At 39.5% G+C, this 72,089-nt stretch overlaps 4 protein-coding genes and 1 non-coding gene across 5 annotated transcripts; 4 read left to right on the forward strand and 1 right to left on the reverse strand.

Annotated features, from left to right (window-relative positions):
* The first annotated feature begins 1,228 nt into the window (after window positions 1–1,228).
* Window positions 1,229–8,087, forward strand: LOC114571771 (myelin and lymphocyte protein). The gene is made up of 4 exons (XM_028602963.1): window positions 1,229–1,303; window positions 6,851–7,018; window positions 7,191–7,328; window positions 8,013–8,087. Exons 1-4 carry the CDS (start codon window positions 1,229–1,231, stop codon window positions 8,085–8,087), a joined length of 456 nt encoding a protein of 151 aa, XP_028458764.1.
* A 1,823-nt stretch (window positions 8,088–9,910) lies between these two features.
* On the forward strand, window positions 9,911–20,754 carry LOC114571772 (myelin and lymphocyte protein-like). Its single transcript, XM_028602964.1, has 4 exons — window positions 9,911–9,997; window positions 18,831–18,998; window positions 19,178–19,315; window positions 20,629–20,754. Exons 1-4 carry the CDS (start codon window positions 9,911–9,913, stop codon window positions 20,701–20,703), a joined length of 468 nt encoding a protein of 155 aa, XP_028458765.1. The 3' UTR covers window positions 20,704–20,754.
* Window positions 20,755–22,797: 2,043 nt separating this feature from the next.
* LOC114572593 (myelin and lymphocyte protein) lies at window positions 22,798–27,102 on the forward strand. Its single transcript, XM_028604281.1, has 4 exons — window positions 22,798–22,890; window positions 26,107–26,274; window positions 26,423–26,545; window positions 27,028–27,102. The coding sequence occupies exons 1-4, from the start codon at window positions 22,798–22,800 to the stop codon at window positions 27,100–27,102; spliced, it is 459 nt and encodes a 152-aa protein (XP_028460082.1).
* A 1,599-nt stretch (window positions 27,103–28,701) lies between these two features.
* On the forward strand, window positions 28,702–28,795 carry trnai-uau (transfer RNA isoleucine (anticodon UAU)). Its single transcript has 2 exons — window positions 28,702–28,739; window positions 28,760–28,795. It is a non-coding gene; the product is annotated as a tRNA-Ile (tRNA).
* Window positions 28,796–29,918: 1,123 nt separating this feature from the next.
* mrps5 (mitochondrial ribosomal protein S5) lies at window positions 29,919–56,271 on the reverse strand. The gene is made up of 12 exons (XM_028603401.1): window positions 56,166–56,271; window positions 54,206–54,358; window positions 53,450–53,575; window positions 52,089–52,202; window positions 50,756–50,875; window positions 48,434–48,468; window positions 36,751–36,841; window positions 36,273–36,319; window positions 35,470–35,527; window positions 33,090–33,152; window positions 31,122–31,258; window positions 29,919–30,544 (listed from the first exon to the last, which is right to left on the reverse strand). The coding sequence occupies exons 1-12, from the start codon at window positions 56,212–56,214 to the stop codon at window positions 30,320–30,322; spliced, it is 1,218 nt and encodes a 405-aa protein (XP_028459202.1). The 5' UTR covers window positions 56,215–56,271; the 3' UTR covers window positions 29,919–30,319.
* Between the last annotated feature and the right edge of the window lie 15,818 nt (window positions 56,272–72,089).

Here is a 72,089-nt window from a genome sequence, read left to right on the forward strand (position 1 = left end):
TCTGCCTAGAAACCATCACGCTGTGTTTGGCCATTTTACTGGATGAACCACTTGGAGACAAAAGCACAATCACCACCTCAAATCACACCACTTCTGTGACAAACAGCTGACTGACATTCAACAACATCTTCGGCAAACACTAAACACAATGTGTTAGACATTTTAGGAATTACACGTATTCGTTTTGGTATCAAGATTAAGATGACGTTATATGTCTATTGTTCTATCGTGTTTTGTCTATACAGTATGTCTTTGCCATGTCTCGCTGTTTTATCTGTATGAGCCTGTTTTTATTCTACTGCAAGGTGACCGTTGGTGTCCTGAAAGGACCCATTAAATAAAATGTATCATTAGTAATATTAGAGAAATGATGGCAGTGGGTTGTGTGTTGGACAATTTCTTGGCTGGGAGCAGTAGAAACTTTCTGCAGTCTCCGCTGGTTGGATCATTTCTTTTCTGGTGTCAGGTGGAAACAGGTGTAACAGGTGATAAATAAAATCCCAGCCACTCCTAGCCTCTCCCTTTGCTCGACATGTCTGTCCCTGTTTATCCTCTCCTATCCTCCTACACACTCACCATTGACAAACCTAACTATTTTTCCCTCACGCTCTCCGTCCCTCCCTTCCTCCCTCTTTTCATCCATTTATTTTAGCATCAAACTAGTAGGAATGCAGTACAGTGGGTTCCCATGCAAACTCAAAAATGTGCATAAACTCAGGCTTCCATTCAGCTGATAAGGAGTTAGAAGGTTGGACGTATAGCCTGGTGCTAAATGTCATATAGGATTTAAAAAAAAGATTCAAATCCAGGTTTCACTTTTTTAGTTCATGTTTTTATTCATGTGCAGGGAAAATAAACAGCTCAGACTTGGATTAAACAATTCTATATATCTATGTATGTCTCACGTGAATGCTGCATTAGTTGTCTTTCAATCACTTTTGTGTGCATGTAAACAGTTGGTTACCATTTACAAACCCCCCAACACAGAATCACACATGGAAGGAAAATCCTCTCGCTGCACAAACAAAGCCCAAAAGCACCTGTCAAACTGGTAGTTTCGCCCAGTGGAAAGGATGAGAAGGTGGAGTGGACAAGCCGTAAAGGGAGGTGTGGGAGGGGGAAGGTGGAGAAAGACGCTCTTTAAAAAGCAGATCAAAACAGGTGACACGTCTCATTCTAGAGTAAATCACACACATACACATACAGCGTTTGGACCATGACTTCCACCATGTCGAGAGATATTCTGCCCACAGGCGGCAGGATCTTTACTTCCGTTCCTGACCTGCTTTTCATCCCTGAATTTGTAAGTTTTTCATCTTGTCATGGCATTTTGTTATTATTAGGGGGTTCCTCTTTCCCCTTGGGGTTCTCCTCTTTCATTATCCATTTTGGTCTCTCAATTTTGCTCCTTACCCAAGTGAGTTGTTAAAGTAATACTGTATTCCTTTTATCTGCCTATTTTACTCGGGTCAGCATCATTTACATTATGATCTTGTTTCCTTGACTCTCTGTCTGCCTCCTCATCATGACTCCTTGAGGTCTTCGTTGCAGATCTGTTTTTGGAATCTCTCTTGTCTTGTTATGTTGCTCAGCAGCTTTCAGTCTTTGATCAGTAGAGCCAACACAGAGCAGAGGGACCAGCAAACGTGAAGATTAGTGGATACAAGGATGAGATACAAGGATATGCCGAGGAAACTGGTTAATGAGAGCACCGTCAGTTAAAACAATAAACTCTTCATCTACTCTTTTTAGTACTGATTGTTATGTGGTCATGTTATTTAGAAAACATGGCAACAAGTTGGGTTTATGATAGATCCACAACGTTCCACTTCCGAGATTGATCTGTTGCCGCCTAAAATTCTGCATCTGAAAGGATCTCCCTCTTTTTGGACTATCTGTCCAATCTGAGTTTTCTCTCATTTTGAATGTACACATTCCACCAAAACAAGTTCTTTCCAGAGGCTATTTTGCAGCAGTACCGTGGCTCTGTCCGGCCGCCCAAGACGATTGTAATTGGTTTAAAGAAATGCCAATAAACCGGAGCACGTTTTTCTCCTCTCCCGGAATGCTGTGCAGACTAGCCAGACCCTCCTTCGCGGCGCTGTCGAGGAAGGTCTGGCAATGCGAGACTAAGTTTATACTGACAGTTGGGCAAATTGTGAAAAGCTCATGTTGCCATAGCAACAGGAAAACAACAACTATAACAAGTTTTGGCAACAAAAAGCAAAAGTGAAAAAGTCACGCTACTTCGGCCTGTGTAGTTTTTTTCAGTTGTAGGTTGAGAGTATTCTGTGGTGCAATAGCTTTATTTTAGCAACAATTATTGAAATGGACCAATTTGCAATAATTGGACAGTAGTGAAGGGCAAGAGGGGGTAAACCTTAGCTAACCCAGATCCGAGGCCTGTACTATGAATCAAGATTTGTTAACAGGTAACTTCAGGTTCAACACAGGGTGTTCTGTATAGTTCTGTATATAGTTCTGTAGAGAGGTGGGCTCATAAAAGTTAAAACATTTAGAGACCGACAACCCCATTAACATTCCCTGATGGGTATTTTTATGAAAGATATAGATTTTCAGTGGAAGGATTACGTATCTATTTGTCTGCTTGTTGAGCCGTGTGTTGCCAATGCGCACATCTGTTTGAATTATGTTTTTATATATTTTATTTGCTCTCACGATCGCTTACCACTGCCAGGGTTGCAACTGAAATAATAGGCTAAAGCAACGGCAGTTTATGGAAAGCACAAGCGTAATTATGGTCAGATCTGATAAGGGAAGTGATATTGATAAGAGTTGTGATTTAAGCATCTACAGCGTCAACTATTTTTTTTTTGCCAGCTTTCCTCCTGTAGCAGCGACTGTATTGCGTTTTGCCTGTAAAACCGTGTCTGTGTTCTTCACATTTATGTAGAATTATAGTTTGCTCTTCTTATATAAAACATGCAGCTCTGGTATGTTTGCGATTGGTCGTGCTGTGCAAACACTGCCTCTGTTATGTGAATGCGTGCGCCGCTGGATTGGGAAACCACGGGTTGATTGTTAACCACCTTCGTGACACAGGTTATGTGGGACCGCAGTTGTTAGGGTTAGTGAAGCCGGGTAACTGAAATCTACAATCAAACTTTGATCATGTTGGTTCATGAGAATTTTCTAAATTTGATTTTGGCTTTTTTATATGTCCCTGTACTTGTCCCTGTACTTGTCTTCACTTGTTCTAGGATCACTTTCTTTCACAATAAAAATGGGCAGGGAAGATAACTGTCGTAGTTGTGGTAGTTGCTCGGCAGCTTTTTTGTCCATTGTCATTTTTACTGTAATGAAAATTTCTAACAAAGGGAGTTCAGAAGGCAGAAAGAGAAACCAGAAAGAAGATATTTAAAAAAAAACAACTTAATCACACAATTTCACAACACATTTTCCTCATTCACATCTGTGTGAAATGTTTTGCTACATGAATGAAATGAACAAGATTGCAAACAATGCATTAATACATACAGCATATAGAGTGTTGTTTGAGCTGGCAATTATTTCAAACATTTAAAACCGAGCTTAGGTCATGTGGGAAACTGTAGGTTGGAGTCCATTGATTTAAAGGAACACTCCACTAAAATGCTGACTCATTGTAGACGTGAAGGCGGCTCTGGAAAGCCACAGTAGCTCCTGGGGGGGGGGGGGTGTACGGCAGCTGTGGTCAGCTGGGATTCACACCAGTTACAATGAATTCCAATGGAATAAGAAAAACAATAGTTCCAAACGTATCAAAATGCACATGAAAACCAACCATAAGAGCAGCAGCATAATACACTAATATATCACCACATATTTATTTGTGAAGCAAGGATTGTTTTGAACATATGAATCAACAGCGAGGATGTGAATCATGTTGCAGAATTTTCTTGACGTACATTTTGACACAAACATTTCAGAGCCACCTGGCGGAGAGTATTTGATACTTCAAAGATAGATTTTCAGTGGGAATGTGATGGTTTGGGGTCCAATTCTCTTTTACCTGGAATAGAAATACATGGGTAATGTTCCTCTGGTATGAGGAAAGATAAGACTGACATGGAGAAGCAGAGATAGGGCTTACACAGTATTTGCAGATACCACTACTACAGCTTCAAGTAATGTTTGTATGAAGTTGTGTAAAGTAACGTGTTTTTACAGTAGTGAATTGTGTTTGCTCACCTGTGTATCTCACTTTCTCAACATGCTGTGCTCGAGCACCTTTGGGTATCAAGTAATGTGGCTTTCTCCCATCAAAGGTTTGAATCTAAAGGGAGCGTCGTACAAATCAGGGGACTTGTTACATAATACTAGAAACACTGACAGGCTGATTGGAACTGGTTTACCACTTAATGTGATATCAAAAACTTCCCTTTTACAGGAAGTCCATATTGTCTGTTTAAAGGATACATAGCCACAGATTTGTTAGTTAGTTTCTTTTTGTTTTTTTTGTTAAAATACTCATTTACTAATTCCCAAGAATGTTGAATATAACACCAGGGTGTTTTCTGAATAAAATATTTCAAACTCTTGGTAAACTAGAACAGATAATGTATAATTTGCTGAGTTGAAAGCATTTTTTTTGAATTATTAACATTATGAAAAGCATCATGTGTTTGTTTCATAGCAACATCAGCCAACTGTAACATTACTTTTACCATAGGTTCTCTACCAGTGAGAAATTTTACTCATGTTGTCCCTTGTTTAAACCCACATAACTCCATTTACATTCTAATCAAGATTGTAAACTTCCCAAAATACAATACGTAACACATTTTGACATTTTCTCATACATAATGGTGGAGTTTGTGGGGATAAATGAATGTATTTTGGTAGAGAAATATTTGAACCACCTGCAGGTGAATTGTTTACTTTAGGGTGTGGCACATTCTTTTCATGTGGTCAGATTGATATTTGGTTGCCTAGTTTATAAAAAAAAACATTGCAGCCAGATTATGAACAGACTGTCCTGGCTTTTAACTCACTGTGTTTACACAGTGAAACCTGGCTTTTCTGCATATATGAGACAACTTACATAAAAAGGGACATTATTTTAATTTCAATTTTTACCCAACAGCTAGACTTTAAAAGTGCATTTGAATTTCCAAATTATTGGTGGAATTTCAGCTGGCTAGGGTTGGGCAATATTTTAAATAGTGTAGTAACAAAATCTACCCATTTTGGTTTAACTTTAACGAAGTAGAATGGATGACTTCATTAAGAAAGATGAGAAGAGAGAAGAGAGAACCCTGGAGGAAAAATGTCTTATCCTGTTTACTTAAACATATTCAACCATAAAACCATGGCAACCTTTTAAATGGCACACACCACAAGTATGTATGTCTTCCAGAAATTCAGGCAAAAAGCTTCTAATATAAACCGGATTATCCCTGTCAAAACTGCTCCTCAAAATCACTGTGTAGCAAGACGTGTGTACTATGGGAAAAGGTTGTTTTAAAATGGGTTTATACTGTAGGCTACTTCTTCCAGAAAGCTGGGAAGGCAGTTATGTTCTCTAAAAGTCTTCATTCTTCACCTGAGAGGCTCAGGGGTTAGTTTTATCACAGAAAACGATTATTTCTAAAAACTCCGGCCAAAGTGGAGATTTTGGAAAACTTTGTTTGCACATTTGCATGTAAACTGAGACAAACGGAGGTTTAGGCAGCCGAGAGAGAGAAAGAGGAAGTGATTGGTTGCTGTTGTTGCTATTGTCGGGATTCTGATTGGCTAACGTGGGCTTGAGCTTCTCGTTACACTGCCACCTACAGGTCTGGCGTGCTCTTAACTGCATTGACGGCATATATACACGGGTACATATAAACGAACGCTTTTCTGAAAACGGAGAGGTTGAAACGTGTAAACGTAGCACAAAGCTAGGACACAATAGGCCTTTTCCACAGCAGACACTTGTCAACATGTACAATAACTGTTAGTGTAAATGGGTTTCCTGTACACAGTGACTACAGCAAATGCCTCTGCTGGTGGAGGTACATGCTTCATTATCTAAATACCAAATACTCTTTCAGGCACAATGTTTGTCAAAGGAGGAAAGAGAAAGACTATAAAACTACATCCAAGAGTGACGTTTGTTTGTTTGAGTGTGTGTGTGTGTGTGTGTTTTAAAAGTCCAATCCTTATTTTAAAGGGACACCACCAATTTTACACATGAAGCACATGAAATTACATTTTTCACTCTGTTGTTAAAGTTACACACAGGCCCGAAATACACAAACATGCCCAGGACCAATAGCCTACATGCACGAATGGAGAGATGTCAGAGTGAGGGGGCTGCCCATAGAAAGGTTCCTGAGTGGTTAGCGGTTTGGTGCCTTGCTCATGGGCATCTTGACTGTCCAGAGGAGTCCAACTAGCACCTTTCCAGCTACCAGTCCACACTCCATATTTGGTCGGTACTGGGACTTGAAGTTAGAGACTGGGGGACACTGTCGAACATTTAGCAGCTAAAGAGTCAAATATTTCCCTCAGGAGTTGGAAGAGACCAAACACATAACTAAAAGAGAGAGAATCATTTACTTACATTCAGCAGGTGGACACAAACATTACTCCAAACTGAGGATGTGTACATAAGCAACTGTTTAACAAGTTCACATATCAACTTTAAAGATGATATGCAAGTGTGTGGTTACAATTTTCTGTGGCCAAAAAAATCAGCTTTAAAAGTGCAACACTGTTATTCACAGTCTGTCATTTTCATAGAAAAACAAAACTCTAAAATGCACTGTACACTAGCTAAGAAAACTACATTTTTAAATCCATATTTCTCTCTCTCTCTCCCTGTCTCTTCCTCTTCCCCCTCACCTCTCTCTCCGCCCCCCTGCAGGTGTTCGGGGGTTTGGTGTGGATGCTGGTGGCATCGGCCGAGCTCGTCCAGATTCCCAACCCTCTGGGCTGGGTGATGTTCGTGTCTATCTTCTGCTTCATAATGACGACACTCTGGTTCTTCATCTTCCTCTGCGGAGCCAATCAGAGCGGCATCTGGCCCTCCCTGGTTAGACACGCCCACCACCTGCTGATTGATTTAATTTAGATACAGTAGATACTGTAAACTTGTTCACCACATAGTGTTCGTCCAATCATATTTTAACAACGGTTATTCTTCTGGCTGCCTTCTGTCTCCATCAATCTTTCTCCCTCCCTTCCTTCTTACTGTATCTCTTTAGGATGTGGGTTATCATTTTGTAGCGGTGGTTTTCTACCTCAGTGCGTCGGTGATTCTAGCTTACATCACCTTTCTGAGAGGAGTGCTTCAGTCCCTAACGGTTGATCTAAAAACATACCGACTGGACATTGCTGCAGTGGTATGTCAAACACACACACACACACACACACACACACACACACACACACACACACACACACACACACACATAGATCCTAGCTATTTCTATTTACATATACTACAATATTCAGATGTACGGTAACTAAATTAACATTCTGGAGAAACTAACATGTAAACAGCATTTCTATGATTTTTCCAATTTAGAATCTCTTAACAGTCTATGATATTTTCTGTACAGAGTCATTTCATACCTCCCCTTAAGTAGCTTTAAGGTTGGATTGTCAGTATCATATACAGTATTTTGGTATCAGCTCGTTTCAGCTTTTCTTTTGGAGCTATGTTTTTAATTGCTACACAATTCAGTCAAATAGGAAATACAGTAATCTGCATACATCATTTTATCTAGTTGTGTCATTGTATACATATGTCTACACATTTCAACCTGACACATGGCATCTATGTAAATTCTAAGATCTCCACTAGAATTTGAAATTAAGTTCTGTGGGTTTGAATAATGTTTGGCTGCACAGTGTGTAATTGTAATGACTTGTGAGTTAAAGATATAATCTCATTTTGCAGCTTAAATGCTATTGTATGCATCTCTATTTGTCTTGTTTAAATCAATGTGTGTGTGTGTGTGTGTGTGTGTGTGTGTGTGTGTGTGTGTGTGTGTGTGTGTGTGTGTGTGTGTGTGTGTTTTCAGGTGATGTCCTATTTGGCCACTCTTCTCTACTTCATCCATGCCATTTTCTCTGCCATCCGATGGAAAAGGTCCTAATAGGACAAAACACAAACCAAGAACAAGACGACCAAAATGCAAAGAAACCATATAAACAGCTGACTTGTCATTTGACTAAACACAGAATGACATTTTGTGTTTTCCTTCTTTTTATTTCTGTCAGCAAGAGTAACTTGCTTATTAAAAATAGTGCCAAAGTGAGTGAATGAGTGAAAATACAAGGAAGGTATTCCTAAACGTTACTTGTTTATTGTTGTTGGTGGCTTTACTGTAAAGGTAAAATCAATAAAAGTAAATACAAATTAAATAAAATTTGTAAACATGTATTACAGATCAATAATGAATGCCAGAAGTTTGCCTCCAGTGTGCAGTGAACATTTTTACAAATCAAAGTGACATTAAAGCATTTCACTAGAAAGTGTACAAGACATGTAATAGCAGAGCTTAGCGTTAGTATAGTACATGTTTTCTCTATGTCTACAATGACCAAAATGTAACTGTATAATGGATAAATGACTCTCCTTGACAAGTCTTTTTATAAAATTTTATTCAATCTGTATGTGCAAAACGTCAGTACAGTAGAGCAGACTGAATGATACGGAAACTTTAAGACACTTGTAGCCCTGCTCTTTGCAAAGACAATGCACCTGCAGAATAGTGTATTGTCTGTTCCTCCTCTCTGTCTCTGTCCCAGACTCACCTGCAGTGTACTGTCAGGTAAGTTCTGCTAGTTTTACATAATTCTGGGATAGTACGCAAGAATATTTCAGATTTCCAGGCACAAATGCTGCATTTATCTCAGATTCTGGCATAACAATTACCCATTAAAATCAGTACTTCCTATCTCTGCAGGTTAATTATTAAAATCTACTGTATATGTATTTTGTGTTTGGGGTTTGCCTCCTGATAAAACAGTACAGCACATTGAAAAACATCTTGCTTTTTTCTTCACTTTCTTCATAGTTGTAAAGATTTAGCATACATGATGTCAGTGTATCACATTTGCCCAGCCATTAGCCTAATTTGTGCTGTTGGGAAAATCTGAGATTTTGATTGGAATTTAAAGCAAAGTAGAAAAATGTATTGATTTATTTTTGACAGCAAAGGAAGTGAAAGAAAACTAAAAACAGTAAAGTTGCGGGCCCTTTAAAAACAATAAATAATATGTTTTAAGATGCTCAAACACTCCAAGAGCTGAGGGAGGCTGCAGAGTCGGGATCATTATTCCTCTGTGGATTTATGACCATAAGTGCCATCTTTCATATTGCACATTTTATCTGAAATATCAATTAGTGCAGTTTTAAAGTAAAAGCTTTGTTTGTGAGGTTAAAGTGGTTGAAATAAAATGTCTTCAACCATTCAGCTGATAAGGAGTTAGAAGGTTGGACGTATAGCCTGGTGATAAATCTCATATAAGATAAAAAAAATGTATAAATTAAAATCCAGGTTTCACTTTTTTAGTTCATGTTTTAATTCATGTGCAGCGCAAATAAACAGATCAGACTTGGATTAAACAATTCTATATATATGTCCCACGTGAATGCTGCATTAGTTCTATTTCAATCACTTGTGTGCATGTAAACAGTTGGTTGCCATTTACAAAGACCCAACACGGACACCATAAACATGAGGGCACACAGAATCACACATGCAAGAACCAGAGACCATCCTCCTGCTGCACAAACAACGCCAAAAAGCACCTGTCAAACTGGTAGTTTCGCCCAGTGGAAAGGATGAGTAGGTGGAGTGGAGAAGATGTAAAGGGAGGTGCGGGAGGGGGAAGGTGGAGAAAGACACTTTTTAAAAAGCAGATCAAAACATTCTAGAGTAAATCACACACATACACATACAGCGTTTGGACCATGGCTTCCACCATGTCGAGAGATTTTCTGCCCACAGGCGGCAGGATCTTTACTTCCGTTCCTGACCTGCTTTTCATCCCTGAATTTGTAAGTTTTTCATCTTGTCATGGCATTTTGTTATTATTTCGGAGTTCCTCTTTCCCCTTGGGTTTCTCCTCTTTCATTATCCCTTTTGGTCTCTCAATCTTTGCTCCTTACCCAAGTGAGTTGTTAAAGTAATACATTATTCCTTTTATCTGCCTATTTCACTCGGGTCAGCATCATTTATATTATGATCTTGTTTCCTTGAATCTTTGGCTGCTTCCTCATCATGGCTACTTGAGGTCTTCGTTGCAGATCTGTTTTTGGAATCTCTCTTGTCTTGTTATGTTGCTCAGCAGGTTTCAGTCTTTGATCAGTAGAGCCAACACAGAGCAGAGGGACCAGCAAACGTGAAGATTAGTGGATACAAGGATGAGATACAAGGATATGCCAATGAAACTGGTTAATGAGAGTCCCGTCAGTTAAAACAATCTACTCTTCATCTACTCTTTTTAGTACTGATTGTTATGTGGTCATGTTATTTAGAAAACATGGCAACAAGTTGGGTTTATAATATATCCACGACGTTCCACTCCGGGATTGCTCCGGTGCCGCCCGAAATTCTGCATCTCCCTCTTTTCGGCCGGATGTCCGTTACCTTCCGCTTTCTTTGTGTTGTAATTTTAAACTCCGGTTGTTTTATGTTGACTATGGTTAACTGCTCCTCAGATCTCTGCAGGGTAAATCCAGACAGCTAGCTAGACTATCTGTCCAATCTGAGTTTTCTGTTGCACGACTAAAACAACTTTTGAACGTACACGTTCCACCAAAACAAGTTCCTTCCCGAGGCTTTTTTGCAGCGGCATCGTGGCTCTGTCTGGCGCCTAGTGCCGTGTGGTGTAATTGGTAGCAATGGTGCATTGCTGTTTGGAAAGGAATCCGCCGACACTGTTTCTTGATTATAAAGGTTTATTTACATCGAAGAAATCAGCATCAATTGACAAGCCATGCAGAGCTCGGAGAGGACCTGCATTCCCAATTCTCCAGTGGTCCTCTGACTTTCTTTGTTTGAACATGGTACTGTATATGTTCTATAATGTGTGTAAAATAGATGGGGGAGGAAACAATACTTTGACCAATGGCTATCATCCTTTTGGAACCAAGCCAACAAGGGCATCCCTAATTCTTTCCAGATGTTTCCAGAGAAGTGTACAGCGAATGTAGGCTAAAGTTCACACGAGTTTCTTTGTTACCAAAAACTTAAGACAAAGTTTATAAAAGGTCCGTTAGAAGTCCAGATACTATAGCCGCCCAACACAATTGTAATTGGTTTAAAGAAATGCCAATAAACCAGAGCACGTTTTTCTCCCATCCCGGAATGCTGTGTGGACTAAACAGACCTTCCTTCAAAGCGCTGTGGAGGAAGGTCTGGCAATGCTTGACTAAGTTTATACTGACAGCAAAAGTGAAAAAGTCACACTACTTTGACCTGTGTAGTATTTTTCACTTGTAGTTTGAAAGTATTCTGTGATGCAATAACTTTATTTTAGTAACAATTATTGAAATGGTTCAATTTGCAACATTGTAACCATTCTTTACATACACATTTATTAATTTCTTTTACATTTTACACAATCTGAGTAATGTTTAAAATTCAGCTAACGACAGTTTGTAATAGCATTCTAAAGTTATCTAATCCTTTAAATTGCAATAAAGCATTTACATGTTAAGGTTTTAATCATTAAGCAATAGTATTCATCACCCTTTTCACAATATAGGCTAATTCTAATTTGTGGTTGCTAACCATAAAAATACTAAACTTAAGTTTTGTCTTTATTCCTAATTGGACAGTAGTGAAGGGCAAGACAGGGTAAACTTTGGCTAACCCAGATCTGGTTCAAATCAAACTTTGATCGTGTTGGTTCATCAGAATTTTCTAAATTTGTGGATTTAGGGCACATTCTTTCTTCTTCGGGGGAAAACTGTCAACTCAAAGTTACCTGGAAATTATTGAAACCTCCCATTTCTTTGTTGTCCCTTAAACATGTCATGAGGTGCATATGTCCTCACTGTGGAGGTGGAATATAAGAGAATTTTCCTGCTTGAGTCAGTTAAGAGTCAATATGTTGATAAAGCTCCTGTTTAAATAAATTATTCAGAAAATATTATAGGCCACCGCAGTTTCGGTACAGAGAACTAAAGATTAAATCTGTGTGACACAAGTGGAAAAACAGCTTTAGTTGCAGAGGGAGGTGTAAATCTAAACCAACCATCAGCTCTCATGGCTTACTTGCTGGCTTGGATCATTTTTTTTCCTGGCATCTGGCCAGTTCACCTTTCCATGAAATAACCTACTGTTCAGGTATAGAAATGCACTGGTAATGTTTATTACGCTGGTGAGAGTTGGCACTGTAAATCTAAACCATCACAGATATAAAAAGGGCAGGGTTTGCTTTTGTCGTAAGTCATCTTACCGTAATTAACCTCTTTTGGCTTTTTATATGTCATGTGTACTTCACTTGTTCTATGATCACTTTCTTTCACAATAAAAAAATAAGGGCAGGGAAGATAGCTGTCAGAGTACTTGCTCGGCAGCTTTTATTTTTCATGGGCTGCGGGTCAATTCTCTTTTACCTGGAATAGAAATACATGGGTAATGTTCCTCTGGTATGAGGAAATATAAGACTGATATGGAGGAGCAGAGATAGGGCTTACACAGTATTTGCAGATACCACTACTACAGCTTCAAGTAATGTTTGTATGAAGTTGTGTAAAGTAACGTGTTTTTACAGTAGTGAATTGTGTTTGCTCACCTGTGTATCTCACTTTCTCAACATGCTGTGCTCGAGCACCTTCGGGTTTCAAGTAATGTGGCTTTCTCCCATCAAAGGTTTGAATCTAAAGGGAGCGTCGTACTTGTTACATAATACTAGAAACACTGACAGGCTGATTGGAACTGGTTTACCACTTAATGTGATATCAAAAACTTGCCTTTTACAGGAAGTCCATTGTCTGTTTAAAGGATACGTAGCCACAAATTTGTTAGTTAGTTTTTTAGTTGTTAAAATACTCATTTACTAATTCCCAACAATGTTGAATATAACATCAGGGTGTTTTCTGAATAAAACCTTTCAAACTCTTGGTAAACCAGAACAGATAATGTATCATTTGCTGAGTTTAAAGCATTATTTTTTAAATCATTAACATTATGAAAAGCGTCATATGTTTGTTTCATATATTCATGTTGTGTGGACAGCCCTTGTTTAAACCTACATAACTCCATTTAAAAATTCTAATCAAGACTGCAAACTTCCCAAAATGCAATACCAAACACATTTGGACAGTTTCTCATACATAATGGTGCATTAAAATCATCTTTTTTTTTTTTTTTTAAATAACTATCTTTAAAAAAAAAGAATTAGTCAGTCATCATTTACTGTAGTTTCAATGAAGTAAAAAACATAAAAAAATGTCTTTGTACCTTCAAATTAACATTTGAGGGGAAAATCAGAGTTTGTGGGGATAAATGAATGCATTTTGGTAGAGAAATATTTGAACAACCTGCAGGTGAATTGTTTAATTTAGGGCGTGGCACATTCTTTTCATGTGGTCAGATTGAATTTTGGTTGCCTAGATTATCAAAAAACAACAACATTGCAGCCAGATTATGAACAGACTGTCCTGGCTTTTAACTCACTGTGTTTACAGCATGAAACCTGGCTTTTCTGCATTCATGAGACAATTTACATAAAAAAGGCACATTATCTTTCATTTCAATTTTTACCCAACAGCTAGACTTTGAAAGTGCAGTTGAATTTCCAAATTATTGGTGGAATTTCAGCTGGCTAAGTGGCAAGATTTTAAATAGTGTAGTAACAAAAACTACCTATTTTGGTTTAACTTTAGCAAAGTAGACTGAATGATTTATATAAGAAAGATGAGAAGAGAGAACCTTGGATGAACTGGTGGCAAAAGTCTTATCTTGTTTACTTAAACATATTCAACCATAAAACTATGCCAACCTTTTAAAGGGGTGATAGAATGCAAAACCGATTTTACTCTGTCATAGTTGAATGACGACAGTTCGGTGGGTAAATAGGACATAAATAGAAGCTCAAAATCCCATTGACACCCCTTTACTATGAAAATCTCATATTTTGAAACTGCCGCTGAAAACGGGCGAATCTCAACAAAGCTGGAAGTTAACGTCAACCAAGACCTGTAACTTTGTCACGCCCATGGGTTAGGGTAACCAGATTTCCTGGAGCTAAAACCGGGACACTTTGCGCGTGACCGTAGTGTGTTTGTGCACGCACTTTTTAACGTGAACATGTGCCAGGCATGTTCAGACACAGACACAGACAGTAACTTATTTTGATCCTAGGCTCCTCGTCTAATAATAAGTGTTTTTTCCTGTGAAATCAACAAAATTGCAGTAACAGCCTTTTTCAGTTTAGTGTGAGATTTATGTTGAGATTTTTTCTAAAAAAGATTTTTTTAAGTGTTATTTATTCCAATAACAGCAAAGTAATTAAAATGATTTATTGAAAATGTTGAGCATTAAACACTTAATTTCCTGCATTCTGGTGAATTTTTATGCACCTATTTCTACCTTTTTCTGAATCAATCTATGCTGCAAATATCTTTATTTAAAGAGAAACAGATTACAATCCAAATATAAAAACATAATGGAATATATTGCAGTAAGGCTGTCAGGCATTCTGTATTGCTTTCAACTATTTATTCTCCTTTGGATGGACTTTTCTAATTATATCTGAGTCAGCACACATGTAGCCTATAGGCATCATTTACTCTTACCTCCTGTTTTGCGTCTTTTGTTGGTTAAGTAACCTCCTTAATGTGCATATGACAATTATTCACCTCAATGATACATTCATTCATTTTAATTTATTAATAAACCCCTGGACTGTAATATTTCAGATGTTTGAGCAAGATTTACTGCTCTTGTCCAAAACTTTGTGCACATTCAAAGTATATAAACACAGTAATGTTCTCTGTGATTTGGAGGAGTCGTGATATTTTGAGAAAAATAAAGTGATAATAGGCTATTACAAGAATAAAATCACAAGCTATATTTCAGAAAATAATCGATACCTGCACCATAGTCTGCTGTGCATTACGTGATTGCTCTGCTGATACGGTAGATCTCAGACCTTCTGACAGACACAGAGCCCCGTTTGGGTCTCTGGTCTCTGAATGAGACAAATTGTTTAGCTATGGAAGTGGCTGTACGCCGCTCTACGTCAGAGGTGGAAACCCGAAACTAAAGAATACACGGAGCACAAACGCAACACATCTGCCGCAGCATGATCACAGCTGAGCGCGTCCATGAACCTGAAGCTGCGCTGCATTTTACAGAGAGAGTGGACACTAAGAGACCCACAGGTCTGCTTCAGAGCTCCGTGTGTCTGAGTCTGAACCATAGACTGGAAACGTCACGTCACGGGAACTTCAAATTAAATCATTAGTATTGCGCTCCTAAACTTTATGTTGATGGCATCACTGTATTACACTGATTTGGCTAGGATTCCTCCGAAAACTTCACCCCTTTCACAGCTTTCCTCACGGAGAGACGGTTGCTAGGTGATAGCAACAAATACAGCATGGTCGGACCCCGCACGTATAGCTGCCCGTTCTATTCGCCTCGGAAAAATAAACTGGACAAAGTTACATTCAGGGCTACACTCAAAACATTCGGGGCTGAAGACACGGCAAAATCGGCTGACGCGGCTCCTGGTGTAAACCGGGACATTTTAGCGTCCCGACAGGCTTTTGTCGGGACTCGGGACAAGCAATTAAAAACCGGGACGTCTGGTCACCCTACCGTGGGTGTAAGAGAACAGTCACGCCCAAACATTTACATAGGCTACACAACTGACCTGAGATCAGGTAGTCTTCTGAATCTAGGTCATGCAGATCTCTGCTATTCCATTACAAAATTCACTTCTGAAACTTTTTTATGCGAGAAATCAACTATGTAAAGCTCAAATATGGGCCGCTCCACGAAAATGGATGGCTAATAGCAAATTTTGTCCCACTGTGTGTCAGAGTTAAGCGCCGGTGCTGCCTGGGTTGTTGCCTCGCCACCTGGCCTGCCTTCCTTCACAGACCCCGGCCTGCTGTGAGCTTGATTGAGCTCCGTTAGGCTGGCAGCCCACAGCACTCCATACCCGCGCAAAGTCACCGTTTTTGGGCTAATGGACTACCAAACGCCGCTGCTCTGACAGAGCTCCATGGCCTGCAGCTCCCCTCTTCCTGCTAGCTAAATGCCCAGTGTATGTGAGTGAGAGCGCAGTCAGCGAGCTTGTTATGCCAGCAATCTCTTACCACAGGTTTCAGTTAATGTTATAATGTGTGTAATTATAATGTGTTGAGTCATTTAAACAAACGATTGGGGAAATATACGCTGCTTGTCCCTGAGTCTCATTGATAGAGCCTGCGGCTGGATGTAGCTCTATCAATGAGAGCTAGCTAGCCTCCTCTTAGAATTCCTTTGAAATTCACAAATATTCATTAACTTGAAAACAAAACATTTAGGTAGATTTTGTGGCGTGACGAAATTCAAACTGTAAATATACTTGAATTAAGCCGAATATTAAGCTAACTATCCGTGATTTGTAGCTACATATAGCTAGAATTGAAGGGACAGCCGCAGCTAACGAAACACCTAGCTAGTCTTCACAAATATTCATTAACTTGAAATCGGACACCGTTGTTAGCTTTATAAGACCTTTAGGTAGATGTTGTATAAGTGGCGTGACAAAATTCAAACTGTAAATATACTCGAATTACACCGAAAATGAAGCTAACTATCCGTGTTTTGTAGCTACACATAGCTAGCTAGGATTGAAGGGACAGCCGCAGCTAACGAAACACCTAGTCTTCACAAATATTCATTAACTTGAAATCGGACACCGTTGTTAGCTTTATAAGACCCTTAGGTAGATGTTGTATACGTGGCGTGACAAATTCAACCTGTAAATATACTCGAATTACGCCGAAAATGAAGCTATCTGTGATTTGTAGCTAACTACACATAGCTAGCTAGGATTGAAGGGACAGCTGCAGCTAACGAAACACCTAGTCTTCACAAAAATTCATTAATTTAAAATCGGATACCGTTGTTAGCTTTATAAGACATTTAGGTAGATGTTGTATAAGTGGCGTGACATGTGTGTAACATGTGGTAAGAGATTTCTGGTGTAACAAGCTCGCTGACCGCGCTCTCACTATCACACACGGGCCATTTAGCCCTGGAGCTCTGTCAGGGCAGCGGCATTTGGTTGTCCATTAGCCCAAAAGACGGTGACTTTGCGCGGGTATGGAGTGCTGTTGGCTGCCAGTCGTGACGGAGCTCCAAGTACCTCATAGCAGGCAGGCCGGGTGGCGAGGCAGCAACACAGGCATCACCGGCGCTGAAATCCGACACACAGTCTTACCAAATTTGCAATTGGCCATAAGTTTTCGTAAAACGGCCCATGATTTCTTGCTTAAAAAATTATTAATAATAATAATAATAATAATAATATATTAATACTTGGGCGGAGTGATATGCAGCAAGCCTGTCTGAGAATATAGTTCCCGGTATGTTTACTGTTAGAAGATGGCTGTGTCCCATGTTACGTTGTTTTTTGTACACGCTGTGACTATACAAATCACAACATGTAAATAGGAACATGTTGGTGTTATTTTGTCACTTTTGTCACAATTCGGAGTAGTAGGCTAGTTGGAACCAGTTACCTGCAGGATCTGTGCTGCGCTAAGCTAAGATGAGATGAGAAGGGTATGTAACTCTGGGGGTTACGGTGAATAAGCTAAATTCCCAATAAGTCGCCGTGTTCCTTTAACTGCCCAACTGGAGGAAATCAAAGCTCGGACACAATAGGCCTTTTTCACAGCAGACACTTGTCAACATGTACAATAACTGTTAGTGTAAATGGTTTTCCTGTACACAGTGACTACAGCAAATGCCTCTTATCATGGAACAAATTGTGGAGGTTCATGTTCCATTATCTAAATACCAAACACTCTTTCAGGCACAATGTTTGTCAAAGGAGGAAAGAGAAAGAATGTGAAACTACATCCAAGAGTGACGTTTGTGAGTGTGTGTGTGTATGCGTCTGTGTGTGTTTTAAAGGCCCAATCCTTATTTTAAAGGGACACCACCAATTTTACACCAATTTTACCAATTTGAAGCACATGAAATTACATTTTTCACTCTGTTGTTAAAGTTACACACAGGCCTGAAATACACAAACATGCCCAGGACCTATAGCCTACATGCACGAATGGAGAGATGTCAGAGTGAGGGGGCTGCCCATAGAAAGGTTCCTGAGTGGTTAGCGGTTTGGTACGTTGCTCATGGGCATCTTGACTGTCCAGAGGAGTCCAACTAGCACCTTTCCAGCTACCAGTCCACACTCCATATTTGGTCGGTACTGGGACTTGAAGTTAGAGACTGGGGGACACTGTCGAACATTTAGCAGCTAAAGAGTCAAATATTTCCCTCAGGAGTTGGAAGAGACCAAACACATAACTAAAAGAGAGAGAATCATTTACTTACATTCAGCAGGTGGACACAAACATTACTCCAAACTGAGGATGTGTACATAAGCAACTGTTTAACAAGTTCACATATCAACTTTATAGATGATATGCAAGTGTGTGGTTACAATTTTCGGTTGCCCCCAAGTGGCCAAAAAAAATCAGCTTTAAAAGTGCAACACTGTTATTCCCAGTCTGTCATTTTCATAGAAAAACAAAACTCTAAAATGCACTGTACACTAGCTGAGAAAACTACATTTTTAAATCCATATTTCTCTCTCTCTCTCCCTGTCTCTTCCTCTTCCCCCTCACCTCTCTCTCCGCCCCCCTGCAGGTGTTCGGGGGTTTGGTGTGGATGCTGGTGGCATCGGACGAGCTCGTCATGTTTCCCAACCCTCTGGGCTGGGTGATGTTCGTGTCTATCTTCTGCTTCATAATGACGACACTCTGGTTCTTCATCTTCCTCTGCGGAGCCAATCAGAGCGGCATCTGGCCCTCCCTGGTTAGACCACCACCTGCTGATTGATTTAATTTAGATACAGTAGATACTGTAAACTTGTTCACGACATAGTGTTCGTCCAATCATATTTTAACAACGGTTATTCTTCTGGCTGCCTTCTTTCTCCATCAATCTTTCTCCTCCATCTCCATCTATCCTTCCTTCTTACTGTATCTCTTTAGGATGTGGGTTATCATTTTGTAGCGGTGGTTTTCTACCTCAGTGCGTCGGTGATTCTAGCTTACATCACCTTTCTGAGAGGAGTGCTTCAGTCCCTAACGGTTGATCTAAAAACATACCGACTGGACATTGCTGCAGTGGTATGTCAAACACATGCACACACACACACACACACACACACACACACACACACACACACAGATCGTAGCTATTTCTATTTACATATACTACAATATTCAGATATACGGTAACTAAATTAACATTCTGGGGAAATTAACATGTAAACAGCATTTTTCTAATTTAGAGTCTGTTAACATTCTATGATATTTTCTGTAGGGAGTCATTTCATGCCGCCCCTTAAGTAGCTTTAAGGTTGGATTGTCAGTATCATATACACTATTTTTGTATCAGCTCGTTTTTAATTGCTACACAATTCAATCAAATAGGAAGTAGAGTAATATGCATGCATAATTTTATCTATTTGTGTCATTTTTCTACACATTTCAACCTGACAAATTTGGCATCTTTGTAAATTTTAAGATCTCCACTAGAATTTGAAATTAAAGGGATATTTCACCATTGGAAATATGAATTCATCTTTAAATTGGGTCACTTATGTAGTAGAAATGTGATTTTTTTTAGAAATTGGTGGCTTCTAGGCCATGAAAAACCAGAAAATGTGTTCTTGGTTCATGTGGATGAAAGACACCAAATCCCAGAATGCACTCGCTTCGCTGCTTTAGCGTCTACTCCCAAGCCACACCTACCATTTACAGACAGACAGACAGTGAGACAGTCAACTCAACTCAAGTGTGTTTTATTGTCATTTCAACCATATACTTGAAATAAAGTTTCACCGTGGCTCAAATGGTTACACAATTAAAATATATAAAAATGACATCATATAAAAACGACATACGAAACAGGCTACATTTAGTGCACATCATATGCTCCGTAAAGTTCAGATAACACATAGCCACTAGCATTAGTGCTTGGTGGGCTGTAAACACAGACTATAAACACAGCCGTAAATTTGCGTGGAATGTAGAATGGTCGGCAAAATATTGTTAAAGCTTGTGTCATGTGGTGCCCAGGTGCCCTTATGGATAATCCGGGCCTGGAGGGAGGGAAGCACGGTCATTCAAAAATACTACCGTGTTTCTGCTGATACAAAGCTTAATGCTAAATCGGTGAAGTATCCCTTTAAGTTCTGTGGGTTTGAAAAATGTTTGGCTGCACAGTGTGTAATTGTAATGACTTGGGGGTTAAAGATATAAGCTGATCTTGCAGCTTAAATGCAATTGTATGCATCTGTATTTGTCTTGTTTAAATCAATGTGTTGACATCTGTCTGTGGTCTTATGACCAGGCTCGGCAACACCTCCATCTTTCTATCTGAAGGTGACAATCATCTGTGTTTCTGTGTGTGTGTGTGTGTGTGCGTGTGTTTTCAGGTGATGTCCTATTTGGCCACTCTTCTCTACTTCACCCATGCCATTTTCTCTGCCATCCGATGGAAGAGGTCCTAATAGGACAAAACACAAACCAAGAACAAGACGACCAAAATACGAAGAAACCAAATAAACAGCTGACTTGTCATGAACACAGAATGACCTTTTCTTTCTTTTTTTTATATTTCTAACTTGCTTATAAACTATGGAATGCTGTTTTATTCAATATTAAATAAATGAATAAATACATGAATAAATAAATATGCCTTTGAAATACATCATGAAATAAATAAATGAGGCAGAAAATACATAAATAATTAAATAAATTAAATATTTGTATATAAATGAATCAATTAGTTAAATAAATATATTAAAAGGTTTTACTTTTAATTATTTCATGGTACTTTTATTGAGCAGTAGTTGGTGGTATAGTTACCTTATAGAATAGGTGACAGTGGGCTGGGTACACAGCACCGTGAGCTGCCGGGCGTGAATGAATGTGAGAGATAACCACGCCCCCTGATTTGCATATAAGAAGTAGAAATAAATAGAGAGGGAAATAAATAAATGTGGCATTAGGAAATAAAAGTCCACGGAAATAAATAAATGTGGACTTATGAAATAAAAGTATCATGGAATAATTAAAAGTAAAACCTTTTAATATATTTATTTAACTAATTGATTCATTTGTATACAAATATTTAATTTTTTCATTATTTATGTATTTATTGCCTCATTTATTTATTTCATGATGTATTTTAATGGCATATTTATTTATTTATTAATTAATTTATGTATTTATTCATTCATTTATTTAATATTGAATAAAACGGCATTCCATAATTAACAATAGTGCCAACGTGGGTGAATGAGTGTAAATAGTAGAGCAGACTGAATGATATGGAAACTTTAAGACACTTGTAGCCCTGCTCTTTGCAAAGACAATGCACCTGCAGAATAGTGTATTGTCTGTTCCTCCTCTCTGTCTCTCTGTCTCTCTCTAAGTTCTGTTAGTTTTACATAATGTAGCCTCAGGCCACAAGTTCTCTGGGATAGTATGCCAGCATATTTCAGATTTCCGGACAAAAATGCTGCAGTTATCTCAGATTCTGGCTTATCACTTACCCAATAAAATCAGTGGTTCCTATCTCTGCAGGTTAAATATTAAAATCTACTGTATATGTATTTCATGTTTGGGGTTTGCCTCCTGAAAAAAACAGTACAGTACAGCAAATCTTTATGTGCTACATCTTGCTTTTTTTCTTCACTTTCTTCATAGTTGTAAAGATTTAGCATACATACATGATGTCAGTGCATCACATTTGCCCAGTTATTATCCTCATTTGTCACATTTGGAAAATCTGGGATTTTGACTGGAATTTAAAGCAAAGTAGAAAAATGTATTGATTTATTTTTTTTGAATAAAGGAAGGGAAAGAAAATAAAAACAGTAAAGTTGCGGGCCTCTTAAAAACAATAAATAATATGCTTAAAGATGCACAAACACTCCAAGAGCTGAGGGAGGCTGCGGAGTCAGGATCATTATTTCTCTGTGGGTTTGTGACCACGAGTGCCATCTTTCATATTCCACATTTCATTTGAAATATCAATTAGTGCAGCTTTAAAGTAAAAATGTTGTTTGTGAGGTTAAAGTGGTTGAAATAAAATGTCTGCAACCATTCAGCTGATAAGGAGTTAGAAGGTTGGACGTATAGCCTGGTGCTAAATCTCATACAAGATTAAAAAAAAATTCAATCGTATTCATTTTTGAAAAGAAACTCCTGTTCTAGCCCTTGTGTGCAACACAGATATAGGCTCCATGCACTCAGCTGACAATAAGTTAAGGGTCACAAAGTTAGAAAGAAGACATAAAACTCAGTGAGCTGTTTTCTTTACTCAGCAGCAACAATGAAGATATTTCAGGTTTCACTGTGGCCCCAGGACATAAAATTGCTCGGACCCTAACCTTAACCCCTGTTTCAAAACCCCCTTCACGGGTCACCAACTCACATTAAACACCAGGTAGCCTTGAGTGCTGTAAGATGAAGGGTGTGTCTACTCTGTGCCAAGTTTTCCTACAAGGCTCAGTGACACCTGCTGCTGCTCTGTTAGTTCAGCGGAGAGGACAGGGCGCTCGCTGTTGACTCGGCACCGAGAGAAGGAAGAGGCAGAGATGGCTGCAACTACTGCTGAGCCTATGGGCAGCCTGCCCAGTGGACTGGGGATATGCACCACAGCCCCAGATATATTTTACCTGCCTGAACTGGTGAGTGGACAATGACAGACGACAGAGCGGCTGACTTTGGCGTCAGTTTCTTAAGGAATTATTTGCATTAAACTGATTTGATGTCAATGTGTTTAAATACAATGACTAATGCAGAAAAACTGACTGTCATGAGTTTATTTCATGGCAACAATTAACTTATTTTGTTCACATCTCAAAAGTAAAACAAGTCATCCCTTCTTACAGAATGATGGATATGATAGATAAAATTAAAATGAATTAAAGGCTTGTAAGGGACAAAAGGCATTTTTTAGATGTTAACACTGTTACAGTCTGGAGCCTCAGCTGTACTCTTTGTATCCAAAAGATGAACCAAATGTATGACATTTTTCAAATGTGTGCACATAATAGTATGAATGAAATAGAAGAATAGCTCATGCCAAGATGATGCGATAACTTCATGACCTAAGTTAGATGATAGCCTCAAAGAAAATATCAGAATTTGTTTTCATTTCGTTTTGGTAAATGTCCAAATAAATAATACGATGCATAGTTGAAGATTAAAATTGAACTGTTTGAATAAAAGTGCAAAAATGTGCATTTGAAATGGGAGATGATGAATCACATTCCCGATATAGGAGGAGCACCTTTGCCTTTTCACATCTCACGTTTCACTCGTATTGTATTTGTGCTACTAAACTAGGAAAGAATGCGGTCAACTCTTCTTTTCCATGAATGATGACAAGAGATAGAAACTGCTCATATGACCACTGGGAAACTAAATGCACCGAGGGACGTGTTTCAATTTATTTGTCTGATAATTGGACCTTAGTGTATTTAAGGTTGTTTATTTTAGCTTTTATTTATCAAGGGAAGTGTTGTGATGAGGATGTAGGATCCATGTAACTAACGCCCTGCTTCATCCATGCAGCACCTCAGAGCTGCAGGAGAAACATGCAACACATTTGCACACATCATAATGGCCAAAGGCTTTTCCTGCATCAGTCAAGTTTTTTTGGATATTAACATCTTCTGTTGGCCACTGATTGAGTGCCTTGCGTAACCCTTGTGTTGTCTTACTGCCGACCATGCAACCTGTTCTTGTCCTCCCGGGTCAAAATTAAAAATGACCACTATTTTAAAGTTTTTAATGCTTTTTTCAACATTGTTGGAGCTTTCTTTTACTACCACTAGTATATACACCACTAACACCAATTTTACTTGCAAAGAACATTGTATGGAACCATCTATGCTATCTTTGGGGAAAGGCAATTTGGTTGAAAGAAACCCATATTTCTGATATAAAAAAAACGGGTCAAATTTGACCCAAGGACAACAGGAGGGTTAAGAGCACTTTGACAGTTTACTTTCACCAATGATCTCCTTTAATTTTTTTTTCGTTATTTTGAGAGTTTCGACTATACTGATGTGGTCAAAGCTTTAACTAAAGTAACCTGGCAAATTAAACAACAGCCACTTTGTGCTCAGAGACCTTTAGAGATAAAGACATACAACTCAGTGAGCTGTTTTCTTTACTCAGCAGCAACAATGAAGATATTTCAGGTTTCAGTAGAACATAAAAACCCCTTCACGGGTCACCAACTCACATTAAACACCATGTAACCTTGAGTGCTGTAAGATGAAGGGTGTGTCTTTTGGATATTAACGTCTTATGTTGGCCACTGATTGAGTGCCTTGATTAAGAGCACTTTGACAGTTTACTTTCACCAGTAATCTCCTTTATTTTATTTTTTTTGTTATTTTGCGGTGTGCAGCAGTAAAACCTCTGTTCTGTGACCTTTGAAGTGATTCTGACTAAGAAGAATTTTACAGTGTTTTTCTCAGAACTTGCACTAACCATGCAGTGAAATCTTAGAGGCACGACTTAGTATAGAAATAAGAACCTATTTTTGTTTACAACAGTTGATTCTGTACCAAAGTTGGGTCAGTGGTCATGAAATCAGGCATGAGTCATGGTTATATTAAGCTGTGGTCAAATTATGATGTGCGTTCACTTTAACACGCTTATAGCGTCAGCCAGGTTGGGCAAGACACAGTATAACACTTTGAATTCCAGAGAGTTTCGACTATACTGGCGTGGTCAAAGCTTTATCTAAAGTAACCTGGCAAATTAAACAACACCCATCTTGTGCTCAGAGACCTTTATTAAGTAAAGAGAAGTGTTTGTTTAGTCAACATTTAGAGAGATGTGGCTTGAGATCCTGCTGATTTTGTTATTTGCAGACCGAATAGCTGTAACTGTGTAGCTCACACTGTAGCTTCAAAAAAGGTCTTGACTACAAAAATGTAAAGCTAAGAGAAATTTAGTGGGTTTTTTTTGTCAATAGTATTTTTTGGGGGCATTTTAGGCCTTTATTTTGACAGGACAGCCGAAGACACGAAAGGGAAGAGAGAGGGGGAATGACATGCAGCAAAGGGCTGCAGGTCGGAGTTGAACCCTGGCCCGCTGCGTCGAGGAGTAAACGTCTAATAAACGTCAAAATAATGGTAATAATGGTAAAGGATGCCTAACCAGCAAAAGTAGCCCCCACTCAGATCAGTTATCATGACAGAAAAACAGTCAAAGGTTTCATCAGATTTAGATCCACAGTTAGTAAAACTTATTCTCATTCCACACTTTGCCCATTTTCAACTGCACAGGCTTCCTTATTCTGTTTTTTCCTTTCATTAAACTGTCATCACCAAGATGCATTTAATAGACAAATCAAAAGAAAGAAAATATGCATGTAGGTCACGGGTCGTTTTGGGGAAAATATCCTGCATAGGTAGCTGGAAACAACAGTATCAACACACCTTTCTGCTGGCAGGATTTCATGCCTTCAGGGAATTACTCCACCTCAGAAAAATGTTCATCTCAAGTCATTTCGGAGTGATTGCAACATTCAGGGACGGAGTTACAGTCACAGTGGGACAATGGAATTTAGAGATTAAACATTGACAAATAGGAGAGCAAATAGAGGAGTTTAATGGACATCATAAAGAAAAGAGAATGAACCGGTAAATAGTTTCTAAAGTCACATCTGTGTAAAACTATAAATCCACATTGTGTTTGCTTTTAATATATTGTGTGTGCCAGACGGGTGGGATTTGGTTTGAGAGTCAAGGCAATCACAGAAAAAAACCTTAAGTCTGGAATCTTTCTTTGTACACCTTGGTGGGATTTACAACTTTCAGTTTAAGGTCAAATCTCAAAAAACCACAATACCATCTGTCCACTCGCTCCCTCCGTCTTTTCAGGTATTTGGTGGTTTGGTGTGGATTCTGGTGGCGTCGACCCACGTGGACCCTCCGAACCCTCTGGGCTGGGTGATGTTTGTCTCCGTCTTCTGCTTCGTCATGACATTCCTCTGGTTGATCATTTTCGCTGCTGGAGCTCATCAAAACAGCTCTGGCTGGGCTGCTCTTGTAAGAGAGAGAGAGAGAGAGAGAGAGAGAGAGAGAGAGAGAGAGAGAGAGAGAGAGAGATCAGAATGAGAGAAAGATGGAATGAAACGGGAAATAAAACTGAGAGAAAGAATGATGTAGTAATATTATGTAATCTGTGTGTGTCCAGGATTTAGCTTACCACGGCCTGGCAGTATTGTTCTACCTCAGTGCAGGGGTGGATTTGGCTTACATCACCTTAACGAACAAATCAGGCGAATTAAGAATCTACCAGATTGACATCGCTGCTGTGGTGAGAACTGATAGACAAACTCGCACACACACACGCACGCACGCACGCACCCACGCACCCACACACGCACAACAACTGTTCCTTTATACAGTATTTATTGAAAAACACATAAGTAACAGTTGTAGTATCTTTACATTTCTGGAGCCATTTTAGTGTTTTTTGTGTGTTTTTTTTTTATTTCCTTGAAAAAGTGTTCAAAACAAATCGTTGACGTGCCAAAATAACACAAGGTTATTCCCAGCAGCCACAGTCAAAATGGAACAGTTCAACATTGTAGAACAGTATATACACCAATTTGATTTTCTTGTCAAAAATTAGATGATTGTTACCAATCTTCTCATCAATCTCTCAGCAAGGCAGCGAATAAGCACTTACATTTCCCCAAATGTAAAACTATTACATTTAAAGTAGGTAAATAATCACAACACAAACTGATCCTAGATTTAAGCCTATGTTTACTTGTGTGTTTGTGTGTGTCTCAGGTGTTCGCCTTCTTGGCCACACTCCTCTACTTCATCCACACAATCCTCTCCTCTATCCGATGGAAGAACTTCTGAAAAGCGATGCTGAATCACAGACCTGGGTTTCCAAGAAGTACTGTGCATCCTGTGTGTGTGTGTGTGTGTGTGTGTGTGTGTGTGTGTGTGTGTGTGTGTGTGTGTGTGTGTGTGCGTGCGTGCGTGTGTGTGTGTGTATATGCGTGTTTATGCCACCATAAAACATTGAAGCATCATGTATCGGGGAAAAGTGAAAGTAAATGAAGAGTTGTACCCCAAATATCATGTTTTTGTAAAAACTAAATTGCATGAATTTAATCATTTAAAGTCTAAATGAAATTATTGAAAGTACTTCAACCACATATCATTTTGAACCACTGGTCATTTATTCATTTATTACACAAGAGATCATATTTATTATCTTTTAAGAGACCCATGGAACATAGTGTAAATGTTATGGTCTGTGGATTGTTGTTACCTTTGGACACAAAACCTTTTTGTATTACATTTAAATGGTATGGATAAAAAAAATTAACTGATATGTTTTTAAATCCAAACAGTTGCCTCTTGCTGCCATCGGAGCCATCTCTTTTGTCTTTGTGATCAATCAGACTAACAGACGTTTCTCTGTTGTAACTATGAAGAGTTGACAAAATCTGTAAAATACTCACTGATTTTAAGATTTCTTTTCTGTTTAGTAGAAGTAATACCACTTATGTTGTCTTTGTCATATACATTTAGTGCCAACCAATCATCAGTACTTTAAGGACAGTGAAGTATTTCTTTAGCTGCAAGGCCAAAATTTGTCTAGTTTTGCCATTTTTATATTCTGAAGATTAAAACAAGATATAAATGTAAACCCATGCCATGGTTTTATTTGCTTATTTATTAGCGCCACCATGAGGTTGATGTCTCCACTCATCTAGTAAAATACTTCAACATCTACTAAATGGAATGACTTTTTAATGAAATTTAATGAATTTAAATGTAGCCAGTGTTGGATGATCCTTTATTAAATGCTTAATTTACATAATATGCAAGACTTCTCTCTGATGAACACTGAAGCACAATCCTACATGTGTCATATTGAACCTGAGAAGCAGGACGCAGGGTGGTAGGGGAAAACTCATGAATATTTATTAGGGAACTCATCCCTGATTGGCTCGCCCTGACATTCTTACCGTAACCATAACCAATCCCACTCTTCTTGCCTAAACCTAACCAACCCAACCAGAGCAGGCAAAGATTACTAGCCATTCAGACATGAGTTCCCTAATGAATATTCATGAGTCTTCCCCTACCACCCTGCATAAAAAAAAAAAAAAAAAAGCAGGACAGGTGATGTAAACACATTGGCTTAAACTTACAAGCTCAGCATCATTCTGCGGCGTACCATCTTATAACTACAGTGCACTGACTGATTACACCACTGGAGCTGTACATCCTTGCATGATAGTGTAGCCAAACCTGTGATCACCACTTGTGTGCTTTGATGTTGTTGCAGCTTCTGGTTTGATACCGTATAAGACTTATCGCACATTGCAGTCTGTCTCTGATTTTAATCCAAAATGGGAAAGCTTCCAACATGTTTCTTTTGCTCAGTGCCTGCAGTGTGTAGAGGTACTGAATAAATATTGCAGTGTCTCTGTTAATGTTTGTGCTCCAGTGGCGCAATCGGTCAGCGCGCGGTACTTATAAGACAGTATGCTGCAAAGTGATGCCGAGGTTGTGAGTTCGAGCCTCACCTGGAGCATATTGGTACACTGACCTAACATCATCTATTCTACAGGTTCAATATGATACATGTAGGGTTGGGCTTTAATGTTCATTAGAGAGCAGTCTTTAAAGGTCCCATGACATGGTGCTCTTTGGATGCGTTTATACAGACCTTAGTGGTCCCCTAATACTGTATCTGAAGTCTCTTTTATACAGACCTTAGTGGTCCCCTAATACTGTATCTGAAGTCTCTTTTATACAGACCTTAGTGGTCCCCTAATACTGTATCTGAAGTCTCTTTTATATAGACCTTAGTGGTTCCCTAATACTGTATCTGAAGTCTCTTTTATATAGACCTTAGTGGTTCCCTAATACTGTATCTGAAGTCTCTTTTATATAGACCTTAGTGGTCCCCTAATACTGTATCTGAAGTCTCTTTTATATAGACCTTAGTGGTCCCCTAATACTGTATCTGAAGTCTCTCAAAATTCAGCCTCGCTGCAGAATTACAGCCATGGGTGGGCCAAATTCTGTGGGCGGGCAAAGCAGAGAAAGGGGAGGTAACCTTGCTGATTCCAGATCGGCACATCTGAGCTTTCATTTTCTCAAAGGCAGAGCAGGATACACAGGGCTCGGTTTACACCTATCGCCATTTCTAGCCACTGAGGGACCATAGGCAGGCTGGGGGAATGTATATTAATGTTAAAAAACCTCATAAAGTGAAATTGTCATGCCATGGGACCTTTAAAAGAAACAAATGTAGGTTACTGCAGTTAGTATTCATTACCTCTACACACTAATGCACTAAAACTTCATCAAAATGAAAACAACTTACAGTTCAGTGTTGACCAGTGTATCATTTGACTCAAAGATGTACAGGATGGTAACATATAACATAACATATAACCAGTTATTCAGTAGCATCTCAGCCATGAACAAGAGATGGTGAATGAACAAGTAATCTCAGGTTTAACTACACTATTACATGTCAGGAAGTATAGAAGTAAGCTCCAGTGGTACAATTGGTCAGCGGTGTAAAATTAGCTATTTTTTATATTCATAATCATTTCCACAACTGAAGTTGGAATGCTCCAACTACTGGAAAAAGTTTCCAGTAGTTGGAGCATTCCAACACACAGACACAGACACACACACAGACACACAGTTCCGTACTTTATTATGTTAGAACATTTTACAACACTTCCACGTGGATGAGGAAGTAGAAGATTTCCTTTTACAGTTATAAAGAAAACGACATCTTGGCCATTAATATTTGTCACTACTGGCCTTTACTGGGTGATTCTGGAGAATTAGGTTTTCAAATGAGATGTCTTCAGTTGGAGAAACATGTAACTTTAGTCCTCGGTTGACAAAACAATCACAATCCACTAGATTTGGAGATTATTAACAAAAACGGATATTCTGCTTGAACAAATTCTTCTTCTTCTTAATCTTAATTTTCAGCTTTTCTTGGCAAAACCAAAAATCAGACCGCCATCTGACAATCCCACGCCCCATCAGTCCAATTATCTGTCTTGTGAGTCATCTGCGTACTCTCACTCTACCAGATAGTGCGTTTGACACCCGCCCAGATCGAGCGTTTGATTCCTTGCGCGGCCCGTACGTCGTCCCAGTGCAGCCGGGTGTTGGGGATCTCGTCTTCAGGCTCCGGGTCGGGTCGGGCCCCGTCTTTCGGACTCGCCACCACCACGGGCAGCGGGCCTCGCTGCGACTGAAACTCGACGACATGGAGCTGCTTCTTGTTGGCCAATTTCTGGTGAATTTCCTGCATGGTGGAAGAAGAAAAGGAAGTAAATGTTAGTGAAGAGAAGAATAAGGAGAAGTGTGATTTAAGAGCCTTTCAGACCAAAAGCGGCAACGGCACAGCTGCGGTCTGAAAACCATTGTTTCCAAACAAGCAAAGCGCGGGCGCAGCAGATGTGAACTGAACACAGCGGCAAGCGCAGCGCAAAACCGTGCCTGGTCTGAAAATTAGACAACTTCAACGTTTGGTGTGTCTGATGGTGGAGGGGGAAACAATATATTTACAGCTCCAGAGTATAAATATCTCCAGAGTATGACATAAATTAGAATGTACACATATGCATTTCAGGGCTTAAATACTTAAATAATGTTCCTCTACAACACAAGTCTTAAAGTCAAATTAAATATCAGATGATGGTGCTTTTTTCAGATTTTCAAAAATGTTTAGGAGCTCCCTTTATTGCATGGTATAGAGTATTTTGTGTTGTTGTTTCTGACTTTTCACTAAAAGAGAGAGTGGTGCTTTTCCTTTATTAATTCAAACTAATTTCGGAAAACTCCCACAGAAGATCCCTCCCACTATGCCGACATGACTTCACCTGATTGGCTAATCCAGTGAAGAGGGCCCTGGTGATGTTGAGGAGATTGACAGATCCTTCTACTTTGCAGTACAAGTCCTTTATGCCTATCAGCTTGCACAGAGTGATGACCGCCCGGTGGCAGTGCAGACCGTGACCTGCAGAGACAGAATAAATATGCACACATTGTATCCCCACGATTGAGTACTAGGGTGGGACAATATGAAGTCCTCTATCATGGTATGCTGTTTTACAATATTGACAAATAGTGGGATATAGTAAATTATCTAGACAGTGTGCACATACAGTACAGGCCAAAAGTTTGGACACACCTTCTCATTCAATGTGTTTCTTTATTTTCATGACTATTTACATTGTAGATTCTCACTGAAGACATCAAAACTATGAATGAACCCATATGGAATTATGTACTTAACAAAAAAGTGTGAAATAACTGAAAACCTGTCTTATATTTTAGATTATTCAAAGTAGCCACCCTTTGCTTTTTTTGATAACTCTGCAAACCCTTGGTGTTCTCTCAATGAGCTTCATGAGGTAGTCACCTGAAATGGTTTTCACTTCACAGGTGTGCTTTGTCAGGGTTAATTAGTGGCATTTTTTTCCCTTATTAATAAAAAAGCAAAGGGTGGCTACTTTGAAGAATCTAAAATATAAGGCATGTTTTCAGTTATTTCACACTTTTTTGTTAAGTACATAATTCCATATGTGTTCATTCATAGTTTTGATGCCTTCAGTGAGAATCTACAATGTAAATAGTCATGAAAATAAAAAGGAAACGCATTTGAATGAGAAGGTGTGTCCAAACTTTTGGCCTGTACTGTACAACAAGAGATATCAAAGAAATAGTATGCAACTGTACAGCAAAAAAACGGATGACACATTTCAGTAACACTTTATTCTAGGAGTCCTTAATTTTGAAATACTACTTTTTTTAATAAGGTTCCTGAAAAGTGTCTAATTCAATACCACTTATGCAGAAGAAAAGACACAGTGTTCAATTAACACCCTTCCAATTAGGGGTGCAAGATTCAGAATATGTCACGATTCGATATCGATTTTTAGGCTCAAGATTCGATTCAAAAATCGATTTTTGATTCAAAAAGATTCCTTGATTAAAAAAACGATTCACAGTATGTAAATGTTGTTACTCTTCCCATGTGATTGCAGTAGAAAAATTCAAAAATATGAATCGGGTTTCGGAATTCTATGAATCGATTTTGAATCGGTAGAGCTTGAGTCGCGATACGAATGTGAATCGATTTTTTTGCACACCCCTACTTCCAATTAATTAACTCCAATTTCTTTCATAGTTTAGAGATTTTATTAGTTGATGGATAACTTGCAAAAAATTTGAAATTTGTCTACATACAGTACAGGCCAAAAGTTTGGACACACCTTCTCATTCAATGCGTTTCCTTTTTATTTTCATGACTATTTACATTGTAGATTCTCACTGAAGGCATCAAAACTATGAATAATAATTTAAAATATAAGACATGTTTTCAGTTATTTCACACTTTTTTGTTAAGTACATAATTCCATATGTGTTCATTCATAGTTTTGATGCCTTCAGTGAGAATCTACAATGTAAATAGTCATGAAAATAAAGAAACACATTGAATGAGAAGGTGTGTCCAAACTTTTGGCCTGTACTGTAGGAAAGCATAAAATTCCACATAGTTTCCAATAATTAATGAATACATATTTACGTGGGTTTTAAATGAGTTTTTAAAACAAGCAAGTTCCTATTTTCCTTATAATTTGTTCCAAAATAATAATAAAAAAAAATCTTCAGGAAACATGTTGGAAATTATTCAGCATCTCACCTATAAATTAAAAGCACAAATCTAAATATCTATCATCTCGCAGTATTTATCGTATCATATAGGCCCAACCATACTGCGTAAAACCAGATTCCCTCAACACTAAGCTTAACTCTTATCCTACCAACTAAATAATTAATCTTACCTTCGTTCTGTTTCTTCATGCGGAGCGTCGTCCTCTTGAACTTGGACTGAATGTCATGATAAACTGTGTGGGGGGGGGGAACAATAACTGAATTACACTCACTGCATGTAGACCAGTGAAACAAACAGCCAAACTGACACATAATAAACAGACACAAGTATTCCATACAGTCTAATTATCTTCACGTGTTTTATGCCATTTCCAAGTGAAGGCACTTGTGTTGTTGTTATGCATCTTTTTTCCCGTGCTCCCTCAGGTCTTGTGTTTCTCTACCTGCCCACCAGATGTCCTTCCACATGCCGGCATGTCCTGCTGACTGCAGCAGCTGTGGCTGCTTAGTAATTCAGACACATAGTCCCCTGAGCGGGAGCCATGTGCTGCTCAATGCAGCCTTCCAGTACAGTACAGCTCCATAGCTTGATTTAAAATCGTTAAGATCTGGTTCTTGTGTCACATCGCTCTTGAAACACCGCACTGGCTGCTGTCCCTGCATCCTCTAGACATCCAGGGGGAATTAAATACACTTAACGATTCAGGTTGTGTATTGGGATGCTGCGACAACACAGAGGAAGGAGTTATGGATGGAAGGAATAAAAAAGTTGACAGTAAGTTGACAACTTGGTGCTCAGAGGACACGTCGAGCTGGGTGAAACTAAATGTCAAATACACACATACATACACAATGCACAGGGGGCTGAACACTGGCCGTTGCTGCAGGAGGTCCAGGTTCATTTGGAACAGTGTGTCTTCTGTGTGATGTGTGACTCACAGATCCAAACAGCGACAAAGTCAAAAAAGATAGAAAGAAAGGCAAATTCCTCCTTGATACACACTTTTATATTCCACTAAGTGTTTTTCGATCTCTAACTCCAAAACTACACTAAGAGTCAACCCTGACTTAAAGCTGAACCAAAAAGACATGCAAAAGTTTTGCGTGGTAATCTTTTAATTTCTTCCAACAAAAGGTGGAAAATGCCAAAAAGAGAAACAATCAAACACTCTGCCACATTCAAATGTATTCAAATTGCCTTTGGCTTCGCATTGTTCCAACAACAACAACAACTGGAAGGTCAGCGTAGCGGTTTGTTTTTCGACCAAAACAACATTTTTAGTGGCCAAGTTGGGGGGCATCCAGATGTTTGACTTCCCAATGAACAAACTGACCCAGCTTAACGATCAGGAAGAAAAACTGTTACATCTGCCGGACGAAATCCAAGATCTGGACCGCCACCAAAACTTGAGTGGTCTGCAGGAAATCAACCCACATTTAAATATTTTTTTTTATGTCAAAAAAACGGGTTGAAAATCGAACTTTGCCGGTAAAAGGTGACAATGGCTTGAGTAAGTCAGCAAAATAGGTGAAAAAAATGACCTTGAAGCAATCAGATCTGTCACAAAACCCATGAGATAATCCTTAAAAGAAATGAAGATAGGACAAAGTAAACAAAAACAGTCACACCAGTCACACACACACACACACACACACACACACACACACACACACACACACTCTTCTCCTCTGGTCCCGGGCCAAAGCAGGAAGCTAACTTTCTGCTGCGGTGGCGGCTGATGACTCACACACATTAATCTTTCTGGCTTTGCTCTCCAGCAGCAGCCCCATTAGCCAAATAGCGTTTTACAATAAAAAGAAAAAGTACAAGCGGTGCACTTAAAACTATTATACCTTTCTTCACAAATCTAAGCAGGTGATCCAAGGGGGAGGAAGAGCAGGAGTGGAAGAGATGGTGGAGAGGAGGAAGAGGAGGAGGAAGGGGAAAATAATAAAAAAAAAAGAGTAAAAGTTGGAGGGAGAGAGAAGTAGAAGGGGAAAACCTGAGGAGTGGAAGAAATCGAGTTGTGAAGTGGGAGAAGCTATTGCGGGCACCCCTGGTTCTGGAAGTAAAGCCCCATTCATTTTTCTCATCTTTCTTTTTTTAATAAAAATAATAAATGGAAGGTAAAAGACTGTACATGAAAATGAAAGAGTTAACCATGTCTCCCAAGGTACATCTCGGTAAGAAACAATGGGCTTAAAATTGCGTGTACGCTGCTAACAGCAAGTAAAAGGTAAAGATTACAGTGTTAATAAAATGGATAATGGTCTGCAGCTTTAATCAAGTCACTTTTGGATAAAAAATATTATGAATTTGGGTACAATGGAGCCATGATTTGTTTACAATTGTGACCAGGAGGAGTTTTGAATTTGCGTCTGCTCTGATTCACCCCTCTGACTGCCACTGGCTCATGGCTATTGTACTGTTTAGAGCTGAAAAATGCCAAAGCAAAATGATGGACAAAACAGAAACTTAACATGTTTCTATGTTAAGTAACGTTGAGGATAAAGTTGAAAGTAAAAACTGAAATGAGGAGAATGACTTACTGGTCTGGTTGTTGTATCGTTCTATATAGTACAAGTAGTGGATCGCTCTGTTCTTGGCCTGCAGATCACACAAAACACACAAACACACATTGATGTTGTTGTCATTTGTTGACTGAAAGTGTTATTATTATAATTAGCATCCCAGTTGGGAAATTGCTGCAGCCGTAAACAAATTGAATTAGCATTAATTATTAGGTACAATATTATGTGTCACAAGGGACTCTACATTTGTTTTGTGGTAGCGCTCTGTAATAAAGCCTTTGTAGTCAAATAAACTGAATTACATAAAAGAGGATCTGGGGATTTTCTATCTCCAAGTGCCCTCTGTAAAGTTAGTCGTGCGATTCCAAAGTACCAGGATGTAATCATACACAGGCAAATATTTCCTGTCTGGATCTTGTCGCAAGAGCCCAAATAGAAAACAGAGGTTTTTTTTTTATTATTATTATAGGGAACAAATATCAGTTAATTAATCTGCATAGTAATTCAATTATTTGGATTGTATGCATGCATACAATGATAAATGTGGTCGTTAAGTTATTTGTATTCTGGGTCTCAGTGGAGATTAATTGTCTAAATTCTATACGAGCACCAACAGCTACTAAATGAACCTTAGAGATTATTTTTATTCTAAATGCTGTTTCCACTCTGACAATAAAGTTCTGCTGAAAACAAGTACTCAGTAAGTACATTTAAAATACACAAATTCTACACTTGAAGACATTAGGAAAATGGGGATATTAACACAAAAAAAACTGACTTAATGATTATTTTTGTTGAAATAAAAACTTTGTGGTACTCACCTTCCTCAGAGCGGTGTTTCTGTCTGCTGCTTTCCCTAACGCAAAGCCTGGTGGACGGAGAAACGTTCATGGGATTATTTGTTAGCCATGTTGCCAAATAAACCCCGGCTTTATTGTTTCAAATGGTGTTAAATTAGTGTCACCGATTAGGAGTCTACATGAACACTGTGACATGATGACATTTATAAACTAAATCAAGCCGCCCTAACAGAATCTGCAGTGAAAGGTTGAAGGCAGGTGAATCTCAGGAGTCTGTGAAAGAGTTTCCTCAGCATTTTTTTTTTTTTTTTTTTTTTTTACACTGACTTCTGAAGAGCTTGACAAGTGTCGAAACTCTTTCCTGCACTTCCCCCATATCTACACATGACAGTTATTTTTTAACTTTTGCAAACACCCCAAAACTGTCAAAAATCCTTCATTTCTTTCAGGTTGCTCCCAGAGTCGTGATCTAGGATGAATTTTTAAGATTGTGTCGAACCTGCGGCTCCGTTGCCGTTTCCCACGGCGACCAGGCAGCTGATGGACCTCTTCCTGCCCTCCTTGGCCGTCATGTTGAACACACTCTTCACCTACAAAACAGCAACGCATAAACAATAAACGACAGCATCACCACCTTCTATCGTGTTCTGCTTGGCCATCATGTTAAACACACTTATGGTATGAACATGAATACAACTGTGTGTTTCAAGTCTTGCCTAAGAACGCTATTTAAAATACCAAATACACACAAAACCATCTCAGGCTGCCTTCTCTACATGTTCTGAATATAACCACTGTCACATGTAATTACTGACATTGCTCATTATGTGCTCTTGTGATTGTAGACCGATCCAATCAGTGTCATCCATGTGTGATAAGATGCAATTTCACTTAATTCAAAAAAACAAACCGAATCTCCAACAAGAACAAAGAAAAAACTAAACTAAAAACTAAGGAAAGCAGATGAAGGGCCTTGCTTTGGCTCATAACGTAGATTACATGTAATAATTATGTACTCAGCTCGTCTCTGTGCTTTCAAATTGTCTTTGATCGTGCACATTTTGTATTTCCTGCTCCAGTCAGACCAATGAACCCATTGAACGGACAAATGTGTTTGTGAAAACATCTGCAGTTCTAACACTACAACAGATTGTTAGGGCATTTTACCGCGTGTTTGTGTGTGTGTGTGTGGTCAATCCGGACCAGAATGCCTGTCCAGATTTAAGTGACTTTCATCGACCTGTCAGTAAACACAGCGAACATCATTTATCACACACACAGCGCCTTGTCCTCCCTCATGCAACCACGCAGGCTGATCCACTGACTGCAACATGACTTTGAAAACACCAGGGGGCAGCATTGATACACCACAGCGAGGAGGACGAGAGCAGATGGAGGGGAAGGATTAGAAACAGGGAGGAAAGATGAGGTTAGAGTTGACCAGAGAGAGAGAGAGAGAGAGAGAGAGAGAGAGAGAGAGGGCAAATGAGATACAAAATGTCAAATAGAATGGGGCCGGTCAAAGAGAAAAAAATGAAATACCATGAGAGGATATGTGATATGAGAAAAGTGGTGGAGGATAATAGGGAGTAGAAAGAGATAAAAAAAAAGATGAGAAAAGAGATTTAGAGAGAGAAGGAGGCAGGCATGAGGAGGAGAGGAAGGGAGAAAAGAGGTGACAAATGGAGGGAGAGGGAAAGGGAGACGAAAGAAAAGATTTGTTGCCACTTTAGATATGAGACAACATACTGTAGGTAAAAAAAGTGGAGGGAACAAGAAAAGAAAAGGAAACGAAAGAGAGGAAAAAGAAAATTAGAGAAGAAAAAAGAGAGAAGGCAGACAGTGAAACTCTGCATCTGTCGTCAATCACAAACTATGTGCGTTTGATTGAGCACGCAGATGTACGTGTGCAGTGTGTGTGTGTGTGAGAGAGAGAGAGAGAGAGAGAGAAAAACACCAAATGCATTATAAAAAAAAAAAAAAAAATATATATATATATATATATATATATATATAAATAAATAAATAAACACAGACACCCCCCCCCACACACACACACACACGCGCACACAATGATATAACATATATCAATTCACCACAAGCCAAAAACGAAGACAGTGAGCTGCTGAACGTCACTATGGTACATAAAACTAGCCAGTTATATTTATGAGTTAATTACGCCAAGTTAAGTAAGAAAATTAGAGGACTGATTAGAAGATATTTTAATGCCAAAATCATTACGTAATGTGTTATGAATAAAACCTAATTTCATAGTAGTTTTATGCATAACTAAGGGGACATGAGCAAAACAAAATCTAAAGTTTGGTTTCATGTGCTCACACGAAACTTTCATCATCAAACTTTTGCGTGCGCACATGAAAGTTTCGTGTGAGCACATGAAAGCCGTATATTGATGTAGCCTGGGCCATTCTGGAGACAGTGACAGCTAGAGAAATGACTACAGTACAGGAGTTAGTTGCACTATATATTTAATCTAAATATTGTTGCGATACGACATTCATGTTCCGGCGCAAGCAATAGAGCGATTTTTGAACAGTTACAAACATCTGGCCAACTCCACGGATATAGGTGGATGTACACAAAAGGCACGGAGAATGGATTAAACATAAGGAAAGAGGATATTCTTTGCTGCAGTGCTGCTGACTGACTGTGGCGCTGGCACTGCTCATAACAGCGCAAAATGGGTTTCAAAGCGCGCGTTGTCGGCGCACATGAAAACAAATCTAACGTTTAGTTGCATGTGCTCATGCAAAACTTTCATGTGCTCACGTGAAACTTTCACATGCGCACATGAAAAGGTTTTGCGTGCGCACATGAAAGTTTCATGTGAGCACTAAACTTTAGAGATTTTTTCTTTTTGCTCATGTCCCCTTAGGGGCTCCATACTTTACTGTAACTACTTTATCATTTTATATTTTAAAAGGCCCTGAACACCCACACAGGTGTTTATAGTTAATGTGGCTGATTGGACCTTTTCCAGGACTGTGTGGGTGTGGTTAGACTGCTTTGTTGCACCTGTTAGGGCGGGACAAATGACACCTTTGTCATCCTTATTGGTAGAAAGAATTTGTGACCTAATAAGTTCCCATCAAAGCTCCGGCCCACCTTCAACCTGAAAAGAGTCTAATCAGCCAGAATAACTGCAAACACCTGTTTAGTGTGTAACGTTTTGATATTAATAAACGTCTGTTACGTTCAAACCATTGCCACATGAGTTGCTACAAAGCTATTTAGGACTATCAGCGCCGCAAAACTCTCTCTGTATTTCTCAGTATGGCTGTGTTCAGAAGATTGTGTCGACTGGTGACTATCCCGCAGAGAAGCTCGAGTGAAGATAATTGCCTCTTCTGAAGAGTCAATCAGGTTTGTTTTTTTAAATCAGTGTCCTTCTTGGCTATTTGCCACTGCCTGGAGGAGGGGTGGGGGCGAGTGCGCGATCACGGAAGGCTTGTATCATGTGAACGCGCCGACAGTTTTGTTGTCATTATTTAGAATTCCTCAAGGCAGCGGCAGAAACTACGCACTGTAGCTTTAAGCTGCTGGTTTCTTTGCGCCACTTGGGGGCAGAACTCCACAACAAGCTAGAAGGTTACAAACGGTTAACAAAATATGCCGGAAGTGACAGCAAACTGCTGCCCGTTTACAAATCCAGGAGATGTGGAGCAACATTAGCATTTTGGAGTCATGTTGGTTGAGACCTGGCGGATGTTAAGTCTGATATTTACTCTCCTTTTAGCTCGGTTTTGGTCTCTACCAATTTCTCTTAGAATTCCTGACTCTGAAGCTCCTAAAATACTTTACAAGCGACACCGTTCCCATTACACGTTTCCATTGTTCATATCAAAAATATTGACTGGAGCAGCCAAAGTATAAAATAGCCAAATTATCTGCAGTGACAGACAATACCTTTCTAGACCAATCTTATGTGATCCCATGAAAAAGCTCTGCATTATGTAAAGTTTGTGATTTTTGTTGTTGCTAAAACTGAGTCAGAGACACTTCAACACTGTGGTTTAAACCTTTGTTGTGCCGGTTGCTGTGTTGGTATTCCTTTGCTGTGGCTGTGTGGTGATGGGCGTTTATTTTAATTTTTTTCTCCTGGTATCGGTTTTGTCGATCCGGACAAAGAAACTTAAAATACTGTGGTTATTTCTGAGGCTGCAGTTTGTGGTGGTGTACTGAATTCAATTCCTTTGTGAGATGTTGTGGTAACAGTATTCATCGGACAGTGCATCTATAAATATATACAAATACAGGAATATCTATCTATTTACATCCAACAATGAGGAGGAAAGACAAGAGATAATACATTCAATAATATCCATTATCCAATATGCATTTATTCTGCAGAAAAGCTATGTAAGCAAACATGACTTTTATTCATTTGGAGATTTTAAAGCTTCTGCGGCTCATATTGTGAGTGTGTGTGTGCGAGTGTGTGTGTGTGTGTTACAAACGGAGAGCGAGGAGGGAAATAAGTAGGAGAAATTAGTAAATGAGGGACGAATGAGTGTGTGAGAAGCTGAATGAGTAAAAAGAGACAAGAGGATTTAAATCAAAAATCCCTTCATACAAGTACAACAATTAAGCAGACATTGTACATTTTGCTGATAAAACCGAAAGAAAAGCCCAAAACAAAAAGGTCAGAAATGCCATCATCATCGTCATCATCTCCCCACTCTGCACATAACATCTCCCAGAGCCAAATAACAGCTAAACATTTCCTTAATGTCCACTGTTATTACGTTTGTTTTTAAGTTTTCTATTTCCATTGTTATTTTATTCTTTTTTTCTTGCTCGTTTTACCGTTAACTGGGTCTTATTTTTTAAAGCAACACTAAAGCACTTTTCCCGCTTCGGTCCCCCTACAGGTTGGAAGCAGAATTTTCCATTACCGCTGTCGTAATGTCTCATTATGTCTAATTTGAACTACAGATCCGCTACCCGATCTGGCACCCTGGCATGATGTAATGTAATGTAATATTCTGCTTCCAACCTGTAGGGGGACCAAAGCGGGAAAAGTGCTTTAGTGTTGCTTTAAAACAATGTTAATCTTGTGAAGCACTTTGTGACTAAATGTATAAATATAAATTGACCAACTGCCTTTTGCTTTTCTATGGGCAGCTTGTGCAGGGACCAACAGCAGCCTTTCTCAGGGACTTTATCTAAAACACAGTTTGTCTCAACGCTTTCGTCCCCGCCAGAGAACGCCAAGTGATAGAACAGTGTTGGATTTCAGCTGAGGGAACTTCAAAGTCAAGATCTGCCTTCAGCTTCACTAGTTATGTAACAAACATTTCAGCAAAGGGTTTATAATTTGACTGCAGGGGCCACAGCAGAAGGATTGGCTTCAGGGCAGAAGCAAACACCAAAACACTGAAAACACAACCTTGCATACACACAATGCTTTGCTTTTTTATTAATAAGGGAAAAAATTCCACTAATTAACCCTGACAAAGCACACCTTTGAAGTGAAAACCATTTCAGGTGACTACCTCATGAAGCTCATTGAGAGAACACCAAGGGTTTGCAGAGTTATCAAAAAAAGCAAAGGGTGGCTACTTTGAAGAATCTAAAATATAAGACATGTTTTCAGTTATTTCACACTTTTTTGTTAAGTACATAATTCCATATGTGTTCATTCATAGTTTTGATGCATTCAGTGAGAATCTACAATGTAAATAGTCATGAAAATAAAGAAACACATTGAATGAGAAGGTGTGTCCAAACTTTTGGCCTGTACAGTATATATACTTGTGTATATATACTTGTGTATATATATATATATATATATATATATATATATATATATATACATATACATACTTGTGTATATATACTTTGTGTATATATATATATATATATATATATATATATATATATATATATATATATATATATATATATATATATATATATATATTAGTATTACTTATATACAATAATTGAAGGTGTTTTCATAGCTTTAATGCTAAATAAATACACAACATTGTGCTTGCATACTGTGGCTGCAGGCCTGTAAGGAGGACAGAAACATACCCTTTCTTGCGGTCAAGGAAACTCAAAATCCAACAAGTTATTAATTCTCATGTTGCATTGCAACTTGTAGTTCTAGTGTTTGTGAACGCCTCCAGTGATGTTGAGCTTTTGGCTTTACATTCCTCATTTGAGGTGAAGATGCAGCAGTTTTGGAGGAGCATTAGCAGCAGAGCAGATGGGCTTAGTTTTTCCTCCACCAGACGAGCGACAGCATGTCGGTGGGAGGATGCTTCTAGCTCGCTCGCACTTCTGTTTCATCTCTTATTTTCTCAATCTGTTGCTGCATGTCTCCCTATCTGTATCTGTCTATAAGCTTCAGTGCAGGGGAGGAGTTCTCACCACATGAGACCAGAAGGCGCTGTGAGAGCACAAACCTTCGCCAACACTAGACACTTCTCTGACTTAATGTTGCACAACTACACTTAATTTCCTACACTTGGGTTTTAAGTTGACATCGTGACACTGCAAACACACTGAATAGTGTAAAGAGTTTATTTACTCATGCACAACTGGAAAAATGTCTTGCATATGGTGCTCTACAGGACAAATCCATGTAGAATTAGTACATAATATCTGACCTCATACGTTATATACACTTCACCTGTTCATGTCATGTCTTATAGCCTACCTCTAAATAATAATACACTACATTGTGCATTACAGTTTTCATAAAATGTATCCTATAGTATTACAGTATATGATAACATCTATATACAGTACATTATGTTTTAGTGGGTTTCATTTCTGTGTTCCCTTAGCTAGTTTTGCCAGACGCCCAGACCCTGGTCCATCTGGTGATCAACAAACTTCAATCTATTGACTTTGGTCATGTAATCAACAGTGTGTATGGCACTTGTGATGTGTTGACAGCTAGATGGGCAAACATGAAGAGAGGTGGATATGAAGAAAGAAAAAAGAAACAACTTCTAGAAATCTGATGAGCAGTGAGATCTGAACTTCCGCAAATCTGCTTTTAGGATTGGGACTCATGTCTCGGTGTCATTTTAAAGCTACGCCTGGATATTGATAATTATCGAATAGGTTGAAATCTCAGATTATGTCAAAATAAGTCTGCTTAGAAGATTTTGAGAAATCTTGCTGACTGACAGATTTCAAAATTAAAAACTACACTCCAGTGAATAGTTAAATTAATAATCTGTTTCATTTCACTTTAAAATAGTCACAATATGGTTTTTGAAAATTCTGAATTGTTTAGAAATTACCTTACACGCACAAGATCTCTGACCCACTGTCATGGTGTATGATTAAGAGGAAGCGCGAAAATGTGTTGGTCATAATGACAAACTGTTGTCTATTAAACAATCATAATGTTGGCTCAGGAAACCATGTATCAATCCTGAAAATGACTCAGAAGTGTATGTGTGTGACTAAACAAGAGAAAATGAGACAAAAATTAATTGAACTGAACTGTCTTTTGACTTCAGTCTATGAACAATGTGGGAAAAGGTTAAAAGTGTAAATCAGAATCTTACAACAGAACTCGCACACAAAAACAAATTAGATGTCTCACATTTAATCTAAACGGCTGCGTTTGTCTGCAATTTAAAGTTGATTTAAGTGAATATACAGGCTTCGTGATGAATGAGCTCTCTAGTAATTTCAACAAATCAACATCGCTTTCATTAAAAACATCTACATTTCATCACAGCCAATGCATCTACATCTACGAACTGCCGCAGTAAGCCAAACAACGAGCAAGTTAATTATTTTCATTTCGGTTCTTCTTCAATCAGCCTACATGTTACATGAACATCGTGTTCCTCAATTAAGTGCACTTCAAGACAAACTTATGATCTGGATGAGCTTTAATGACCAGTGTCATCATGGGTCAACTTCCCAACTAGATTTGAACCATCCTGGTTTAACCTGCTACTACATTCAAGATCACGGTGATGAAAGGCAGCGGACTTTTATCTTCAAATGAATGAATGGAAGATATATGAACTGATATGATCTTAAGAACCATTTAAAGTGGCAATATGTGATGTTGCTTAGATATCCACAATATTAAAACATAATTGGAAAAGCACCTTTAACTTTAAAGTGGTCTAAATGGGATCCCTGCTACAGTCATTTATTGAAATTTTCTTGAATTACAAAAAGTCTTCATGAGCTGCAGCAGCATTATATTTCTTTAAGTGACATATATAGAGAGAGAACGTGAACGTTCAACAGATATACACACATATATAGGTAATGCTTTTAACAAATTAATAATCAGGCTGTAGTAATGCCCCTTATGGGAATTTCACTTAAGATATTAACTTTTGTCTGTGTCTAGGTGAGCTCCGCTTGGCCGTTAGAACACAACGTTTAATCCAATTGAAAGTTTTCACAAAGTTGCCGTCATCCATCCGGCTGCCTGTTTACTTTCAGAAAAACTTTCAAGGTTGTCGACTTCAGAGAGAGAAAAAAAGGAAAGAGACAGAAACCCTGTTTCGACACTGACAATGTTCCATCTCAGTTAATGAAATCACCGAGTCCTGTCCAAGTGGATGCTGTCCCTGGAGAGAGGCCATGAACATCACTTTTCTCTCCGTGGCACTAACACTCCTCCCATTCTTTTCTTTACTGTTACCTCTTCTCTCTGTCATCCCTCGCTCTCTTTTTTATCTCTCAAAGGTCCAACTGATTGTAATTCTTACAGAGATTGTGCCAGGGACACGCAGATTCAACTTGATGGCCATTTTTGGATGTTATTGGATTAAATCATACATTAGGATGCTCGTTTCTCATTTAATGTTTCTCTGTATTGTGTAATGTGCTATATAAATAAAGCTGCCTTGTATTCTACTCTTGAATTAACTGGTATCTTTGGACCGTGAAGCTGGATTTATAGGCGACGCAAGAGCCACATTGTGCTTTATACATAAAAAGGTTAAATCATTAACTTATTTAATATAGTCAGGGATGATAATACATAAGACCTTGTATTGATAATATAATTCTCTCAACAATTATCACACGTCTCATAGAATATGTAATAATCTTTTGGGTACCCCAAATTCTTAGAAGTAAACATTGGAGTCAATACAGTGGACAGTATTACTTTTATATATTATTTTAAATATATATTTTAAGGCTGGTTATAAAATCTCAATATGTGGAATATATGGAAACTGTGTCTGTATGACTGAGTATAGAAAATTGAAGTAACAAAAGCTGGCATCAAATGTCTGTTCAGATTTTAAAAAAGCCAAATTTTAATTTATTTTCTAGATTATATATTAGAGTAGGTATAATAGCTGATCTCCGCAGTTAATGACTTATTGTTACGGCTAATGACACATGGCACCTTGTATCAGTCTCTACTGCTTAGCTCTCTCTCTCTCTCTCTCTCTCTCTCTCTCTCTCTCTCTCTCTCTCTCTCTCTCTCTCTCTCTCTCTCTCTCTCTCTCTCTCTCTCTCTCTCTCTCTCTCTCTCTCTCTCTCTCTCTCTCTCTCTCTCTCTCTGCATGCCGGCATTATCGTCCTTGGGAGACAAGCCTTTTATTCCAGTAAGCCTTTTTCATTTCATTAGGCCTGAATTTATAGTGGTGTACACACACCCAGATACACCCCCCAAGTTACACACACACACACACACACACACCATATATTTATAGAGGGAGATGGCATCATAAAAGCATCAGTTTCAAGGGGGAAGTCTAATGTCTGTGGCACCACTGTTATTTATGCAGGCAGGGGGGCTGGGGAAGACTATCAATGTGACACACACACACACACACACACACACAAATAAAAAGTAGAAGACACACACACACACACACACACACACACACACACACACACACACACACACACACACACACACACACACACACACACACACACACACACACACACACACAAATAAAAAGTAGAAGATGTACAATACACACAAAAACAAGCACACTCAGAAATGGTCGTTGATAAAGAAATGACAAAAATAAGAGACAAAGAAAAACAAAAAACACGCACGTATGATCAAAGGAAATGTTAAATAATCTAAATGATAAATTGATTTCCTACAAGTGTGTGTGTGAGACAGAAAGTCTACGTACAGAATGTGTATTTGACTTCCGAGTGTGTCCCTGTGCAAGTTAATGTGTGTGTGTGTGTGGGGCACAAGGAACTGCTGTGTATGTATGCCCGAGTGTGTGTGTGTGTGTGTGTGTGTGTCTGACCTTGTGGCATTACCCCCATTAGTTTAGTGAGGATGGTCCATTAGGGCTAATTGATTGAAGGTAAAATACAGCACGACAGAGAGAGAATCTAAATGAACTGGGTCTGTCCATACAGCTGATCTTATCACACAGCAGTATTTCATCTTTTTCAGTTAGGGAAAGCAGCAAAACGGTTTGAGTGGGTTAGGGATGTGGGCTCAAGACTGGAAGGATGTTAGTTCAAATACTCGGCCACAGTGTTTGGAAAGTGTAGAAATATTTTATTAACAAAATATGTGTATGCGTTCGTTGCAAAAGAGCTGTGTAGTCATTGAGGAAGTGGTGAAAAGTACTCAGAGTGACCTCTGATGCACGGAAAGTTAAAGCTTAAGTCACCACACGAGGCCCCCGACCTTGGCATGTGTGTCTGTGAAGATACCAGTTTCTGTCTAGAAACAAGAAGACACCCCCCAAGCTTTTATCCATTCCTCATGGGGGGGCATGAGGAATGGGAGAGAACAGATCAGAGTTCATTTTTCAGACAAGACCTTGGTGGACCAGCTCTAACTTAAAGTGTCTGTTGCCAGGGAAACTTAGATGCTGTTTGTGAACCCACAGCTGTGTTTTACTTTTATGCTGGACTCAGTAAACTTTGCTTAACTCAACTCTTCATCTCAGATTTATCCTTGTGTTCTGGTAAAATTAAGTCCAATGAAAGAAGGCGCAGGAATTAATAAACTGGAGTGCGATTTGACAGGCCTTAGGGCCTTATTTTAGACATAATTCCCTCTACAAAAGAAACATGCACTACTTTTTCAGCACAGCTCTTCTATATTTTAGTAAAAGCTGATGAGGAGAGTTGTCTGTCTTCAAAACAAGATTTTTTTTTCTTGAAACGAAGCATCCCGAACTACCAAGTGTCAAATCTGGACATTTAATTAACCATCTCCCCACACTGCAGCTGCAAAAATGACATGGAATTTAGTGCTCAACTGCAGGCTTTCTCAGCAAATGTGCCTCCAACACCATCTATGTGTACACGCCACACTGGATTTTCCACCATCTTGAGTTTCCTAAAAACAGTTTCCCCCTCTGAGGCTTTCTCCATCATTATTCTGAAAAAGTCTAATTTAGTTAGAGCGGTGACTCAACGGCCGGGCTGCCATCTGCTATCGGGCTGAAAAAGAGTTCTCCGACAACAGCCGATCATCACCCCCCCGAGGTTCAGCTCATTGTTTAGCTGTTTGTGATGATATGTCAATGCTGTGTTGTTGTTTCCGCTGCTAAAGAAAGCTCAATTCAAGTGGCCAGAAAGGGTTCCTTATTGCAGGTTTTAAAAAAATAGTTAGTTTTCTGTCAAAATACAGTGAAAGGTTTGTTATTTAGTTAAACTGTTCACTCAATTAAACAACATAGCATCATGACTTTGCGTAAACATACACGCCACTTTCCTAAAGCCAAATGGCGTGTTATCTGTACACATTTTGAGCTATCCACATGTATGTCTACACTGTATACAGCAGATGTAAACATACACACCACGTGGCGTCGCAACGTTGCGTGTTATCGCGAGAACGTGACGTACTATCGCGAGAACAACGTCACATGCGTGTAAAAAACAAAAAACAGAAGAAGAAAATTCACTCGTAATGTAGGTCAATGGCGGGCGAATTGCGTTGATAAACACGCTAAAAAGCGATTATGCGTCTTGATACATACATGATGTCATACATACGCCACTTTATGAGATCAGTCTGCAATTAAAAGTTAACTAATGTGACAATTTCACAATAGTTTAATATGTTTGTGAGCAGCATGATACTGTTTATTCACGATTCAGTGCTGCTTTCTTAATATTTGGAACAGTTTTCAATGTAGCCGTCTAGTTTAGTGTGTGGACTTATAACTTAATAATTAGGAATAATTAAGAACAACATTGACTGGTAAGACACTCACCTCAATAACACGCGAATCAAAATCCTCATAGGTTTCTGTCGAGAGAGGGGAAAAGAAAGAAAGAAGTTTAGATAAAAGCTTTCACTCACACACCTCTCTCTCTCTCACACACACACACACACAAAACAGATTAAACCAGGCTCCTGCAAGCGTGACAAATACCCAGAAGCCCTTGCAGCAGCTGACACTGTGTTGACACTTTTCATTGTCGGTGACCTCTGAAGGATGTTTCTTACCAACAGCAGCCTGTTCACTTCTAACCAATTAACAAGAAACAAAGGAGAGTTGACTTAAAGGCTCCAAGGAGAAAACACACAAACACACACACCTCTCAGCAGGGGAATTAGCTCACCATCTGTGAGAAACTGAACCTAATCAGAGACCAGCAACCTAGTTACAGCTCTCTGCACATCACAGTAACTGGGCCCAGTGTGTATTTGTGTTTGACTGAGAGCGACAGCCAGAGTGTGTATAAAAGAATATGTTTGTGCATGTAAGAGAGAGAGAGAGAGAGAGAGAGAGAGAGAGAGAGAGAGAGAGAGAGAGAGAGAGAGAGAGAGAGAGAGAGAGAGAGAGGATTTAATGGCGTGAGAGCTTGTTAGCATGGTGACAACAGAGAGGAAATATCAAGAGGAAATGAGGAGAAAAAAAGAAAGCACAGGAGGATGCGAAAGAAACGAACAAACAACGAGCAAATAAGAGACTCAATTCAAGAAGAGGAAGCACGAGCAAGAAAAGGTGCTTTGTGACTACAGAGACTCGTCCCTCAACTGTCAGCAGTTTGAGGTAAATGGGATAAACTTAATCCTGACAGCAATGACCAAGATTTAAACAGGTAATACGGCTGGGAACAAGAGGCTAGCAGCTCCGTCAGTGAATCAGGTGGAATTAACACAGTGTTCCTCAGGGTTTGTAATGAGAAGTTGATTAGACTGGAGATGCACCTTCTGAGACTTTACAATACAACATTACATTCAACCTTCAACCCAAAGTCCTTATTTAAACCCTCCTGTTACAACACACAGGACATGGGGAGGGGAACACAGTGTTTATACACTTCTTTTCAGTGCTATATTTTTATTACCACATGACACCCGGGGGGCTATATAGATTTTCTTGCTATCATGAGTCAAAATGTCCACAGTGAGAAAGGTCTACTGTATTTCTTACTGAATCAGAATCAGACAAACTCACCGGTGCTGTGTTTTAGTCTCTGCCTGCAGTTTAAAGTTAATCTGAAATGTGGTTAGATTTGCCTAGTTTAACTAAATTACAGATGAAGCAACCTAGAATTTCCCGTGCCTCCCTACTAGGGCCCGGACAACACCTGAAATCACATGTTCTTATCAAGCCATAAAAATATTATGTCGAGGCCTTTTGTAAAATCCTGACAGGCTACACGTTGTTGTTTTTATGCTTAGAAAGTAGTGCGATAGCTGAAGGAGACACACCTCTACATATAGCATACGTTCTTTTCTGTGTCTAATGTTGCCATGCATGGCATCTGAAATATGGCAGAGGAACAGTATGGTCATCAAAGGTTCTTGTCCAAGAACAGAGAAGAAAAAAAAAGACAAAAAAACAGGTGTGTGGGAGGAAAGAGACTAAAAGAAGAGGAGATAGGAGAGAGAAAATAGGCTGACAGACAGAAGATGAGGTAGATTGAGTGTAACACTGAAAGGAAAACGGAAATAATTATAAAATAGATGGAAAGGGAGGGACAAAGAGAAGGAAGAGGGCAGAGAGTTGAGGGGAATGAAAGAAAAAAAATGAGATAGTAGAGAGAGAGAGAGAGGGAGAATAAAAAGCCTGAGATAGAGACCGAAAGTGTGACAGAAAAGAATTTAGGAGAAACAGAGAAATAGATGTCTTTCTAAATTAGGAAACTGTCCTACTTGACACTGTAGTCACATTCCCATCTTCATCAGTCCTAATGAGCCACCATACTGAACTGTCACTCTCTTTCTCACTCTCAGGGCAGCCTATACCCCTTATTATTCCTCTATTGCTTCATCCATCTCTTCTTTTTCTGTCACTATAGCCGTTTACAGCTTGACCGAGATATATAAATCTGGCTTAAAATGACACACACAAACACACACACACACACACACACACACACACACACACACACACACACACACACACACACACACACACACACACACACACACACACACACACACACACACACACACACACACACACACACACACACACACACACACACACACACACACACACACACACACACACACACACACACACACACACGTTTAGTTTACATTTGTACACCAAGGGAGCATTTGCATCTTAGTTTACCTCCGTTGGGGCCAGGGTCAGGGGGGCCCAGGCTGATGCCCCCCCAAGAGTTTCCCGTCCATCCTCTTTCCCTCTTCACCTTCATCTTCCTCTTCCTGTCCCACTCATCCCTCTGACGCACTGCAGAAAGACACAACCGACACATTTAGCACTGAAGGCCGAGAGCACACAGAGGCCACCACTGACTTCAAGGAGCACCACATTACGAACACCAAAGGTGCCATTTGTCACGGTCTAATCAACTGTGTAATTACTTTTAACAAATGACATCACAGTGGAGACAAATTGGCATCTCACACCAGTGGTGCTGTTGGTGTTTCTGTTTCTCAAAAGTAAAGGTTCCCTGTGGACCTGTAGACCTCTAGTAGCACTGTGGAGCTGTTTTCCTATGACTTGGTCCCAGTTTTGTTTATCTCATGCATTAATTGGCACATGCATGTGTGCAGAAGTAGTGTGGCTTTGCCAGACCTTCCTCCACAGCGCTGCGGAGGAAGGTCTGGCTAGTCCACACAGCATTCCGGGATGGGAGAAAAACTTGCTCTGGTTTATTGGCATTTCTTTAAACCAATCACAATCGTCTTGGGTGGTGCTAACTGCCGGACAGCGCCACGGTGCCGCTGCAAAATAGACTCGGGAAGGAACTTGTTTTGGTGGAACGTGTACGTTCAAAAGTTGTTTTAGTTGTGAGACAGAAAACTCAGATCTAAGACAGACAGATAGTCTAGCTAGCTGTCTGGATTTACCCTGCAGAGATCTGAGGAGTAGTTAACCATAGTCCTCATAAATCCACCGGAGTTTAAAATTCCAACTCAAAGAAAGCGTAAGGTAACAGACATCCGGCCGAAAAGAGTGAAACCCGGCAGCATTTCCGGCGGCACGGGAGCAATCCCGGAAGTGGAACGTTGTGGATATAGACTAGCACATAAGTGACATGTTTCACCTTCCTGCCAATAGTTTCACACTATGTCGCTGATCAACAAGTAAAGGTAACCGCCCCGAGATGTTGCAATGTGCCAGCAAAGGCAGGGAAGAAGAAGACTACAAGCTAGGGCCGGGCAATATATCAATATTATATCAATATTATGATATGAGACTAGATATTGGTTCAGATTTTGGACATCGTAATATGGCATAAGTGTTGTCTTTTCCTGGTTTTGAGGCTGCATTACAGTAAAGCGGTGTAATTTTCTGAATTTACCAGACTGTTCTAGGTGTTCTATTATTTGCCTGTACTTTCACTTAGTCATTATATCTACTTTACTGGTGATTATTTATCAAAAAAACTGTATGTCTGCCTGTGTTTGAATGTATTCAGTGCATTCCGTCTTTGTACCTAGTTCAGCTTGCACCTCCTGCTGCTCACTCTCGCCTCTTCGACTCATATTCTGCAGGTTCCCATCCTTCAGGACTGGAGCGTTCAGACCAGGCCACAGAAAACCACCACGACCTGGTGGTTAAAGACATAGAAGGAGAGAAGAAAAGAGGAAAAAAAAAAAAAAACATTAGGGAAAGTAGGAACACAAGAGAAGAAATATATATTGTACCAATCATTTTGCAAGTCTATGTTTGTTATTCTTGTATATTGAGAACTGAGACAGTAGCGAAAAATGAACATAAGTACCACAGATGTATTTGAGTTTGGGGTGTCTGCAGCTTTCAGAAAATTAGTTTGAAGAGAGATTAAAAGATTAAAACCTGCTTTACTTAATCAAAGTCCAGCTTAGTCTCACAAGCTTAGTTTTTGCTAACAGCTACTGTTGGCACGACGACAGCAACAAGAAGCATTATTTTAAACTGAGCTGCATACGCAAATACATTGAAGACATCTTTAAACTTTTTTAACCCTCCTGTTGTCCTTATTTTCAAAAAGTATCAGAAATTTGGGTTTCTTTCAACCAAATAAAACAAAATTAAAAATGAACATAGACAAATGATCAGTCGACTACTTTCAGTGAATTTGGGTGTTTTATTCTATTTTCTAGAATTTAAGGAGAACGTTGAAAATTGACAAAAATGTTGGAAAAAAAATTCTAAAACATCTGGAAAAAACAACAACGACAAAGACATCGGAAAAAGTGACAAAAATGTTGAAAAAAGTGACAAAAAACATCGGGGGAGAAGCAACAAAAGTGTTGAAAAAGACAACCAAAACATTGAAAAAAAAGTTTTCATTTTAAATTTTGACCCAGAAAAACAAAAAACTGCTCGACGGGAGAACGCAAGGGTTAAAGACTTTTCCACCACGACACCCCGATGAGTAGGGATCGTGAAAGAGCGATAAACTAGATTTAGTTCAAGTCAAAACGACGGAGACAAGAGACACACTGACAAGACTGTAATACAGAGACTGAATGAAGACAAGATAGTTCCTCTTCAAAGAAAAACAGAAAAAAAAGAGGAAGGGAATGAAGGGTAATTTCTCTCCCTAGTATAGCGGTTTTATAAATCAATCAACTTCGACTAATGACATTTTCTAGTGTGTCCAGCCGCATATATTTAAATATATTTGGAAGGTGTAGCACAGACCTCCAGGAAGAATTACACTTGTGTGTTCTGAGATTTGAAGAAATTAGATTTTGTGAGTGAGTTTCTAATATCTGAACTGCACCCAAGAAAGCGGGAAAGAAAAAAAGAACTGCAGAGAAAGAAAGACAGACAGTCGGCGGACAGACACAGAGACAGACTATGCCTCACCTTCTCCGATGTTCTGTCCTCGGTTCAGGTCTCTCTTAACTTTGCGTTTAGTTCTCTTCCCTCTGCCCTTCCTGGCTCCGGCACCTGTCTCCGCCAACACACCTCTCCACAACTCCTCAGCCGTCACTGTAAACACACACACAAAAATAAACATAACAGCTTCTATCTTTTCTCCATTTTATCTGTATGGGGAAAAAAAAAAAAAAAAAAAAAAAAAGAAAACAAAGAGGAAATGATATTTGGCCAAACACCCAAACTTAGCAACAGGCACTTGAGGCAATAAACCATAAACGGCCAATTATCATTGGAACACAACTCACAGGTGCTTTTGTAAATCAAGTTTGTGTGGGCAGTGGTGGCCGAAAGGTTAAAGAAGTGAGCTTGGGAGGCCGGTTCAATCCCCAGACCGGCAGGATAAAATCTGGTCCCTCCCTCATTACCACCACTGAGGTGCTCTTGAGCAAGGCCCTTAACCCCAACTGCTCCAGTGGAGCTGCTCAGTGGCCAGCAGATCAGACTGTGGTTATACTGGTATGAATGTGTAACTGAGTGAATGTGACAGGTTGTCGTTGCAAATGAGAAATTGTTATCAATTGACTTACCTGGATAAATAAAAGGTTAAAAAAAAAAAAAAAAAAATAATAATAATAATAATAATAATAATGGTTAAAGGATAGTGGGTCACTTTGGGCTGTAAATGATGATGTTATTGCTCCAACATGGGGACTTGGGGAAAGAATCTTTCCATGTACTTACACTTGTTGAAGAAGCTGCCATGTCTGGTTTGCTGCCATGCTGTTGCAGGGAACAGTGGAAGTGCAGGGGTTCTTTGGAGGGAGGCAGCTGAAGCTTGACTCGCCCACTGGGACACCTGAACTACTCCCCCTACAGTACGGAGTGGTGCTGCACCTGAAAGAGAGAGACATCAAGAGAGAGACATCACAGCTATGTATACACTCTTCACAACTGCAAGCATCAGGCTTCGCCAATTTAATGGTACTTCAACTTGAAAAATGACATATTAAAGTCTGTTATATCACGCATCATACTGACTAGGGCTGGGTGTCAGGGCTGCACGGTATAGGAACATTTGCAATATGCGATAACGTTGAATATCGTGATAACAATATTACATGCGATAAATAAAGAGATATTAAAGTGTAGTCAGTTCTGAGTTTCTGCTGCTTTCAGTATTCTGCTAAAATACAACGTATTGCTTGTTAAATGAAAGGAAAAAAATTCCAATATTCTTTTATTGAACACATTGTACATTGAATTGAATATAAAAGGCAACACTAAAAAAATCCTATCAGTGTAGTTTTCTACTGATATTTTCTCTGATATAAATCTCAGAGTGTCTTTCACAATATGTCGCAGCCTTTCGCGATGTGTTTATTGCAGTGATATCGCAACGACAATAAAAGAAAAGATATCGTAATGACCGGCAGGATGCCGTTGTGATGCAAAGGATCATGGAACAATGGTATTAACAGTTCCTGTCCTAGTTTAAGTGTGTAAGTGATGTTCTGTTAGTGTTTTCGTTACGCATTTATGTTACCTGGGTTTTAGTCTTGATTTAGTGTTCATGTTTATTTACATTTGTTGGGTTACCATGACGGAGACACTGGGGTACGTTGATGACATCTGTGTATCGAGTGTGTGAAGAAAGTGAATAAACTACTTTGGATTTCAGTAGCTCTCACTTTCTGACTTCTTCCACGTAGCTCGCTACAAATATATTGTGCTACTGGGCATTCTTTAGAAAATACTAAACTAACTGAGTGTCAATCACTGCTCATGCACACACATTCACTCTCCTTTGTGGGGGGAGGGGCCTAGAAGTTGATGTTCATATTTTTTGGCTAAGTCCTGGATCTTCGCAATCCTACCTACAGCACCTATAAGTTAAGTAAAAAACAAAAGCAACACCACCACTAGCAGCTGCAGTCGCTGGCCAATCACACGTCGCATTAAATGGAATAATCAAGTGGTGATTGGTTACGAGCAAAACCATACAAATAGTAAAACATTTTGTAGATCTAGGTACAAAAAAAGGATCAAATGCAGGTATCATTTTATTGGAGAGGTTTCAATACTACTCGGTACTGGGTTATATCGGTCGATACTATAAAAGCTATTGTGCACCGATACCCAGCCCTACTGCTGATATGGACTTTTTAATAAAAATAAAAAAAAACGCAGGCTAAAAAGACATAAGCTAAGCAGAATCAGTCACCTCCCAGATCTCTCACTTGGTTCCCACAACCCATTAACACAGTTCAGAGGAGGGAGAGAGTGAGGAAAGTAAAGCCTGATAAAAGTTGAGATTTCTATTATGACATTAACATTTAACGAAATAACGATTAGAGAGCTCTAACGTTAACACACGCGAGCAACAATCAACCTGTAAAACAATGACAGCGAGTTTAATCCTTTTTTTTCATGTAAAAGTCTAAAATATAAAGACCTTAATGCTATTCTTAACCGCGTGCAATACATATTTCATCACTGCGTTGAAATTGAAGTTATTTTCTGGACGTGCCGTTTTAAGGGAGCTCTGCAGCAACGACAGGCTTGTCCAGGGCCAGTAACGTAAAAAGAACTGACCATAAGCACGTAGTCACGCATCTAAACATAAATCAAGTGAATATACTCCGATATATACACGGAGATGTTTAAACCAATCTGTGGGGGATAAAAAAGAGAAATAATTCACCTCCGATTGTGATGCGGAGGGCACAGCACACACGTATGGACGCCGCCATGTTGGAATTATGAAGGGTCCTTCAGAGGACAACAAGGCGCCTGAACTATGCCTGTTGAAAAATAGAAAAATGCAGAAGAAATGGGTTTCCTGGATCAGGCTTTCATGTAGAAGATCTATAAAGTAGCACAAAGTAGCCGACCAAGTAGCCCTTCAGTTTATACAATCACACTGAAGGTGTATTATTAATACACTTTACTTAGATCATTATAGAACATTTTTCTCAAGAAAAACTAGATAGTGCTACACAAAAGTAAAAAATAAAATTCAATGTATGGAATTGTAATCAAACACAATATGTGAATCTTTTGGATCTTGTGGATATAATATAATAAACAAGAAAAGAATAAAATAGTATTAAAAAAACAACGGAGCAAATATCCTCATTCTCCCCCTTCTTCCTCGCTCATTTTCTCAAATGGTCCATCTTCATTAATTTTCTCCTTCATGTTTTAATTTCCTGTTAAACAACACAGAACATCACCTTCTGTTCCCCTCTAAAACACTGTTGCATTTACACACACACACACACACACACACACACACACACACACACACACACACACACACACACACACACACACACACACACAATGTGTGTGCCTGTCTGATGAGATCTCAGTCCCGGGAGCAAAGATCTTTCCAAGAGTTGAGTGACAGTAAATATAAAATCAAGAGGGAGGAAACAAGATAAATATAATGAGATGCTGATGAGATGATGCAGGATAAAGGTGATGTTGATGAGGGAAGAAGAACAGTGAGGGGAGAGGGTGGGAGAATTAAATCCTGTTTACAGATGGTTATGAAATAAGAGAAGTGCATGTTAATTATTCAGACAGCACAAATTATGTTATGAACGTGAAGAAATCTGCTGGGAGGACCATGCAGTCTGATATCAGTTACAGTTTTTTCCGATTGCTAAAACGACAATGGGCACAACTGAAGCCACATGTGCAAAACTCAAACTACAGTCTGCACTACCAACAGTAACCTGAACTAAACAGTTCACATCACCTGCAAAACTCACTCACAGCAACACAACTCTTAACACACGTCTCAAAACAGGCTCAGTGCAGCCAGACACTCAGAACAATCCTCACTGAGATAACACACACTGGCCCTCATTTATGAAACGTGCGTACGACCTAAAACAGGCGTACGACGGGCGTACGCCGATTCCTACGCAAAGCTCGGCATTTATCAATTTGGACGTGAGCGTAGGCTGCGATCAAATCTCACGTCTGGTGTGAACTCGTGTACGCAAGTTTTCGAGTCAGTGTGGATTTGCGGTGCAGCATATAATCAGTTTAACAGGAGAAGGAGAAGTCATCAGTTGATCACGTATCAGCAATAGCAGATCTGGCTCTTTTAGAAGACCTCTATGCGCCGGTCTGCAACATTGTTTTAGCCTGTGGGGTTCTGCACAACATCGCACAGGAAAACACGGTGCCATAAATGTAGCGATGGAGCCAGATGACCCGATGCCCAGAGAGCAGTGTCCAGAACAGCCCCAACTGAGGGCTATATGAAGGAGACAGGATATTATTCCTCACTTTTAAAAGGTAGCCTATAGTGGTATGTTTGGCAATGATATTCAATACAGGAAACATGACGATGCACAACATTTATATTTATTCTTCAGGTTTTTGTTTCTCTTTCAAGTGAATGATTTATTTCTGCCATCGACCAAGTTATTTTGGCTGTTTTTCCAGCCCTTCTGCTGTCAGGAGACAGGGTCCAGCACGGGGGGGCGGAGGACACGCGCTCTCCCTCAGCTGTTGCCTCGTTCCGACGAACACGAGTAAAATAAAAGACACTGCATAAACTCCGCTACCGTGTGTTTATTTAATTATAGGTACACCTACATGTAGGCCTATGAGATTGCAATAGAAGCCTGTATATTACTATTAGGACTATAGAAAATGTGTCAAGGATGTATAAATTAAATAGGCTAAACTTCAGCTGGATTCCGATTTACTACGGCAACACTGTTGACCGTATCAGTGATCTCTTTTCATCCCGCATTCTTTCTACAGCCTTTAATACCAGTTTTCAGGCTGCCAAATAGTACACACGTTAGTGCAAATGAACCAGAGATATCAGGGTTTCAATCTCCACCTCTGAAAAGTTCCGCTTCTCAGCCGGATTACGTCTCGCCATGTCGTAAATTGTAGGGGCGAGGCCTCAAAACCCAGAATATATTGGGGCGTGATATTTAAGAGACTTCTTTCTTCATTGGTGATGGTTTGGCCCGCCCCCTATGTTTAAGCCACGCCCCTTTCATACATGCTGACCCATAGACTATATTATGTCTATGTGCTGACCCATTTAAGGTAGAGTCTTGTGTGAGGTATCATTCATCTCAGCAGAGGCTTTTTATTGGTGATGGTTGGACCCGCCCCCTATGCTTTAGCCACGCCCCCTTTCACAGCTAATGAACCGTATGACGTAGAGTCTTGTGTGAGGTATCGTTGAACTCTGCGGGGAGTTCCCTTTTCATTGGTGACGGTTTGTGGCGTCTGAGTGCCGCGCAAATGCACGGTCGCAAGGAGCGGCGTCCGCCGGTAACCCCGACGCACGCAGAGGCGCGAGGGCCCGTCCATCGCTGCTCGCAGCTTTAATTCTTGTTTTTGTGTTTTTATACAAAAAAAGGCTGTCTGAGCTTTCTCTGTATAAATACCGTATATGTTCACTAACTAGTCTAAAACAAGACACCTGCTTAGGCTTTCAGCTAAAATTCCTAACAGCAGTGTTTGATAGGCACCGGACTGAAATCTATTCTGTTTTGAATGTGTGGTTAACTGTTTTGACAGCAGTGTGTTAGCATTTGAACAAAGTGTTGTAAATCTACAGTGTTGTGAAGGTTGTGGTTAAAGTCATGGGATAATTGTGTAGAGTTTTGAAAACTGTGTTCAAGCGATGAAAAACGAGCTAGAGTTTTGTCCACATGAACTGCTGCTGTGCAGACTGTAGTTAGAGTTTTGCACAAGTTACTCCAGTTGTGCCCACTGTGCTTTAGCAATCTAAAAAAACTGTAAGATAAAACTATATTCAAGCGTGGGTAAAAACGTTGTCACTGTACTGACAAAGAAGTCAGCACTGTGTGTGTGTGTGTGTGTCTTTATGTGCAGTGGTTGATTGGTGCATCAGGAAAAGGGGCGAAGTACTGTGACATATCTGATATTATTGGCAGCCACCACATAAAGGCGGAGATGTTACTTATACCCTTAATAACTGAGTATTGTGCTTATTAAGTGATATTGTGAAGACCTGCTACATGCCACTGGTCCATGAGTTTGCATATGTACTGCATGTACTGCATCTGTAATATTTCTGTCCCTGTACCATTTTCTTCGTGTGGACATAAATAAATGGTTACAATGTGTGTGTGTGTGTGTGTGTGTCTTTATGTGCAGTGGTTGATTGGTTCATCGGGCCACCAATCAGCACCTCTGGCCTTTGAACATGATTGCCACCAGAGTCATTATCCACTGTACGAGTCTCAATTTCACCCTATTTAAGATAATTGCCTCAATATTACAGCCTCCTATTTCCCAACACGGTGGAGAGCTGCAATCAAAGAGCTGCTGAAGAAAGGACAGCCACCCAACTGTGAGACAGCAGGAGGCGGGACATGCTTCTGAAAGAATCAATGCATTTCCTACATTCACTTTTCTTCAAAATAATTGCCCCATAATGACAGCTTCATCCAGGGTTTTATGTAAAAGAGTGAGTCACTATTCTCTGCTTTGTACGGTATCGTGCGGAGGAGTGAAGAGTGGGAAATCATTTTTTTGAGGGTAAACAGTGCTGCTGGAGTTCAGTGCTACTCATGTCAAAGTAAGAGAAGTTTTTCTTGGAAATACAGAAGTGCAGCTCACTAAGAAAATGTTGGTGATGCAGTTTGGTTTCTGCACTGTGTAAGTGGGCCAAGAAGGGTGAGCTGTTTGTCTGTTGCATTGAAAACTGGATGGTACTGGGCACCTGGTTAGCTCACCTGGTAGAGCGGGTGCCCATATATAGAGGTTTACTCCTCAACGCAGTGGCTGCGGGTTCAAGTCTGACCTGCAGCCCTTTGCTGCATGTCATTCTCTCCCCTTTCAAGTCTTAGCTGTCTTATACAAATAAAGGCCTAAAATGTATTATATAGACTTTTATATACATATACTTATTAAATAAATACACGTTCACATTCTGATTTAATTGTGGATGTATTTGCCAACTACGTGGCAGTGTGCTCAGGCTCAGGTTTGATTGAGCTATGGGATTTACTTGAGGTTACCAAAAGTTCATTTCACACTAAGAATGATAAGGAATAAGTTGCCCTGCGCTTACAGGTGCAAGAAAACTTGCAGGAGTGAGAAGGAACAATTTGTGCACCCACTGAGAAGAAGCCTAATCAAGCTTGATTAAGTGAAAACACCTGGGTGAGCCATGGGTGTGTAGGGCTTCAAAAGAAGTGTTAAAAAATACTTTCACAAATAAACAGCCTCTGATACTCTGCAACTATGGTACGTATACCATAGTTGCACCATACATACAAAACATGGTATGTCCATGTTTTGTTGTCCCCAAATTAAAGAGGCAAGATGGTCTTGTTACCATGAAAAGCATTGTCCCCAAATCAGTAAAGAAATCCCAAGTTTAATCAAAAACAGAAAATTCCTCTTGTAGTGTAGGCATTCATATTTAGTAAGGCCCAGAATGGCTGATGTTATATCTTATTACTGACACTCTCATACTCTTCTTATACTTCAACTCCACATTTTCCATCAAAGACTGAAATCCCCTGGCTTGAAGTAAGACCTCATGTCACCTCTACCTGCTGAATCCTAATCGTTCTCCTCCATACACTCCATTGCACTCTTATCTGGAACTAAAAGGATACGTCACCTCCACCTCTTTCCTCAGCTCTTACTGCTTTTCTCTAGCACACCATTTTCTCACAAGATTATATACTTGCTTCTCCTGATTAGATATGATCTATTGTCTTTGAACTGCAACTCTGACCCTACACTGCCTCCATTGTTTCTACTGTTATAAAGTACTGTACTTCTTGGAGACTGCTCTGTACAACAGCATGTCTGTGAATAGTTGTGCTCTTCAGGTAATGCAGAGAAAATCATAATAAATACTCCTATTTATGGTTTAGAAAACATATATTTACATTAGATATGTACAATTTAAATTTGTTTTTAAAGTTAAATTAAAAGTTGTATTGTCTTGCATGTTCAAGTAATATTTATTATGTTTAGGGGAGCTTGATTAGAAAAAGATGGGATTTATGAGTAACTACTTATTTGTGAACATTATAAAAATTGGTATGGTCTTCTCCTTAAACACCAATCAGCAATCTTTTCTCATACCACTGTTGTTCATGCAGTTTGCAATTAGCAGAAATATGCTTTTGGGCTGATGTAATGCTGCCTTGCTTTCTTAAACATATCAGTCACAACATCCATCCATCCATCCATCCATCTTCGTCCGCTTATCCGGTGTCGGGTCGCGGGGGGAGCAGCTCCAGCAGGGGACCCCAAACTTCCCTTTCAGTCACAACATTCTTTATAAAAATGCAAAATGTTTAAAAAATCTTCCCTTAACTTGTTTGTGTTTTGGAAAGGTAACTGTGGTCAATGTTCTACGAGACCAAGACCATCCTCCTGAGAACATGAATGTCTGTGCAACATTTCATGGCAAGCCTTTATTCAATAGATCTTTCAATCAAAAGTTCAAAAAGTTAAAAGTCTGTAATGGTACCACACAATATTATATTTGGGAAACAGCAGTCACTCGTACGCTGTTGGCCTTGCTAATCTAACCTCAGTCAAACCCTGACACACACAAGCATAACTTTTTTCACACACTGTTAAAATATAAACAGCTTGAGGAAGGAAAATGAGCAAGAGAGAGAGAGAGAGAGAGAGAGAGAGAGAGAGAGAGAGAGAGAGAGAGAGAGAAAGAGAGGAAATAATCTATCCTCATCTATCTCACCCCCTGCCAAGGACTCTGTCCCACCCTCTCTCTATAGGCAGGGAGTCAGGAGTTGGACAGTGTGCCGGTAAAGAGATTTTTGTCTGTTTGTGTATGTATGTGTGTGTGTGTGTGTGTGTGTGTGTGTGTGTGTGTGTGTGTGTGTGTGTGTGTGTGTGTGTGTGTGTGTGTGTGTGTGTGTGTTGTGAGTGTGTGAGAGAAAGTATAAGTAAGTGTCTAAGTGTGTAAAAAAGCTATATTTATAATCCAATGTATATCCCAAAAAGATGGGAAGCTACAGCAAAGCAACTGCCCAGATTGAAATCCACTAAATCCTAATTAACAGCAAAATAAAACAATACAGAACTAATGGGAGTAATACAGCAACACACTATTCAAACTGGGTTTTAAAGCTTTTTATTTTTTAAATGAAGTGCTGACCTGAGGAGGAGGTTGTCTGTATGATGCTGGAGCTGAAACCATAAAAGCACAGCTTTATGTTGAGCCTTGACCACAGAACATTTAACAGCTACTGGTCAGCAGATCTGAGAAGTATATTGAGTTAAAAGATCATAAATATATGGGAGTGAGTGGAAGAAACGTGGGAAAGAGAGATAGAGGATGGTCTCTAAAATGAAAAGATATGTCAGTATATATATATATATATATGAGACCTGGGTCATACTGATACTGTTTGACTGTTTTTCTTCATCTTATCAACCAATCTTTGTAAGTCTTTATTCTTTACAAATTTTTCCAAAATTCCATTTTGTCCACAAGAATGTCATTGCCAAACTTATAGACTGATTTCACAAACAAAACAACCAAAAAAAACAAAATAAAAGCATGTGTAAATGGAAAGAAAAAAGGGAAAGACTTCTTGAACAACTAAATATACTTTTAAACGGTGTCATAATTATCACATAGAGCAGTAAAGATAGACAGTTGTTTAAATGGCAGAAATTCAATTACAAACATGTATCTTATTACAGACTGATCTCATGAAGTGGCGTATGCCATTTTGGCGTGTTATCAAGACGCATGATCGCTTTTTTGCGTGTTTATCAATGCTGTTTGGCCTCCATTGACTTACATTACCTTGCAATTGTGTGTCAATTTATGGCATAGCGAGTAGTATGAAAGGCCGAAAATCTGCAAAGGGAGGTTGGTCGGGGTGGCGGATGGGTCAAACACAGGACTTTCACCCAGGAGACCGGGGATCCTGTCCCACGTGTCACGTTTCCTTCGTGTCCCGCGTGTCACGTTTCCTAAATAATTCTAAATCTTCTTTTCCTAAACCAATTAGTCCCGTTACTGTCATCCTAAATCCAACCGTCCCGTTCTTCTTTTCCTAAACCCACCCCGAGCTCCAACTGCATCGTCCCGTTCTGGCGTAAACATACACGCGGATAGCTCCAAATGCTACGTCCCGTTCTTCTGCGTACATACACGCGGATAGCTCATAATGTGTACAGATAACATGCGCCACTTGACTTTAGAAAGTGGTGTGTATGTTTACGCAAAGTCATGATATCACGTTGCTTATTAATAATATCAGTTTGTGGGGCGCCCAGATAACTCAGTTGGTAGAACGGGCGCCCATATATAGAGGTTTACTCCTTGACACAGAGGGTTTGACTCTGACCTCGGCCCTTTGCTGCATGTCATTACCCCTCTCTCTCCCCTTTCATGTCTTCAGCTGTCCTGTCAAAATAAAGGCCTAAAATGCCCCAAAATTTTTATATATATAAAATGGTATATATATCTTGAGTGGTTAATACATCTGTTTATAGTTGCTGTTTATAGTATAGGATGCATTAAGTACTTTTGAAAATTCCAAAGCCCTTTGACTTGAACTGAAAAGACACACCAACAGGAAACCGAAAGACAGAGGCAGATAGTTAGAAAGTGAGTTGAAGGCTTCTCCCAGCGGAGTTGTCTTTAGGCCATCCTTCTGACGTGGATCGATACTATAACTCCCAGCTGTCCGCTCTCTGACACCTTCTCTTCCTCTCCTGCACCTCCTCTTCACTCCTCACACAGACAGGATGGGACAGGAGGCGAGGGGAGGTGACACCACACCTGTACGAACCAATAATTGTCACCAAATCCTTCCTGGCTTCGTTTTAATCTCGTTGTTTCAGCAGATATTTGATGGAATTAGTCCAGTAAGGTAAAAAGAAATCAAAACCATGCCGAAACGTTTCCCAGTGGCTGTGTTAATGCATACTGTCATCATGAGATTATTGCTTCAGTGTTTCCTATGAATGCTAATGTTTTCTGGAAAAGTGTGAATTTGGTTTTTGCTGTTTTGAAAAATGATGTGTACTCCACAAACCAGTAGGCTATTGTCTTCCAGCTTCCACAGCTTCTTTTATGGCGTTTAAAGCTGCACTCAATATAGGCTATGTCAAATTACTTATTACTTATTACCCAGAGTTATCACCTGACTTTGAAGTTGGAGTATTTTAGCTAATTCTTATTGGCTTAACGGCCTGCAACTTTACGGCTTAATCAACTGTTTTTAGTAAAAACCCACTGCCCAGCATCAGACTGCTGCAAAACAAAGCTTGAGACTAGCCAGTGAACATAGTGGCATATTTAGCAGCTTGATTGCTTTAAAGTGCTCATATTATGTTCATTTTCAGGTTCATAATTGTATTAAGAGGTTGTACCAGAATAGGTTTATTTGGTTTAATTTTCAGAAAACACCATATTTTTGTTGTACTGCACATTGCTGCAGCTCCTCTTTTCACCCTGTGTGTTGAGCTCTCAGTTATAGCTACAGAGTGAGACATCTCACTTCTGTTCCATCTTTGTTTGGAGTCGCACATGCGCAGTAAGTACTGCTACCTTGTCAGTTGCAGAGCATGAGTGAGTGCCACGCTAGCAGCTAGGCGAGCATTATAACGTGGGTTACAAAGTGATGCACGTTCATCACGGAAGTAGAGACTGGACTATAATAGAGCTGTTTGGAGCAGTTTGTGAACAGTGTTTTCTGTTGGAGATGGTAAGTCCCTTTGGGGTGGACATTGGGCTTTTTCACTTTGTAAACCTATAATGTGCACAAAAAGATATATAACACAATAAAGGAAAGGGAAAAAGCCAAAAACATAATATGAGCACTTTAACTGAACCAGTGAGGTTTCGTCCATCTCAGTTGAGCATCTAAACAATTAGCATTTTTGTTACCCAGTTTTGGTGGATCTGTCCGCAGGTGCACTCAGCACTGAAGCAAGCAGGAGTCCACACAATTGTATTCTCTCTCTCTCTCTCAGTGACAGTGTCACCTATGTACTGTACGTCAATACAGCTACTGCTATTAAAGTGCCCATATTATGAAAAAAAAAACACTTTTTCTGGGATTTGTTGTTCTGGGAGTTATTTTGTCTCTCGTGCTTCCACACGCATACAAACTTGGAAAAAAAAACATCCGTGCTGTTTTGAGTGAGATACAGGTTTCTGAATGAATGAATGAACCTGAAAATGAGCATAATATGGGCGATTTAATACTTAGCTAGTGTTATTCGGGTTGTGCACCAAGTAGTAGGCACACTGTCAAAATTTCTTGCGGACTTTTCTAGTTGTCCCTTGCTATACAGAGCTATACAAAGCACTGAGGATCAATTAAAATGAATCCATCTCCTCTAGAACAACACCTCAGTTTTTCACTTTTCTTTATAGTTTAACAGAAAAAAAAGTTAAAAACTTCGTACACATGTTGGAAATTATGCAGCCAATTCAGTGGCGGATTAAAAATGTACTAAGTGAAATATTATGTAACATTAAAAAACAAAAGGAGTAGAAGGGAGGAGAAGGAAGAATAGAGAGGTGGAAGATAAGTTGTATGAATGCATGTTTGCAAAACTAGACTTTATAAACACATTTTCATGCAAAAAAAACTAGAATGCTGTATCCTATCTTTTTCACCACCCTCAATCTTTTACCTGACTGTGTGTAACATGTTCTGACAGAAAACTTCTCTCTGAGGACTGCCCGCTCTTCCCTCCATTTCTTGACAGTGTCTACAACACCTTGTGAACAGCTAATGCAAATGCAAAAAACGCAACGAGGAAAGATAAGGAAACTGGATTCAATACTTGTATCACATAAGGTCTATAATAAATATGAATAAATGAAAATTGTGTGCAAGTCAGAAGTGGTGCCCTGTTTCAGAGTTATTATGGACTTTTCCGCTGTTTCAAATGTTTATCTTTTTTTTGCTGTGACAATTTGACATCACATGCAGGTATTTTCAGTAGCTACAATGAAACTTGATGTTTTTTTCATAAATTTATAACATGGTGTCAGTCCTTGAGAATAGAAGAAAAAAGGCTTATTTTTGCCCCATCATTAAGCAATCACGAGAATCACAAAAGAAGTCCATTGCTTCTTGCACCACAAAAATGTTACTGCTACCAGTATAACCCAGAGCTAAATTGTTCCCATAGCAGATAGCAGAAGGCTTTTTGGGAAAAGTAGACAATCATTAACTTATTTAGAGGAAGATGAGGCAGGTTGGGGAAAAGAATATCAAAACGTAACATTTCATCAAAAATCCACTAGGAATTCAATAAACATCACAAAGGGATATCTAAAGTGCGAGACGACTGAAGAAAAGTAAGTGGTGGGAACATTGTAATTTGGTGACAACAGCCTTGACGGGCGGATAAAGTTTTGATTTATGAGGAAACTGTCAAGGGGTAATGGGTAGAAAAAAACATCACTGTTGACAGGAGTAGCAGGAGAAAGAAATACGGATAAAAGAGGCGGAGAAGATGAAAATTCAATGGTACTTAGACATTTGGCTTGATGGAGGGAGTGGAGGGGGAATATGGAGAGTAGGGGAGACTCAAAGAGGAAGAGAGTTGGAGAGAGACAAATAAACATGCAACAAAACCGAAGGAGCGGAAATGAAAAAGTAGGGTTACTGAGAGCGTTGAGAAAGGACTCTGAAAGCCAGAAAGAGATGTGTGTATTTCTGTGTGTGTGTGTGTGTGTGTGTGTGTGTGTGTGTGTTTGTGTACGTAAGTTAGTGAGAGAGAGGAGAGTGTGCACACTGGCCATGTGTGTCTTTATTTGACATGAACAAAGGAGATGGGAAGAATGCAGGGGGTAAAATGAGTTTAAAATGGAATTGTGTGAGGTGAGGTGAGCAAAGGAAGGTGGGGGGCAGGAGACAGAAGTAGGGGAGAAGTGGGACGGAAATGAATGGAAGCAAAAAAGGGTTGAAGTGGAGGGGATAGAAGAGAAAGTAGACAAGAAAATAAGGGAAATGGGAGGCTAGATATTTGAAGGAAGGGAAAGAATGGTAAGTAAAGAGACTGGTGGAGATTGTGGGATAAAAGAGCCAAATAGTTAGAAAAGTATAGAGGAGAGGAAGCATTAAAGGAGAATTCCGGTCGATTTCAACCCGTAGCTCTGTTGTTTGTAAATCAGGAGTACTGTCGGTAGCGAGAAAAACGAAAACAAACGGTGCCGCCTACACCGAGTTATCCTCCTGCTAGATTTTGCACCCAACAGTCTTAAACAAGGCTTAAACAGGGCAAGTTTTAAACTTGTTTTTAGCCTCTAAACATGTTCGAAATGCCATTACTAGTGCTTAGCCATGTGCAGTTATTCCTTACGAGGGAACACAGCGAATTTGACGGCAGTAGATGCGACAGAAAGGCATAAAAGTTGTGTTAATCCTTACCTCTGTTTATGTACTGCTTTCCGGTCAAGTCCTCAGCAATCGAGTGCCGATCTCATATAATCCAATATTCCAAAATGTATTTTTTCCACAAAAAAACGATTTGCAGAGGTCCTGTCCATAGTAATGAGCATGTATCAACAGGCTGTAACCTGACACCGCAGTGAAGCAGAGCTGACCTACAGTTCAAGAGTTCAGCAGCTCATTTGCATAGGTAACCTAGCAACGGCGGAGCCTGCCTGTCGGCAGAAGCAGGGAGGAGCTCACAGAGCTGACAGACGGAGCTTGGAGTTAGATCAGGACTAATATGAGAAAATGCTTCGAGTTTGTGCCTTTCCAAATTGCGGCAACCAAATGACGAGATATTTGAGCTTGAGCTTTCACCGTCTACAACCTCCGCAGCCGGGAGATTTTACCGTTATGGCTGGTTGCACTTCAGCTCCCTTGATAACTTTAGCTACATGAGAGAGATTACCGTGTTTGTAGTGAACATTGACTTCACCGAAAAGAGCGTCAAGTCCCGGTATCTGAAGGAAAATGCCATTCCTAAAGCGAAAAGACCAGCTGCAGACAAATTGGAGGTAACGTCTTTATGATTTATACTTTCCAAGGCTATTGTAATTCTCACTTTTTTTTCTGTGAAGAAATGTTTCACGGGGTTGGTGAATTTAAAAAAAAAAAAAAAAAACTAAATGTTGTAACTCCCGTTACTGAGACCCGTGTATGATATTACCGACATGTAATTAGTAATGAGTTATATTACTGCGTTACAGCAAAAATGTATATATTACTGTAATTGCCTTACACCCAACATTGATTATGATAGTTGCATCCTCAATGTTACTGTTTTGGCCATTGAGTCTGACTACAATGCTCTTTCTCCTTCTTACTTATTTAGGGGACACCATCCAGTGACATAGAGACAGAATAGCTGCAGTGCCACAGTCAACTCCCAAGAAGGCGTGGAGGAGGGCGAGCTTTGGTTATTTCACTAAAGAAGTGAGGCATTTATTTATAATAAATAATAATACATGTCATCATACTCAAAGACACTTTACCGTAAAAACCAGCACATATATCACATTAAAAACAGATAAGCAATAAAACCAACACATACAAGCATATTTAGAAGCAATTAAAAACAATAAAAACAGTAACTATCTGGTGAGAAATGTAAGATTATTGTATGTGGAAAGCTAGTCTTAAGAGGTGTGTTTTGATTAGTGTTTTGAATGTGTATTTACAACTAAAAACAAATGTACCTAAGCTAGACAGAGTCACGAAAGCCTGTTGTACTCACTCATTAGACAGCTGGCCATCAGGTCTGTCCGGTTAGATCATCCTTATAGATCAAACGGGGAAACCTATGTATGGGCGAAACAATGTCCGTTGACCCGTCCAGACCAGGCTGTATCCTTACAGCACAGGCTTTCTTCCTCGGTGGTCATTGCGATACAGTATTCACACGAGCACCACCATGTACCCGCATCAAGTGCAACCAGCCATAACGGTAAAATCTCCCGGCTGCGGAGGTTGTAGACGGTGAAAGCTCAAGCTCAAATATCTCTTCATTTGGTTGCCGCAATTTGGAAAGGCACAAACTCGAAGCATTTTCTCATATTAGTCCTGATCTAACTCCAAGCTCCGTCTGTCAGCTCTGTGAGCTCCTCCCTGCTTCTGCCGACAGGCAGGCTCCGCCGTTGCTAGGTTACCTATGCAAATGAGCTGCTGAACTCTTGAACTGCAGGTCAGCTCTGCTTCACTGCGGTGTCAGGTTACAGCCTGTTGATACATGCTCATTACTATGGACAGGACCTCGGCAAATCGTTTTTTTGTGGAAAAAATACATTTTGGAATATTGGATTATATGAGATCGGCACTCAATTGCTGAGGACTTGACCGGAAAGCAGTACATAAACAGAGGTAAGGATTAACACAACTTTTATGCCTTTCTGTCACATGTACTGCCGTCAAATTCGCTGTGTTCCCTCGTAAGGAATAACTGCACATGGCTAAGCACTAGTAATGGCATTTCGAACATGTTTAGAGGCTAAAAACATGTTTAAAACTTGCCCTGTTTAAGCCTTGTTTAAGACTGTTGGGTGCAAAATCTAGCAGGAGGATAACTCGGTGTAGGCGGCACTGTTTGTTTTCGTTTATCTCGCTACCGACAGTACTCCTGATTTACAAACAACAGAGCTACAGGTTAAAATCGACCAGAATTCTCCTTTAAGGAGGAAAGGAGGGTGCAAAGGGGAAGGACACAGGCAGTCATCATAAGAGGATGTAACAAGAGCAAAATGGGAAAGGTAGGCAGGGTGGAGGGAGGGGTGGAGGGAGAAAAGGATTAAGGGAAGAGAATAAAGGATTTGCAAAAGGATGAATAGCTACAAGAAAATATGACATATATGGATTAAGCAATTCAAGGGGAAAGGGGGATGATGGAAGGAAGGTAAGGCGGATGAAAAGGGAGACAGAGCACAAGGAAAACAAGGAAATTGTAAGCACATCAGCATATAATCAGGCAGGGGTGACCTGACCACCTAAAGAGAAACAGAGAGAGAGATTGAATGTCAATTAAATGCAACAGAAGAAAAAAACTCAGAAAGGCAGAGAACCTAAAAGAGGAAGTGTGTGTGTGTGTGTGTGTGTGTGTGTGTGTGTGTGTGTGTGTGTGTGTGTGTGTGTGTGTGTGTGTGTGTGTGTGTGTGTGTTTAGTGTGTAGGTGACAGGCAGCAGAGAAGAGAGCTAATGAGACACAACGAAAGAAAGAGAGATTGGATGAAAACACACCCGCAGAGAACAAAGTAAGGTTGGGAGAAAAAGAAAGAGAATCACTAAGTTGTAACATTATCAAGATTAAAGTGTGGAAAAAAAGAGCAAGTCATCTATAGAGAGGGGGAACTGGAGAGGTAGAAAGTATTTAAATTAGTTATTTCATGGTAGATCGTGTCCTGCAGAAACCATAACATTTAATTTCACCTTTACAGTTAAATAAATAAACAAATACATAATACTTTTGAATTGAGTTTAAAGGAAGGTTTTGGTTGTAGTTTTTTCAGTTGCATGTTGAGGCCTCATACTTTTTCTTACAAGAGTCATACAACATCTATCCCTTTCTGAACAAATGAGCAGTAACTGCCTGTGAGATCTGACTTAATAGTTATATAGGAACTAAGAAGGCATCAAAAGTGGTAGAAAGAGATGGTGAGAAAGGGAGAGAGGTTTGCAAACAGAGGAGAGTGAGACGTAGGTAAACAAGATGTTACCAAAAGAGGGAGCATGAAAGAGGGATGTACAAACATCCTTGCTGGTGGGTTACCTTCATTTCTTTTGAGGGCAATCATCTTTTTTCACTTTCAAAATAGATTAGTGCTCTGGCATCATTCAATTCTTGATCCACTCAGGCTCTGTGGATTTTAGTCCCAACTTGGGCTAGAGTTAAACTCACAACAAGCTTGACATTCAAGTAAATTCAACATTTTACCTCACCTGAACATCACCCAGCTCAGTTCATTATCTATTTTTCTTTTTCTGCCAACCTCTCTGAATGTCAGACACACTGTTTTATTCTTTACAGTGGTAAACAGATAAAAGCCAAGCAGCCAAAACTAAGGACTGCATTGTATTTTCACCTGCAGTGATGATGAGCTGGCCATGAATATAGTGCGTTCCATTTGTACTAGGAACTCGTATTCACAGAGTACCCTGAGCTAAAAATCCAACATGGCTGCTCCGTGCATCAACAGTTGTGAAAGCTGTAGTAACATACAGTTTATTAGCACTTCTGTCTCATTTGTGTCTCACTAAATCAGTCGTACACGCAGTGCTGTCCATATTCTATCTATGGACATGTTACGCTGTTTATACGCACAAAAAACTGCCTAATGTGTTGTTCTAAACTGCCATTGCTAACCATGGCTAACCTAGCTAGAGCTAATAAAAACAATGACAATCAGACTTGGAAATGGAACGCATTCAACTCGGGTGTGATGTCATTTCCGGCTTCAGCTTCCGAGTTCCGAGGTAAATGGAACACACTATTAGTCATCATTACTCACTCTGTCTGACACTGCAATGACACAGTGACACACTGTTTGGGCTTATATGAAAGGTCTTACTTAGTGCAGTTACATCCCGCTCTGGTTAGGTTTAGTTTACTTGCATACATGAAGGGTATTAATGAAACATATCCGATGAACAGAAATTCAGGA

The sequence above is a fragment of the Perca flavescens genome, chromosome 17, assembly GCF_004354835.1.
Source record: "Perca flavescens isolate YP-PL-M2 chromosome 17, PFLA_1.0, whole genome shotgun sequence".
NCBI classification, from domain to species: Eukaryota; Metazoa; Chordata; class Actinopteri; order Perciformes; family Percidae; genus Perca; species Perca flavescens.

What these genes read in the sequence shown, in the direction of transcription:
- LOC114571771 (XM_028602963.1), top strand. Translation starts at nt 1,229, where the DNA reads ATGTCGAGAGATATTCTGCCCACAGGCGGCAGGATCTTTACTTCCGTT. An exon ending in TGCTTTTCATCCCTGAATTT is followed by an intron (nt 1,304 to 6,850) that starts GTAAGTTTTTCA and finishes GCCCCCCTGCAG; the next exon opens with GTGTTCGGGGGTTTGGTGTG. An exon ending in GCGGCATCTGGCCCTCCCTG is followed by an intron (nt 7,019 to 7,190) that starts GTTAGACACGCC and finishes GTATCTCTTTAG; the next exon opens with GATGTGGGTTATCATTTTGT.
- LOC114571772 (XM_028602964.1), top strand. Translation starts at nt 9,911, where the DNA reads ATGGCTTCCACCATGTCGAGAGATTTTCTGCCCACAGGCGGCAGGATC. An exon ending in TGCTTTTCATCCCTGAATTT is followed by an intron (nt 9,998 to 18,830) that starts GTAAGTTTTTCA and finishes GCCCCCCTGCAG; the next exon opens with GTGTTCGGGGGTTTGGTGTG. An exon ending in GCGGCATCTGGCCCTCCCTG is followed by an intron (nt 18,999 to 19,177) that starts GTTAGACCACCA and finishes GTATCTCTTTAG; the next exon opens with GATGTGGGTTATCATTTTGT.
- LOC114572593 (XM_028604281.1), top strand. Translation starts at nt 22,798, where the DNA reads ATGGCTGCAACTACTGCTGAGCCTATGGGCAGCCTGCCCAGTGGACTG. An exon ending in TATTTTACCTGCCTGAACTG is followed by an intron (nt 22,891 to 26,106) that starts GTGAGTGGACAA and finishes CCGTCTTTTCAG; the next exon opens with GTATTTGGTGGTTTGGTGTG. An exon ending in GCTCTGGCTGGGCTGCTCTT is followed by an intron (nt 26,275 to 26,422) that starts GTAAGAGAGAGA and finishes GTGTGTGTCCAG; the next exon opens with GATTTAGCTTACCACGGCCT.
- mrps5 (XM_028603401.1), bottom strand. Translation starts at nt 56,214, where the DNA reads ATGGCGGCGTCCATACGTGTGTGCTGTGCCCTCCGCATCACAATCGGA. An exon ending in AGGACAGAACATCGGAGAAG is followed by an intron (nt 52,203 to 53,449) that starts GTGAGGCATAGT and finishes TTTAACCACCAG; the next exon opens with GTCGTGGTGGTTTTCTGTGG. An exon ending in GAAACACCGCTCTGAGGAAG is followed by an intron (nt 35,528 to 36,272) that starts GTGAGTACCACA and finishes TGTGATCTGCAG; the next exon opens with GCCAAGAACAGAGCGATCCA.